This window comes from Coffea arabica, chromosome 6c (assembly GCF_036785885.1).
Source record: "Coffea arabica cultivar ET-39 chromosome 6c, Coffea Arabica ET-39 HiFi, whole genome shotgun sequence".
Classification (NCBI taxonomy): Eukaryota; Viridiplantae; Streptophyta; class Magnoliopsida; order Gentianales; family Rubiaceae; genus Coffea; species Coffea arabica.
The window spans coordinates 22199868-22271956 of NC_092320.1; the positions used below are offsets into that span (position 1 = coordinate 22199868).

The following is a 72089-nucleotide window of genomic DNA, read 5'->3' on the forward strand; positions in this document are numbered from 1 at the left end:
GAAGACTCCTAAAGAACCTGGTATAAGGATTCCTCTGAAGTACGTGTATTAGAAATTCAAGAGTGCTCCCATGCAAACGGGGCGAGTCCTGAAGCCTCCTCGAGAGCTCTTCATCATAGTCATAGAATAACAACTGAATACCAGTAGGAGGAGAGACTGAAGGCATAAGGCTGTTAAGCAAGTGATAGACCTGACCCTGAACGCGAAAGGTGTAAACTCTCTGGGTATTTTTTGTGAGGCTTCTATCGTATTTCGCAGCAAAGGTAGTGAAAGCAAGATTGTTGTTAATTGTGTGAATATTTCTCTGAAAGTCTGTACTTTCCTCATCTGTTCCAGTGAAAAGGCGGATAAGATCATAAGGCATCGCGTTCTGTACGAGAGAAATCCCCCCGTTTGAACAACAAAAACCTGGAGGTTCAAGATAGAACTTCTTTGCACCACAATGGCGACAATGTGGTACATCAGGAAGGGTCAAAGGTGTAGTTGGAATTTTCTCTAAACGGGACCATTTCGTGGAGCTAGGCTTTAATCTCTTGGCAGGCCGCCCTTCATCTATTTGGTACAAACTAACCAAACTATGTTGGATAGGTCTGGTCAATGAAGAACCAGGCCGAGCAGCTGTTCAGAAGGCAGGGCCTTCTTCAGAAACAATAGTAGCGAGAGCTGACAAGAACAAAAAAGAAGTAGATAAAAATCCTGGGACGAGCGAGATATTGTATGGAAAGGGAAAAAAATACAGACCAGTAGGGGAATGAACAATGAGAAACGAAAAAGAAAGAATTCCAAGTTGTCTAGCCAGGAGGAGAAGAGAGTAGCTAGCTAGGCAAAAAACTATACCTCCAGAGGATAAAAGCGAAAGCTGAGGCGAAGAAATAGGAGAAGTAGATTGTTGAGATAGAACAGATATATTAGCAGATGGTTGAGTAACAGTAGAAGCAAGAAGTTGGTCTAATGAATGCATTAAGACTGCACCGCTAGAAGGCATTCTAGATCTAGAAATTTTCCCTTTCCTGTTCTGCTCACATTTTTTTAGTTGGCGTACAACCGGTGAAGGAACATGAACAGGAAAGGATTGCGCTCTTTATTCAGCATATTTTTCTCTCCTCTTACGTAGCATTTCATCTTTCAAATGCTGTGGCATGTCAGCATAACGTTTGCGTCGAGCCGCATTACGATCCATAAAAGCAGACCTTAATAGATAACCAGCCGTAAAAAAAAGAAATATGAAAAAAAGATAGCTGAAGAAGAGATGTAGAAGGAACAAACAGGTTACTACAAAATTTTTATACACTCACATAACTCGTAGCATAATAGCAAAGAGGCTAAAAATGTAGGTATAACAAGGGCAGGAAAAAAATAAGGCAAACTGTCTGTTAGGTAACCAGATTAAAGGAAAAGGAAAAAGAAGACACCCATCTGTAAAGAAGGAAAAAAGGAAAAAAAAAACATAACTGGACAAAGGAGTTCAAAGTAACAAGCAATCTAGTAAGAAGCTATATACCCATATTATACTGATTACAGAAAAAATGCTAAAAGCGCAGGCATATGGAAGAAGAAAAATAAAAAAAAAATCATTCTAGACAAGAAAGGAAATTGGTAGAAACTAGTAATTAGCACCTAAAAAGAAAAGAACGAAAAGGAACTGGGCTGGAACGTTCGAAAAAAAAATGCATGCAAAAGAACACATGAAATCGGGAGGTCTGCATGGCAAGCACAAGATGGTAGAAAGAACTAATAACAAAGTGTTTCTAACTAAAAAGCAAGAGAGGCAAACGTAAAACCTGATGGATTTGTGAAGCAGGAACACGAACAGAAGTAGAATGTAGAGGGACAAAAATAGAGTCTTCTTCAAGCCGTCACCTAAGGAGGCATCAAAAGGGGAAAGAAATGGGAAAAAAAGAGTCAGTCTTTTCGTATGAACAAGAAACAAAAAAGAAAACGATAGCTTACTGGGAGCGAAAATGTAGAACAAAAACTGCTAGCATGTACCGCAGAGAGTAAATTCACCGGAGAGAGGCGCAGCTCAGGCAAGCGTGGAAGAGCTTTCGTCTTCGTATAAAGAGCAAAAGCAAACGAGAGGAGAAGCAACAGTAAGAAGGATATTGCTGTTTGTAATACGGGGGGTGGGGAGAGGAGAAAAAAGATAAAGTCTTGTGTATCAATACAAAAGCACCTGGCACAACATGAAATCAGACAGCAGACAGGCACAAATATAGGACTTCTCAACAGCAAAGTTACAAAGGGTAAAAGCACTTTTGTGCTACAGTAAATGGGCGACTCTGCAGCTACATAAAAATAGAAAGGTTTTTGAATTGCACTTAATAAGGAAAAATATATATATATATATATATATATATATATATGAAAATTCATCCACAAAGCAGACAAACAGACAAGAGATGCATACTATATCAGGCACAAAAAAAAGGAACACGGCAAGGATGTTCTGTGATATAGACAAATTTTAATTATGGGCCGAAGCACATGCACAAAGTCAACGGGCTGCATCTCCCCCCCCAGGCGTATCGCAATGTGCTATATATATTTTTTTTTGCAAAGGGTGTTTGGTTTCATTTCATGTAGGCCAAAAAATAATATGTTTTTGTTCCAAAGCATTGTAGTTATATAATCGACCAAATAATTATCCTTTTATTGTTTGAATGGGCGGTGACAGTGAATAATAAGTTTGTTTTCTGGGCTAGGGAACATATAGATGTCCATTAGAGCCGATTAGTTTTGCCAGAAAATATTTTTTTTGGTATTTTACTCTGGAAGCTAATTTGCGTTTACCAATTCTGACTGGGAGATTAAAAGCAGGATTAGAGCACAAGTAGGCAAAAGGCGGAACTGATATTTCAATACAAAAAATCCGCTTGTTGGAATAAGTGTTCCTTGCGAAAGATATAGAGCATTACATCACAAAAGCCAGCATATACAAAGTCACTGGTAGGTGCACAAAGGAACCTAAAAATCTAAGCACATCATGAAAGGAACATTTTACATGGCAACAGATGCAGCTTCCCCCACCAAATAAGATGTAACAACCATAAACCTGATACCAGTTACTCTAATGAAATCAGAAGCACGTTTAACATAGCAAAACAATTCTTTTCCATCAAAAGCATCAGCAACCCAGAGGGTTAGGCTAACACCCTGAAACAGCAAAAAAGGATTAGCAAAACATGTGTCTTATATACAGCGTGTAATGGACAAGAACCCACGAACAACCAAATTAAAGCACACCTCATATTCAGATTGGCTCAGCAGGTATGCAGTAAAGCCTATCAGCTTCTCGGCTTCATAAGCGAAAGCAACGACATTCATGGAATCAGAAGCATCAGCAGTAGCCAACTTAACACGCACTCTAAGAATAAAGATAAAGCAAACTTTGTCAAAGGAGGCACCAGGCAAAAATACATTCATTAGCTACAAACGAACAAAATCAAGATCTAACGAACAAGCAATAGTAACGAACCTAGGGAAAGCATATAGATCTTTGAGACAGGCAAAACAAGAAATTCCAAGAGTCTCAATAAAATTGTTTGGTGCAAAACAATGTGGACAGGCCAAATTCTAGAACCTTTGCAATCGATCAATAGTAACTCGGCCCTTAATCCATGCCGCACCTATAGGCTGGAAGAATAGAACAAGTTGTTTCACAATAACAGCAAAGGAGACACAAAAAAAAAGGAAAGAAAAACGCAAAAAACATAGAAAGGACAGGTTCCCTAACAAAGTGAGTTGTTGTGGCAACACCAGAAATGGTAGACAGCATGGTGTCACCAACAGGAGGAAGAAGTAGGAGAGGATTAAAATATCTCTTCTCCAAAACGGAAGTCATTAGATTAGAACAGCTATGATGGTACCTATATGAGACAGACAGAAAGCAGTAATAATAAGCTGAGGCGATTACCAAATAGAGGAGGAAAAGATTTTTTTTTCGGTTTTCCCTCAAGTAACGCAGACAAAAGGAATAAGCAACCATCGTTCAAGACGTGCAACTTCTTGAATTTTGGGGTAAACCAAAACAACCGAAGTAGCTTTAGTACAAAGGGATAAATCTGGAAGGAAGCATAATAGAAAACATAATAAGAATTAAGGGGGGGGGGGAAATGGGAAACTAACATAGGGGTAGTTATAAGCATTCAGAGCTCACAGTTGTCGGTCTTTACTCTGATTCTAATACCAATAATAACCGGCTTCGATTCAATGGATCTCATCGCATTAACTATAGCTCTTCCCTCCTCAGCTTCAAAATCCCCAATTAGCGTCAAAAGAATAAGTATATTACTGGGGAAAACAAATAGAAAGCAAATAGTAAAAACCAAGCATTACAAGGACAAGAGAAAGACAACGAGGAAACGTTAGTATCGAGAACAACCTCTGATCGACAACAACATAGTCTCTGGCAATGACAGAGCGAATATCAGAGCACGAGTCCCTCATAGGCAAAGCATACAAAACAACCCCCATCATGTCTATTAGAAAGCAAGGCCATAACAGTTATTGAGCAGAAGTGTGAAGTTTAAAAAGTCAAAAAAAAAGGGAAAAAAAACAACATAAAAAGAACTGAGGGGAAACAGCTCACTTATAGAGATCTGGCTATTAGCAAAATGCTGGAAGGAGGTGAAGGGGGTAAGGTCGAAATAAGGGGGAAGGGTCTGTGTTTTGGGCTCAAAAGCCTCCCTGATGAGAGTATCGCTGTTTATAACCGAAAAGAAGCAATACAAATCGGGTGGAGCAGGCCTGGGAATTTCCTCAACAGCAGCATCACTAATATAGTACTTTTTGAAAGGAACAAGCAAAGATTCAATACGAGTAGCATTATCGTCAAAGGCGACAGCAGAAACCTTTACACCTTTTCAATCACAAGACAAGAAGCAGGGGAAAAAAATTAACAACAGTAGAACATGAAGAAGCAATAAAACAATGAGGGACTAAGAACGAAGCGTATGTGTGAATCAGCAAAGACGAAGTGGCGATACATTCTGGATGCATGAGCTGCATAGGTCGTTTTAAGATGAGATGCCTCAATAACTTGGATGACGGAAGTCCAACAGGGCAGGGAGATATGGACTTCAGACACAGGTAAAGGCTCGGCAGACATCTAAGTATGAAAACGGAAACAAAGGCAATTTGAGACAGAATCTAAATGCATCAAGGAGTGAAAGGCAGGGAAAAAAATAAGACAGGTTTGGAGGGGAAAAATGCGCAGCAGGATACAGACATAGGGGAACGTTATGAAACACGCAAAAACAAGCACACCCAAATGATATCTAAATTCAATCTAAAAAGGCAAGGAGGTGGGGTGGCGCAACCGCAAAAGGCAACTAATACATATTTTTTAGAATTAAACAAAAAAATCTAAAGCGTTCATAACAACCACATGTATAAATAGCAACATAACAACCGTAGGCTAAAGTGCACAGAGAAAATAGAGCAACACAACACAAAACAGCTCCAAGAAGAAAAGCTACAAAAAATAGAGGGTTTTTTTTGGATGACAAAAAAGAGCACAATGGAGCAACAGACCACAAGGGAAAGGCATGGTTCCCAAACACAGCGCAAAGCTCACCTAAACCAAGGATGTACCTCTCCGTAAAGCAAAAGCAAATGACTAAACCTAACTGGACAAAGGACAAAACATAAGAATCCTAGGCCAAAAAATGTACAGGGGAAAGCCTACAACAAACAGTGAACCTCACTGGACAGGAAGAAGAAGAAGAAAACTTACAACGAATGAGGAGGAAGAGAACCAAACGAAAGGGGCAAGATCCGGGCCACTGCAACCCACAGCGAAGATGGCACCTCCTTGGGAGGTAAGAAGACAATGATTGAGCAAAAAAATAGAAAACCGCACCTTACCGAACAAAAGACAAAACACACGAATCCTAGCCTAAAGGAAACGAACAAAGGAAACCTACAGAGAAGAGCGGACCTCACTGGAAAGGGAAAAAGAAAGCTTACAACGAAGCGAACGGCACAAGATCTGGACCGCCGCAGCAAACAGCGCAAATGGGAGCTCCTTCGGCGGTAAGATAAGAAGAAGAAGACAATGGAACTTTTTTTGCAGCAGGTTCAGAGCATGCAGATAAGTGACAGAGCGACATTGCCCAAAATAAGAAAGAGAGAGAATGTAGTGGGAGAAAAGGAGCCAGCGGGAAGAGAAGAAATACAATAGAAGCATAGAAAGAAGGAAACAGAGGCACATGGGACACTGGCAGACGAGGCCAGAGTGGAAGACCTCGCGCGATGCACGAACAACACGATGCTCTCAACCCGCATGCGCGGCACGTGAGAGGACGATGAAACTTTTGACTGAATGGTGTTGGCATGTTATCTACTTATGTTGATAAAGGGATTTTTTCCCCAAATTATGAATGAGTAGATTTTATTGACCAAAAAACCTTTTATATGTGGTGTAACATGTACCACACGATTTTAATATACTTACTTCTTGCAGACGACCACTCAAGCTTGGGCAGCATAAAAATTTTGACCAACCGTTAAACAACCTGAAATAGCTTCAACAGCTGTAGCTGGATGATACCAAAGATTGTCATAATTGTTTGGGCTGGGCTTCACTTTTCTCAACCGTCATTGGGCCTTAAAGAGATTTTTCTTATTCCAAAAAGTTCCAAGATTTTCTATCGACCTTATTGTCTTTGGAGCCTATATCCAAAATCACATCAAATTTTGTGTAGATGACTCGGGCATTTTGTATTGAACACAAAGAGACTTTTTTTTTCTTTCAAAAGAGGTTACGTGATTAAGGTTGCTACTCGCAAGATGTAGTTTTACTTATGGGACAGTTGGGGAATAGGAGTTAGAAGGCACTAGAAATCTTCAAAATTTCAAGATTTAGGCATTTTGTCCCATTAACAGATATGGTGCTAATAACTTAGGCATTTTGAAGCGTCTGATTTTCCTAATGTCCAATTGTTTTTACTGATGTATATGTACTTGCTATATTAAATGCCCATTAGTTTCGTCAACCTTCTCATTAAAAGTTGTCATTACATTCGTCAACCTTTCAATTAAAAGTTGTTATTGCTTGATTTTTAAATTTTTTTTCCCTGAAGTTGGTTAATCATTAGCCCTAAAATTTACATATTCATGCTGTCATTTTCAAATTGCTATTGAAGTTTGGAAAGGAATTATCTACATCTACTAGAAAGCCTATTTTTTAAATTGAAGCCTCAAATGACAAAAATAAAATCAAAAAGAGATGATAAACAATTCGTCAAGCTTCTGCTTAAAACTTGTCGTTACATGAACTTTATTTTTTTTTTCCTCAAGTTGGTTAGTCATTAATTATCGACTTTACTTACTTGTGCGCTCATGGTCAGGTTATTATTGAACTTTGGAAAGGAATCATCTACAACCACTAGAAAATCTATTTTCTAGATTGAAGCCTTGATAAAGGGGGAAAAAAAAAAAGAATCCATAAGGATAACAACCCAAAATTACAGATTAGTACATTTTACACGCCAATGAAATTTTATACATGGTGTGATATGGACCACATTACTTTACTGCATATTTTCTAAGTGGAAAAAATTATCGATGCATAGGAATTGTAAATCTTTTAGCATTGCTATACTAGGAACATATTTTGTGGTATGTTAAATGTTGTCACACCATCAACTAGAGTGACAACAATCTTATATCCCATTACCACATACGTCTAAGCTTTAAATTTTACAGACATTTGAACTGCCTAAAATTTTCCTCCTTTGAGTTTGAATTGGATATGCTTGGGATACATACTGCGCAGCATCCTTAGGTCGTGTTTGATAACCCAATTTAACGCTTAAATTTAATGTATTCATATCTTAACATATTCAGACCGTTTGATAATAAAAAATTGAACATTTGAATTAATTAAGTGACACTAAATTTCTTAGGCAAAACTTGCTCCCAAATTTAAGTGATAAACTATTCATTTGTCACCGACTATGATATGCAATCAAATGTATTAGATTTAATATTTAATAATTTAATAACTTAATGTATTCAAACTTTTGATTTTAGATTTCGAACTTTAATTTTTGCACTCTTAGTCAATGTTTTGATTAAAAAATTGTCCCTTCTTTAAGCTTGATTTCTTTCTAAATTCATTATCTATTATGGCGATATTAGTATATTGAGCTAATTTAACTTTCAAAGCAAACCATCTTGAAGGGCTAGAAAGTCTAATAGAAGAGCAATGAGATAGCGTTAATGCAATCTTTCAATAGAGTAGTCACTTATTGATTGCTGATGATGCAAAACAACTACTCTTGCAATGGAAGGGTTTGTTTGTGACTAGCAATCAAGATTTGAACATTTGACCAAATGAAGAGAAACACCAGTCTTGTATGGGGTTTCCAAACTAATGTGGTACCACGGATCCATTTGTATTATTTGCAAAATATTAAGAAGGAAGGGAGGATAAAGAAGAAAGGAAAAATAAAAAGCAAGAAAAATAAAAGGAAAAGAAGAAAAAGGAAAAAGAATTTGTTTTTCCTCCAAACCTTCAAATGCATAAAAGTTTTTTTTTACAATTTTTACAGTAAATTATAGCAAAATTTTATACAAACATCCAAAAAAATTCACCATCCAAACCGGCCATAGTCTCGTATAAGTGAAGTAGGGACTTTGAGATGCCAGCGTGTCCCAATGTTGCTTTGCCAAATTAGAGATTATCATAAGTAAAAACGATTAATGTGAAATTATAGGGCAGGCTCGACCAAACTTCACCCCTCTTAGCTTACCCCATGGACTTGCTCCCGGTAAAAGACATGAAATAGCTTCCGTACGAATAATAAATAATTATGGAGAAAGAGGAATAAATTGTTGTTGCAATGTGTGCATGCGCTTTTTTTTCCCTAATCTTTCTTAAACAAATAAAAAGTACAACAATCTCTTAGTCTATTCGGGAGAGATAGTTAATTATCTAGACACTGTCATTTAGATTGCTATTTTTTAAAGTTTTTATATAAAAATATATCGTAATGATTTGATTATACCTGGCAATTGGACAGGTTTTGGGTGGGTTAATATTGGATTTTCATTTAAATGGGTTACACTCAACCCGCCCAACTTTAGATTGAGCTAATTTTGGATTGGGTCATATTGGATCAACTCAAACCCATGGCCCAAATATGATCCAATATATTAATTAATAGATTTTGATCATAAACTCTCTCAAATACATTTTCACATACAATAAAAAAAATTTCACTAATTGTTGTCCATAGCCATTCCTAGAATATATAATCCGTAACTAAAAGAAATAAATTTAGCACTAGCTTCATATTAAAGCTCCAGTTTTCCTGTTATGATCGACCTAATAACCTGTATATATTTATTTGGATAATCTGTCATGCACCGAGCATTCATGTCTAATTGATTAACAATTGCCTGAATTCAGTATAGACTGTATGGATTTAACCCAATTATATATGAATTGCATCATGACCTAGAAAGATGCTACAATGCAAAATGAACTTATTAGTTGGATTTCCCTTCTGAAGTCTGGAGAACCGACATGGTAGATATATGACAAAGAAATTTGCAGTACGGCGTTTTAAGCATCCTAAATGGACGGAACTTTCACTAAAGAAGTTAAATTCGATTATGCTCAAATCCTTTGATCTGACGGTATCAACTTAATATTTACTGAATGCTTAATTAGTGAACTTCAATTAATTGGCAATTTCTCATGCATCAATACATTGAAGTCACACACCGAAAAGAGATTGGATACAAAGTTTTTTTTTCCTATATTATTTTGCTTTTTTTCATAAACACATTTCGAACTATATTTCGAACTATAGATAAGACTTGGACAAGTCTGCCGAATAAAACTTTGGCCAGGAGATGTTTTGTTTGATCCAACATTTGGCTTCATTACATAGTTCCCAAGTCTTTTCTTGTTTCTTGATTTTAAATTTTTTATTTGTTTTTTTAACTTAAGTTGAATAATGGGTACCCAACACAAATACCCAAACCGCAAAAAATATATGTGGGTTTTATTACCCAACCCAAAATTGACCGAAAACCCAGCTTATCCAACCCAACCTCTCAAATTAGTGGGTGGATTGTTGGATTTTGGGTATAATTTTCAGGTCTAGATTTGATGTATGTGAAATAAAAATTGATTGAAAAATATATTTATGTAAAATATAAAAATATTTTAAGAAAAATGATTTTCCAAACAAAGATTAGACAAAAAAAATTCTTTGTTTACTTATAAGTTTTCCAATAAGAACAAGTCTTGGGTTGTTCAATTTGAAAACGCACATGCCAACAACCCTTCTCCGTCTCTTATTTACTTGTCATGAAGCAAATTTACTTGTCAATTATCCGTGCAATAACTGAATCCCAGTGCCAACAACCCTTCTCTGTCTCTTATTTTTCTTGAAATGTTGACTTCAAAGGGACCCGCCTAACCTTTTTGAAATCCTAATAAACAATTACTTATAAGCGTAGTTATTATCAAGACCTTGGTCAAAGTCAGCTATTCAAAGCTTTAAGGCCGTTAATTCGGACCTTATTATTGCATGAGGCGGGTACCCGACCCAGAAGGCAAATGGTTGTCCTGGATCCATCTCATCTGTCTGTCCAGCGATTTGGTGATCCAATCTTGAACATTTTTGTCATTTACCATCTTGAGAGCCCTGAGCACTCAAGTCGATCCGATATCTTCAACCGGTCACAATGTATTTGTTGAATTAATCTCTTTTACACTATCAAGATATTTGTCATATCATCCAAATTTAAATTTAAATACCAAATTTTATCTATATATATTTTCTAACTCTCTTAAAAATTTTGGTTAAGATCTAGAGAAAATTAGTGAAATTTGAAATATCAAAAGATTCTTAATCTTTTTTAAATATGCATAAAGGATTGTGAGACATTTTTGTCCCTGAAAACTCAAGCGTATTGCTCACATGGATGCATTTTTGGCTATCGTGGAATTTAATGAAATGGCCAAAAAAACAAGTACACTTTTACAAGTTCAATGACCCTTTTAAATCAATGGAAAAGTTTGATTCCCAAATGGTGCAATTTTAAATAGTTGATTGACTTTTTTTTTTTGGCCGTTTACTCTTACCAATTTCTTGCTATACGTGGTTTTCTTATTTGCTTTGATGACACTCCAAAGAAGATAAAAACGATCATTTTATATTTAAATTATTATATCATTGTACTCCTAATCTCTCAACACATAACAAGAAAAATTTTTTTAAGGCAAACAATATGGTATGGTCACTACATATTTCATATCTATTAAATGATTTTACATTAAATCACCTACTCAGCTTTAATTGCTATACTTTAGGTGGTTACATTAGCTTTCATAGTTTTTGTTTTAAATTTCAACGTGGAACCCTACATTTTAGAACTTAATTGTGTGATTTGTAAAATTAAAATAGCTTGTGGAATATGTAGTACACTTTAGAAGTTGATTGAGTGATTTGTAAATTAAATTTGTTTTGTGCCAAAAGTAGAAGATGACAAATATAAATAGATATTTCGCAAATATAAATACTGACAGTGCATAAAAGATTTATCTATATATATTTGCTAACTCTCTAACAGTTAGGTTCTCAAGATCTCGCTTAACTGATAGAAATATTAATCAGATTGATCATTATATCATTATTTCCACTCTCAAATTTTCTTCTTTTTCTCTATCTTTTGTAAAGTTCAGAGTTTGGACTCTGTGGCACCTAATTTTGCACATCTCCCTGCTTGTGGCACACATCAACTCACATAGGCAGCAAGTATTGCAGGTCATAACCACCGAGCATTACGGGTTACACACCACTTCATATGCATTTGACCAAATAGATGATTTAGGAATTAGACAATAGACATAAAAAAAAAAAGTCAATTCATGAAAAATTTACGTCATTTTGTGCACTGCATAACATTGCCAGATAGTATATTTGGGCTAATTGGGATTCTCTGTCAATTTATCATACAGTTGATAGTATGCATTAAGTCTGATTATTTTTATAATATTTTTCATATGTCATTGTCTTATTGACACATTTTTAATTACTTTTTTATCACATATACATCACATTGCTAATTCTCGTCTAGATTGTCACATTTTAGGCAAAATTTTTTTTAAGATAATCCTTTTACATAGTTTTTTAATTGAATTAATCTTTTATACACCGATGGTGTATACACCATTACTATTGGTTGTATGACAACTCATCTGAATTTAATTTTAAAATTCAAAAATTTGTTCATGTGTCATGCATTCAACCGTGATAGTGTACACACTATTAGTACATATAAGATTTATTCTTTTTAATTGTATTTCGTATTTCACATACAACACATCACTATGGTATATTTTTTTATAAAAATTCTAAAAAATTGCTAGACCCTTTTTGAATTGCAACTTTCGAAAATTTTTTCTCCCAAAGACTCCAATGTAAAAGCACTATTTACATCTGTGGTGATAGGTTGTCAACTTTTAGTAAGCTGATTATCGTCACATGCGAAAGTCTCACGTCCGTGGATCAAAAATCCAAGTCCCAGCTAGGGGTGTGCATCGAATTCGAAATCGGTAATTCGGAAGTTTGAATTCGAAATTTTTTGAAATTTTGGTATCTGATAATTCGACCGAATTTGATTTCGAATTCACTAATTCCGAATTCACCGAATTCCGATTTCACCGAATTGGGAAAATTTTATATATTATTATATAATATAATATTTATTATGTAATATAAAATTTATAATATTAGATAAATTTTATATTACATGTATAAAATATATAAATATATTAAAAACGAATTTGAAATCGAAATCGGAATTCAATTGTGAATTCGAAATAGGAAATTCCGATTTGGAAAACTCCATTACCGAATTCAAACCAAATTCAAAATATATGAATTCGGAAAACCCAAATTCAATTCCGATTCCCGATTTACCGATTTCAAAAATTCCAAATTCAATTCGAATTCGATCGGTAAATTAGAATTTTTCGATTTTGCATACCCCTAGTTCCAGCTCCTAACCAGCCTTAGGTCTATCTACTCCTTCATGATCAAACGGTGGAGTCTTGCCTTTTTGAGTATCTTATCAGTCTTGCCTTTCAAATATGGTGACTAATTAACCAGTACATAAATTCCACTAAATTTCTCGTACTAGTACTATTTAAACCCCATCTCCGTGTTTGGTTTTGGCTACCCTTGGTTAAGGTTTGGATTCTTTATGATTCCGGTTCTGTTTCCTTTTTAGTTATATAGTTAAAAAACTTATGCTAAAGTGATATGGCAATAGATTTAGAATAACAAAAAAAATAAAATAAATATAGAAAATAAGATTTTGATTTTATTATTTTCAACAAGGAAAACAAAAAGCTATACAAATTTTATGAAAGAAAGTCACATTGTTGAATGTTCCTAAACATATTACATAAAAGAAAAGAAGCATGATTTTTTTTAATTGAAATTGAAATGAAATAAGGAAAAATGTCTCAATTACTCGATCATCTTCATTGCTTGCAACAACTATTTTTGATAGAGCTATTGCTCCTTTATAATTATCCAGCAACAGCTCCAAGGTCACATGTGAGCTTTTTTTTTTTCCGTGTAAGTAAAAAATCTCGTATTTAAATTTGTCACTTACACTTTCATGGGTGAGGTTTAAAACTTGTGGTGAGTGTCATTGATGTCCAACTAAAGATACCAAGTCAAGTAGTGATTGAATTCCTTATCTTTACCCCAACCCAGACACTTATTTTTCAGGTGACTCAGAAAACGAAAAAAATCCCAAACATATGATGCATGTGCTGCAAGTACGAGAAACGCGTCGACGTCTTGCTCGTACAAAGAAACTTCGTTCACACATTCTATATAAGGGACCCCAGGAATTTAACAAGACAAGCATCCAACACCAATGGAAGACCGCGTCCAATTTGAACCATGGAGTCACTTGGATGGCAAAATTGTTTTTGTCACGGGTGCATCTTCTGGGCTTGGCAGAGAATTTTGCCTAGACCTCGCCACGGCCGGTTGCAAGGTCGTGGCAGCCGCCCGTAGACAAGAGCGGCTTAAGTCTCTCTGTGACGAAATCAACCAACTATTTCCCTCTCCAAGCACGTCATCTACGGTTGAGTTGGATCCTAATTCTACTCGAGCTGTGGCTGTTGAGCTTGAGGTCACAGCTGATGCCTCCACCATTGAAACGTCCGTACAAAGGGCTTGGAATGCATTTGGACATATTGATGCTTTGGTTAACAATGCTGGTGTAAGAGGTATGCAAGTTATGTTATATACTATTTGATTTATGGTTATGCCATGCACCACAGTTACTAGTGATCATTTGTGTAAATTTTTAAACCAATCAAATGACTGCATTTTTATTTATTAGAAAAACAAAAAACTAGTTTCACAGAATTACAGAACTCATCTTCTTCTATGTAAGTTGAATAAGAAACAGACAGGTTTTAATTAAGTAGCTGGTTCTCGAAATCCTCATATAGACTGGTAATCTTTCTAATTTTGATGCTTCCTTGTCTGTAACAGGTTCAATAAGTTCATCACTGGATCTTACTGAAAATGAATGGAATTCTACAGTGAGAACAAACCTGACTGGAGCTTGGCTAGTGTCCAAGTATGTTGGTAGGCATATGCGTGAGGCAGGCAGAGGTGGCTGTATTGTTAATGTTTCATCAATTTCTGGGCTGAACCGAGCACAAATGCGGGGTTCTGTTGCCTATAGTTCTTCAAAAGCCGGCATGGACTCCATGACAAGGGTATGATTAATATGATTTAATTAATTGCATCAGTGAGTTAAGCATGAAAAACTGATTTTGTTGCCAAAAACTTTTGTCTTAAGTCTTAAGAAGACGTGCAGATTGAAGAGGTTTTGCTTCATGTATCATCATCTTTGCCATACATTCTAGGGATAATTTCAGAAACCTCTCTTGAGGTTTCTGACAATTTCACTCAACGCTCCTCAGATTTAAAAAATTACACTTACCTCCCTTGACATAGTAAAATGCCTATAATGCCTTCCACTTGGTAGACAAATTTAACATTAAGGCAATAAATTTACAAAATCCAAAAAATTCTATTTTTCTATCCCTTGTCTATTTTTTAATTAATATAATCTCTTTCAATTTTGTGGATATTAGCAAACTAAAATTTACAAAAGCAGCGGAGAGAGCAGATTATGTGTCAAATTAGAAGAAAATGAAGAGACTCGAAATGATAGAGAAATAAATAATGAAATTGATGATTGAAATAGGAAGAAGAACTGAAGATATAAAATTTGTCATATTTTGTTTGTTGCCAAGAAAAACTTTTATAACATGTCAATAATTACATAAGGATATGTTTCATTGTATTAGATATTTTTTATTACGATTTTATTATGGAGGAAGTAGAATTTATTCTCTAATTTTGAAATATTAATATTTTTAAGGCTATAAGGGAATTGTAATGACGGCTCTATATCAGATTAGATTGTATTAAAAAAAGTATTTGAGCATTGGTATTTAATTTTAGGTACAACTAGTTATCAATGGGCATTGTGTGTGTGTGTGTGTGTTTTTTTCTTTTTCTTTTTTTTTGCATGGCAAGTATTGATATTTTATATGCAATTTAGGATTTTTTGCATGGCTACTTAGTTTTAGAACTTATGTTTGGATGGTTTTTAGGAATTAAACTTGTTGATTTATGCAAAGTGCAGAAGAAAATAATTGAGTATACTATATTTTTCTTTTTCAGTTTTGTACAAAAGGACAATTTATGATTTTTGTAAGAAAATCTATTTTGTTGGACCTACATTGTTACTAAACATGAAAAGTAGGGGAGCTATAAGTAATTTTTAAAACCTGAAGGGAGTTCTCTGTAATTGTTCAAAACCTCAGGGGAGGTTTGTGAAATTATCCCTATATTCTAATATGTTCTTTATTTTTATTTTTTTAATGTTTGATAAAAATTAAAAAAAAAAGATGTGTACAATGCTTATTATTGGGTACATAGGGCATCAAGTCACTTTTTTTCTTTTTTTCCTAATCATGATGGCCTTGGAATTACAGATAATGGCCTTGGAATTGGGAGAGTACAAAGTCAGGGTGAACTCAATAAGCCCTGGACTTTTCAGGTCTCAAATCACAGAAGAGCTTGTAAAAAAGCGCTGGATTAATAATGTGGCAGAGAGAACAGTTCCATTAAGAACCTTTGGCACATCAGACCCAGCTTTGACATCACTTGTTCGGTTCTTAATTCATGACTCCTCAAGCTATGTATCAGGCAACCATTTCATTGTGGATGCTGGATATACTTTACCAGGAGTTCCCATTTTCTCTTCACTTTGAATTTTAATGTATGGACCCTAGTTTGATGCTATTTAAAAGAGATTCTATGAAGAAATAATTATGAAAATCGAAGGATTACTCGGATGACATCTTTTATTAAGCAGGACTGTGGGATCAACTGTATCTTAGGAAGCTCGAGGATTTGAAAAAAAAAAAAAAAAAGATACACGATTTTATTATACAGTAACATCTGCATATCCATATGTATGTTAAACTATTTGTGTGCATTTTGTACCATGATCTACACAGCTTAGAGTAGAATACGATGCTACATCTGTAACCTTTTTTTTTTTTTTTTCCTGACAAAGCGTTAAGACAAGCAATCTAAGGGGAACCCACTAAAGCACCATATCTACGTAATTGCTGACTGGAAGGGACTTCAATAGATCTTAAACGCTCACACTTAACTCTTTACCAGATCGATGTGGGAGAAAGGGGAGGGGAAACACTCGACGACGCGGGCCTAGCTATTACCACCTCTCGTAAACTCTTGTTTCTTTCCAACAAAGCGTTAAGACAAACAATCTAAGGGGGACCCACTAAAGCACCACATCCAGGCAATTGCTGACTGGAAGGGACTCCAATGGACCTAAAACACTCACACTCGCCGACAATGCTATATCTGTAACCTACAAGCAACAAGAATGACCTATCTAATCTAAGATAACATCTAGCTGTCTAATCTAAACTAATTGGTGAAGTTCTAAGTGATTTGAATAACCTGCTCCTCAGAAATTTCAAAATCAAGAGGACTGCTCCTATTATATGTGAAACACAAACAGGACATCAAATCCGCATTATATCAAGAAATAACTTGCAATTTCACGATATCCTTCAAGTTTATAGAGACATCAAGGAAGATACACCTTCAGATTTTTCCAGCTTTTACAACAAGCAACAAAATATGAAGATTAAATCCAGTTATTTTCAGGTTCATTCCAAAAGTTGATTTCCAACCATCATATGTATGATTATGTTCAAGTCTGTGCCAAATTTAGCTCTTTTCAGGTTTTAATCCGAAACTTGATTTCCTATCATTTTATGATTATTCTGGTTAAACATTTGGGTAAGGCAAAGTATAATACGCTGATAAAAAGAATAGTACTATGCAAAGAAGAATCCTACTAGAATTTAATGCAAAAAGTCAAAATATAGAATCCTACTCGAATTTTAGAAATTATGAAATAGAGTATGCTCTTGGATGGATTTTGGAATTTTGATAACAGCAAATGACTATACACAAAAATATCTTTTAAATTTTTTTTTTAGAATTTTGTGTTAATTGGTATTACCGTGAGTTCCCCTAAACTAAGGTTTGTAAAGAAGGAGGTTTAACATCTGAGATTGACTCAAAACTAAAAGTATTGTAGTGAGAATAGTGGTTAACACATTGATAATCCGATTACATTTTTGGATCCACGGGTTAGGCACTAACACCAATACGAAAAGATTAAGTGTCATACCTGTTGTGTGTGTGTTGCTGTATAGAGAGATTCAAAAATCTATTTGGTTGAAATATTAGTAATCTTGACAGGACATAAGCAATTCTAGAAAGAAGGATGTGAAGCCAATTTTTTTTTGTGTATATCATAATGTGATTCTTAAAAATACTTTGATCCTAAAGTTCAAGAATTGCAAAGTGATCAAATTAGTATTCGCTGCAAGTTGAATAATAAAATATAAAAATTTGTAGCTCATGGCCCTCTCTATACCTTATAACCTTTTTGTTGTCATTTAATGGTCTTTTCTTATTTCTTGGTTATTATTGTTTGAGAAGACATGATTTCTATTGATGAGTAAATAATATTTACTTGAAACCATACTTTGGATACTACTTACATGCAATGTTTTTAAACTCGGACCGGTCAGTGAACCGGAGAGGTGGCCGGTTCGCGGTCCGACCGGTCCAACCGGCTGGTTCAAAGGTTCACTGTTTTTTTTTTTTTTTTTAAGTACTAAGCAGGTTTCATTCTACACTTGAACTTTACCAACATAACTTAATTTAAGTTATGATAATAATAAATTTTCTAAAAGTTATACACAAAACATGGAATGATAAAATATAATTAAAATATCATAATTCACCACAAGTTTTCATAAATTCATTATAAACATAAATAGATACAATCCAAATGTGCACCAATTATCACAAATAAAAACACAAAAAATAAATAAATTAAATATTGAAATTCTTTTACAACCTTTAAAAAAATCCATAAAAGAGTTCAAGTTAAGACAAACTATTTGAATAGCAAACTTTTATCAGTGGCATGAAAAGCAACCACACCACCTTCACAATTTCATCAACTTAAGCTGAAAAAGTTAAAATTTTATTATAAAAATATAAATCTAATTGCTCAAACTAAAAAAAAACTAAAAATTTTTGAAAAACAAATATACAGTTAAACACATAAAAAATTAATTGCTACTAAACATTACTAATTAACATGTTATATTAAATTCAATGATCCTATACCATTAATTATTTTAAATTCAATTATCAATAGCTTCGATTATGTGCCAACTACCATATTTTTGACCAACCCAATGTTATTATTTGTAATTCCTACCCAATTCCTACACGGATGTGCACTACTTTTGAAAAAATTTCATCCTTAATTAATCGAATAAAAATAAAACAAAAATGAGGGAAACATATGAAAATTGAGGGGAAAAAGAAGAAAATGCAAAAAATCAACTAAAGATAATAATATAGAAAAAAAACCTTGAAAAGAAAAAAATTAAACTTACTAAAATGTTGGAAAACAAGAAAAGTTGAAATTTTCAACTTGTTTACAATCTGCTAAAGATAATAACCTGATAATAATGGTGAAGACTTGAGAAAATCTTGTTGTGGATATTTGGGTTAAAAATGGTTAAGAAGAAAAAATTGAAAAAAAAATAAGAGAAGAACTTGATGTTTTAATATATTTTTTAATCAAGTAGAATTCTCAACAAACTTAAGTACAGTCTAGCGGTAAGATTGTCATATTTAAACTTGGAGACCCAAATTCGAATCTTAACTACACCATTCTTGATATTTTGTTGAAGAATTTAAAAAACCGCCGGTTCGCGGTTCTTAACGGTTCGCACGGTTCGTCCGGGTTTCAACGGTTCTCCATAAACTTCCGGCTTTAGCATTAGACCGGACCGGTGACATGGCTGGTTCACGGTCCAACCGGTCGAACCGGCCGCGTCCGGTCCGGTTCTGAAAACATTGCTTACATGTTTTCAATTTTGTCCTCTTTTAGTGCCAAAAAAAAAAAATGTCCTCTTTACTGTCTGGGACTAAGCTTAGAAACCTTGGAATGATCCGATCCAACTACATTTGCTAATAAAATTATTTAAAACTAAAGTTGAGAAAAACTAAAATTCTACAGCATACCTTCATGTACCATAAATTCTTGACCAATTCTTAAATAAGCTTTTCCAGTTTTTAAGTGCAAGTGATTTCGAGTCCAAATCTCTCACTTACACTCCTTCTCTCAGTATCACCCAACTCATCTCCTCGCTGACCTCTTAGCTGAGCTTAAGCGTAGTTATTATCAAAACCTTGGTCAAAGTCAGCTATTTAAAGCTTTAAGGCCGTTAATTCGGACCTTATTATTGCATGAGGTGGGTACCCGACCCAGAAGGCAAATGGTTGTCCTGGATCCATCTCATCTGTCTGTCCAGCGATTTGGTGATCCAATCTTGAACATTTTTGTCATTTACCATCTTGAGAGCCCTGAGCACTCAAGTAGATCCGATATCTTCAACCGGTCACAATGTATTTGTTGAATTAATCTCTTTTACACTATCAAGATATTTGTCATACCATCCAAATTTAAATTTAAATACTAAATTATATGTATATGATATGTATCTAAACTCGCAAATATAAATACTGACAGTGCATAAAAGATTTATCCATATATATTTGCTAATTCTCTAACAGTTAGGTTCTCAAGATCTCGCTTAACTGATAGAAATATTAATCAGATTGATCATTATATCATTATTTCCGCTCTCAAATTTTCTTCTTTTTCTCTATCTTTTGTAAAGTTCAGAGTTTGGACTCTGTGGCACCTAATTTTGCACATCTCCCTGCTTGTGGCACACATCAACTCACATAGGCCGCAAGTATTGCAGGTTATAACCAGCGAGCATTACGGGTTACACACCACTTCTTACGCATCTCACCAAATAGATGATTTAGGAATTAGACAATAGACATAAAAAAAAAAATGTCACTTCATGAAAAATTTACGTCATTTTGTGCACTGCATAACATTGCCAGATAGTATATTTGGGCTAATTGGGATTCTCTGTCAATTTATCATACTGTTGATAGTATGCATTAAGTCTGATTATTTTTATAATGTTTTTCATATGCTATTGTCTTATTATATCTATTTGTTACATGTTACAAACCAATTGGATAGCAAATATATTACAAAATTTTTTAAAAGATTCTTTTGACGCATTTTTAATTACTCTTTTTAAAAACATATATATCACACCACTAATTCTCGTCTAGATTGTCACATTTTAGGCAAAATTTTTTTGAAGATATTCCTTTTATATATTTTTCTAATTGGATTAATTTTTTATATACTGAAAATATATAGACCATCACCATTGATTGTATGACAACTTATCTGAATTTAAATTTAAAATTCAAAATTTGCTCATATATCATGCATTCAACAGTGATAGTGTATACACTGTCAGTATATATAATAATTACTTTTTTAATTATATTTCTTATTTCACATACAACACATTACTATGGTATATTTTTCTATAAAAATTCTAAAAAATTGCAAGACCCTGTTTGAATTGCAGCTTTTGAAATTTTTTTTCTCCCAAAAACTCCAATGTAAAAGCACTATTTAGATCTGCGGTGATTGGTTGTCAACTTTTAGTAAGTTGATTATCATCACATGTTTTTGACCAAAAAAAAAAAAGATTATCATCACATGCGAAAGTCTAACGTCCACCTTCATGGTCAAACGGTGGAGTCTTACCTTTTTGGGTATCTTATCAGTTGCCATCAAGACCTTGGTCCGTGTTAGCCTTTCAAATATGGTGACTAATTAACCAGTACATAAATTTCACTAAATTTCTCGTACTAGTACTATTTAAACCCCATCTCCGTGTTTGGTTTTGGCTACCCTTGGTTAAGGTTTGGATTCCTTATGATTCCGGTTATGTTTCGCTTTTAGTTATATAGTTAAAAAATTTATGCTAAAGTGATATGGCAATAGATTTAGAATAACAAAAAAATAAAATAAATATGGAAAATAAGATTTTGATTTTATTATTATCAACAAGGAAAACAAAAAGCTATTCAAATTTTATGAAAGAAAGTCACATTGTTGAATGTTCCTAAACATATTAAATAAAAGAAAAGAATCATGATTTTTTTTTATTGAAATTGAAATGAAATAAGGAAAAATGTCTCAATTACTCGATCATCTTCATTGCTTGCAACAACTATTTTTGATAGAGCTATTGCTCCTTTATAATTATCCAGCAGCAGCTCCAAAGTCACATGTGAGCTTTTTTTTTTTCCCGTGTAAGTAAAAATCTCGAATTTAAATTTGTCACTTACACTTCCTGTACCAGCCAATCCCTTTCACTCTCACGGATGAGGTTTAAAACTTGTGGTGAGCGTCATTGATGTCCAACTAAAGATACCAAGTCAAGTAGTGATTGAATTCCTTCTCTTTACCCAACCCAGACACTTATTTTTCCGGTGACTCGATCAGAAAACGAAAAAAATCCCAAACATGTGATGCATGTGCTGCAAGTACGAGAATACAAAGAAACTTCGTTCACACATTCTATATAAGGGGCCCCAGGAATTTAACAAGACAAGCATCCAACAACAATGGGAGACCGCGTCCAATTTGAACCATGGAGTCACTTGGATGGCAAAATTGTTTTTGTCACAGGTGCATCTTCTGGGCTTGGCAGAGAATTTTGCCTAGACCTCGCCAAGGCCGGTTGCAAGGTCGTGGCGGCCGCCCGTAGACTCGAGTGGCTTAAGTCTCTCTGTGACGAAATCAACCAACTATTTCCCTCTCCAAGCACGTCATCTCCGGTTGAGTTGGATCCTAATTCTACTCGAGCTGTGGCGGTTGAGCTTGATGTCACAGCTGATGCCTCCACCATTGAAACGTCGGTACAAAGGGCTTGGAGTGCATTTGGACATATTGATGCTGTGGTTAACAATGCTGGTGTAAGAGGTATGCAAGTTATGTTATATACTATTTGAATTATGGTTATGCCATGCACCACAGAAATTTCCAAAATCACTAAAAAATGACAAACGACTATTAAGTCAAATTTATCCTAGTTATCGACTCTTTTTTTTTAAAAAAAAAAAAATTTCTAGCAGGAAAGGGGTGGAATTTAATAAACAGGGAGGGACAAGTGGTTTAGAATCTGAGACCTCTGTTCTTTCAAGAGTTCTACTTTTTTTAATTTTTCAGTCTGGAAAGAGATCCATTCCACTTGCTGTATCTGATGCATTGGAAAGAGATCCATTCAATTTGCAACATCTGATGCATGTATCTGCTGTTATTAGTGTCGATTTTTAAAATCAATCAAAAAACTAGTTTAACAGAATTACAGAAGGCATCTTCTTCTACCTAAGTTCAATAAGAAAGAGACAGGTTTTAATTAAGTAGCTGGTTGTCGAAATGCTCATACAGACTGGTAATCTTGCTAATTTTGATGCTTCCTTGTCTGTAACAGGTTCAATAAGTTCATCACTGGATCTTACTGAAAATGAATGGAATTCTACAATGAGAACAAACCTGACTGGAGCTTGGCTAGTGTCCAAGTATGTTGGTAGGCAAATGCGTGAGGCATGCACAGGTGGCTGTATTGTTAATGTTTCATCAATTTCTGGGCTGAACCGAGCACAAATGCGGGGTTCTGTTGCCTATAGTTCTTCAAAAGCCGGCATGGACTCCATGACAAGGGTATGATTAATATGATTTAATTAATTGCATCAATGAGTTGAGCATGAAAAACTGATTTTGTTGCCAAAAACTCTTGTCTTAACAAGACGCGCAGATTGAAGAGGTTTTGCTTCATGTATCATCATCTCTTTTTATTATCTTTCAATTTTGTGGATATTAGCAAACTAAAATTTACAAAAGCAACGGAGAGAGCAGATTATGTGTCAAATTAGAAGAAAATGAAGAGACTCGAAATGGTGGAGAAATAAATAATGAAATTGATGATTGAAATAGGAAGAAGAACTAAAGATATAAAATTTGTCATATTTTGTTTGTTGCCAAGAAAAACTTTTATAACATGTCAATAATTACATAAGGATTTCTTTCATTGTATTAGATATTTTTTATTACGATTTTATTATGGAGGAAGTAGAATTTATTCTCTAATTTTGAAATATTAATATTTTTAAGGCTATAAGGGAATTGTAATGACGACTCTATATCAGATTAGATTGTATTAAAAAAAAGTATTTGAGCATTGGTATTTAATTTTTGGTACAACTAGTTATCAATGGGCATTGTGTGTGTGTGTGTTTTTTTCTTCTTTTTTTTTTTGCATGGCGAGTATTGATATTTTATATGCAATTTAAGATTTTTTGCATGGCTACTTAGTTTTAGAACTTATGTTTGGATGGTTTTTAAGAATTAAACTTGTTGATTTATGCAAAGTGCAGAAGAAAATAATTGAGTATACTATATTTTTCTTTTTCAGTTTTGTACAAAAGGACAATTTATGATTTTTGTAAAAAAATCTATTTTGTTGGACCTACATTGTTACTAAACATGAAAAGTAGGGGAGCTATAAGTAATTTTTAAAACCTGAAGGGAGTTCTCTGTAATTGTTCAAAATCTTAGGGGAGGTTTGTGAAATTATCCCTATATTCTAATATGTTCTTTATTTTTTTTTTTAATGTTTGATAAAGATTTAAAAAAAAAAAAAGATGTGTACAATGCTTATTATTGGGTACATAGGGCATTAAGTCACTTTTTTTCTTTTTTTCCTAATCATGATGGCCTTGGAATTACAGATAATGGCCTTGGAATTGGGAGAGTACAAAGTCAGGGTGAACTCAATAAGCCCTGGACTTTTCAGGTCTCAAATCACAGAAGAGCTTGTAAAAAAGCGCTGGATTAATAATGTGGCAGAGAGAACAGTGCCTTTAAGAGCCTTTGGCACAACAGACCCAGCTTTGACATCACTTGTTCGGTTCTTAATTCATGACTCCTCAAGCTATGTATCAGGCAACCATTTCATTGTGGATGCTGGATATACTTTACCAGGAGTTCCCATTTTCTCTTCACTTTGAATTTTAATGTATGGACTCTAGTGAGCGAATGACTGAGAGTGTATTAGGAAGCTCATGAATGAGTGAGAGTGTATTAGGATGCCAAAAAAAAAAAAAAGATACACAGCATATCCATATGTATTTTAAACAATTTGTGTGCTTTTTGTACCCTTATAAATACATGACACATTTACCTCGTATGATTTTTATATTTTTATTATATAGCCCCCTTATGATTTAATATTTTACCATACAACCCCCTTATAATTTTTAAAATATACACATAACCCCCCTTGGTTAATACAAAAATTTCAACTTTACATAAGAGTAATTTTGATATTTTAGGTAACGCTATTATGAATGATCATTCCCGTCACTTTGACACTTTAATCCAAATCATAAGGGGGTTATGTATCGCTTTTGAAATCATAGGGGGTTATGTAAAAAACGCTAAATCACAGGGGATAAAAGTGGAATTTGCCCAAAAAAAAAAAAGATACACGATTTTATTATACAGTAACATATGCACATCCATATGTATTTTAAACAATTTGTGTGCTTTTTGTACCATGATCTACACAGCTTAGAGCAGAATATGATGCTATATCTATAACCCTTTTTTTTTCCCGACAAAGCGTTAAGACAAGTAATCTAAGAGGGACCCACTAAAGCACCACATCCACGCAATTGCTGACTGGAAGGGACTTCAATGGATCTTAAACACTCACACACTCTTTACCAGACCGATGCGGGAGAAAGGGGAGGGGAAACACTCGACGACGCGGGCCTAGCTATTACCACCTCTCGTAAACTCTTGATTCTTTCCGACAAAGCGTTAAGACAAGCAATCTAAGGGGGACCCACTAAAGCACCACATCCAGACAATTGCTAACTAAAAGGGACTCCAATGGACCTTCGACACTCACACTCGACGACAATGCTATATCTGTAACCTACAAGCAACAAGAATGACCTGTCTAATCTAAGATAACATCTAGCTGTCTAATCTAAACTAATTGGTGAAGTTCTAAGTGATTTGAATAACCTGCTCCTCAGAAATTTCAAAATCAAGAGGACTGCTCCTATTATATGTGAAACACAAACAGGACATCAAATCCGCATTATATCAAGAAATAACTTGCAATTTCACGATATCCTTCAAGTTTATAGAGACATCAAGGAAAAAAAAAAAAAAAAAAAGAAGATACACCTGCAGACTGTGCCAAATTTAGTTCTTTTCAGGTTTTAATCCGAAACTTGATTTCCTATCATTGTATGATTATTCTGGTTAAACATTTGGGTAAGGCAAAGTATAATACGCTGATAAAAAGAATAGTATTATGCAAAGAAGAATCCTACTAGAATTTAATGCAAACAGTCAAAATATAGAATCCTACTTGAATTTTAGAAATTATGAAATAGAGTATGCTCTTGGATGGATTTTGGAATTTTGATAACAGCAAATGACTATACACAAAAATATCTTTAAAAAATTTTTTTTATATAGAATTTTGTGTTAATTGGTATTACCGTGAGTTCCCCTAAACTAAGGTTTGTAAAGAAGGAGGTTTAACATCTGAGATTGACTCAAAACTAAAAGTATTGTAGTGAGAATAGTGGTTAACACATTGATAATCCGATAACATTTTTGGATTCACAGGTTAGGCACTAACACCAATACGAAAAGATTAAGTGTCATACCTGTTGTGTGTGTTGCTGTATAGAGAGATTCAAAAATCTATTTGGTTGAAATATTAGTTATCTTGACACGACATAAGCAATTCTAGAAAGAAGGATGTGAAGCCAATTTTTTTTTGTGTATATCATAATGTGATTCTTAAAAATACTTTGATCCTAAAGTTCAAGAATTGCAAAGTGATCAAATTAGTGTTCACAGCAAGTTGAATAATAAACAATAAAAATTTGTAGCTCATGGCTCTCTATATGCCTAATAACCCTTTTGTTGTCATCTAATGGTCTTTTCTTATTACTTGGTTATTATTGTTTGCGAAGACATGATTTCTCTTGATGAGTAAATAATATTTACTTGAAACCATACTTTGGATACTACTTACTTGTTTTGAATTTTGTCCTCTTTTAGTGCCAAAAAATTTTTTTTTCCCTTTTTTTTTTCTGGGACTAAGCTTAGAAACCTTGGAATGATCCGATCCAACTACATTTGCTAAGAAAATTATTCAAAACTAAAGTTGAGAAAAACTAAAATTCTACAACATACCTTCATGTACCATAAATTCTTGACCAACTCTTAGATAAGCTTTTCATTTTTTTAAGTGTAAGTGATTTCGAGTCCAAATCTCTCGCTTACACTCCCTTCCCCGTATCACCCAACCATCCTTTCGCTGACCTCTTAGTAGAGCTTAAGTAGCTTCAAGTGCTATAGCTAGATTATATCCATAATTGTTACTTTTGTTTGATTTGTTCTTTACTTACTTTTTAGATATAAAGTGATTTTTCCCCCCAAATTATGAATGGGTAAATTTTATTCACTAGAAAACCTTTTATACATGGTGTAACATGGACCATAGGGTTGCAAAACAAATCGAACCACTCACGAGCAGCTTGAGTCAAGGTTGGTCAACATCGAATTCGAACTAATTAAGTCGAACTTTTGTTCAAAGATTTCAACTCGTTAGCTCGTGAGTTAGCTCGATTATATATATATATATATATTTTATTTTAATAGTAAAATTACACATATATATTCCTAATATTTTATTATTTGTTAAGAAAAATTATTATTTTATTTAATTTTTAAAAATAAAAACAATTTTTATTTTTATTTTTTTAAACTCGAACTCGACTCAAATCTCAAGCTTTATATTTCGAGTTTGTCAAGTTCGAGATTCATAAAACTAGAGGCTCGACTCAATTAAGTCAAAAATTCGATTCGATTGCACCTCTAATGAACCACATGATTTTAATATACTTATTTCATGCATATACCCACTCAAGGTTGGACAACATAAAATATTTGGCCAACCCTCAGATGATCTGAAATAGCCTCAAAAGCTATAACTGGATCATACCAAAGATAGTTATTATTGTTTGAGCGGGCTTTCCCTCTTCTCAACTGTCATTGGGCCTTAAAGAAATTTTTCCTTCCAAAAAATTCCAAGATAATCTATTGACCTTATTGTCTTGAAAGCCTACACCCAAAATCACATCAAATTTTGTGTGGATAAACGCCAGCTGAAAATAAACGCCTGGGATTGCCTCAAGAGTTGCCGGCTTTTGAGGTTAATTCTGGGATTAGGTTTATAAAACAACAAAAGTCTGATTCAGGCTGTTGAAAATAAACGCCAGCTGAAGAACGCCCCCTCCATTTCTTCGAACTGCAGTCGGGGAAGCCATTTTAGTATTTATCGATCGAATTCTCCCCTTCTTTTTTTCCTTCAAATTTTTGATGGGTTTAGTTTTTCCTTTTTAGGCCCCTTTTTTACACACACACACACACTTTATTCGATCAGAGGCTTTACTCATATATAATTCAATAGACATTAGACCTTCTTTACCGGATGTTTTACGTTAAAGCAAATGGTTTCACCGTACACCATGCAAATGTTTTATAAACATATTATTTTCTACAGCATCATACGTCACTTGGTATCATTTTTTTAATACACCACCGTAAATCACTACAATGACATGGTTCTATAAGGCCCTTGAGACCTATGTTTTCAGAACCGGACCGGATAGCGACTCGGCCAAGGTCAGGGGTCAATGGGTTCGACCGGGGGTCAATAGGGGTCGAACCGGATGACGTCATAAATAAAAATTATTTAAAAATTAAAATATTATATTTATAATATCTAATAATATATTGATATTAATAAAGGTATATTCATATATATTTGATGTTTCAAATATATTTAACAAGAAAATATAAAGAAATTAGAACAATTAAGTAGCAATTTATATTATTTAATAAATATTAACAAGTTTAGAATTAAAATTATGAGTTTAATTGAAAAATAACATCAAATTTTAGGACAATATTTATAAAGTATCAAATATTTGAGGTATATCGATAAGTTTTAATAATTTAGGGGGTCAAAACATAATATTATAAAGTTTGAATTTTTTTTAAAAAAAATTACTGTTGAACCGAAAAAACCGGTTTTTTTTCCGGTCAAACCCGGTTTTTGACCGGCTTTGACCGGATTTTAAATTTTCGGTTTTTTAATAAGACTCGGACCGATTACCTGGCCGGTTCCCGATTCGACCGGTTCGACCGGCCGGTCCGGTCCGAGTTTCAAAACAGAGCTTGAGACCTCACAAGTTCCATTTTCTACAAGTTTGCCCTTGGATGTAATTGACTGATAAATAGTACCAACAAAAATTTAGGCTTAATATAACTGATTTTAAAAATTGGGTAACAAAATTTATAATTATCAATTCACCCCAAAATGGAGTAAAATGGAACTTGTGAGGCCATGGATCCCTTCTTAAGTAATCGCATAATCTGTAAGTGAGCCAGCACATAAGCTCTACCTAAATATTTGCCTTGTGTACAAACCTGTTTAAATTGTGTTGCTATGTGCGTGCGAGCGTTGTGTTCCTTTTTACTTTATTTTCCCCCTAATCTCTCTTCAACAAATCTCTTTGGTCTATTCGGGCGAGATAGTTAACTATGTTTAATCTATTATCTATGTGTTGCTGTTTGAATTGCTATTTTCTGAAATTTTTGTACAAAAATATACTGTCACAATTTGATGTATGTGAGCTAAAAGATGATTCAAAAATGTGTTTATGAAAAACATAAAAATTTTTTGGAAAAAATGATTTTTCAAACAAGGGTGTTAGAAAAAAAATTCTTTGTTTACTTATAGTTTTCTAATAAATTTAAGTAGGGATAATTTCAGAAACCTCCCCTGAGATTTTTGAAAATTTCACTGAGTTCCCCTGAGATTTGAAAAATTACACATACCTTCCTTATCATTTAAAACGATAATTTTACCCTCAAATATTTTAATGAAATTTCCATATATAATATGCTTATAATTAAAATGAGTTTCAAAATTATTTTTTCAATCTTATTCCTTTTTCTTTTAATTTTTTGCCAATAAAATTGTAGAATTACTATTATTGCCTCTAGTTTCTATTGTAAGTTTGTAACCAAATGTCGAACTAGTATTTTTTTTTACGAGTTAATTTTATATGTAATCCAATGTTTTCGCTAATCTTTGTTTTCTATTTTTTGGTATTAAAATTAACAATAAATCAAAAAAGAAATGGCCCAAAATCACTACTAAATTATGATAATCCCACTAGTCAAAATATTCATAAACTTTAAATGAATTATTTCAACATTTTCTTTTCTATCTTATAAATCTAAATTCATAATAAAATACTATCAAAAGTATCATATCATAATGACAAAATTATTATTATTATTATTTATCAAAAAGTAAATATGGACATGAAAAATTTGGCATCTTTTCCTTATAATTATACTAGATAATCTTATAATTGTATAGAAAAATGAATTAAAACTCATTACATAAGGGTATTTTTGGGTATTCATTTTAAAAATTGATCTAGTCAATATTATTTTAAGATTTTGTTACTAAAGCTATCAAATCAAAGGAGGTAAGTGTAATTTTTCAAACTTTAAAGGAGCTCAATGAAATTGTCGGAAATTTCAGGGGAAGTTTCTGAAATTATCCCATTTAAGTATAGTACCCGATGGAACCTTCTATTTTATTTATTTTTCCTTCCATTTCCGTACAGTCTTCATGAATGACCCTAGCAGTACAGTATGGATTTCGATTCCTGAATCTGAACCATTCCACATAATCATCGAGTACATTTGTACAGTCCGATTGATTTCACATTCCACTTATAAATTCTTTCTTCTTACCCGGTTCGCCCAGCCCAATTTCGTGCCGTGTGGTGCGTAATCAACCTCTTCTTCTTTCTCCCCATCAGAGGCCAAACTCATTTTCTCCACTGAAGAAGAAACGAAGTTGATTATCATCACATCACATGCGCAAAATCTGCGGAGCAAAATCCAGGTGCCAACACCTAACCACCCTTAGGTTCCACCTTCAAGATCAAATGGCGGCGTCTTACCTTTTTGGGACGAGCCCGCTGAATTCTTACCTTTTTGGGAATGTTCAGTGGCTATCAAGAACTTGGTGCGAACCCACTGAATTCTCTACTTAAGACTATTTAATCCCCCCACTCCGGCTCCTCTTTCGGCCATATGGAAATGACGAGCCAAGTCGCGAGCCGGCTGAAGCCATGGCAGGAGCTGAGGGGCAAAGTGGTGATGGTAACCGGCGCGTCGTCCGGGCTTGGGAAAGAATTCTGTCTCGACTTGGCTAAAGCCGGTTGCAAAATCATTGCCGCCGCTCGTAGAATCGACCGGCTTGAAACCCTCTGTGATGAGATCAACCGAATGAGTTTTAATTCGGACGAGTCTAAAACGAGTGAACTCAGGGCCGTGCCGATCAAGCTTGACGTTAGTGCCCATGGACCGGCCATTGAAGCCGATGTTCAGAAAGCTTGGGACGCGTTTGGACGCATCGATGCTCTTGTGAATAATGCCGGTGTTAGAGGTGATATTTCGTATTTCTTTTTTTTTCCTTATTTTTCCCGACAATTTGAATTTTCTTTTCTTTTTTCATGTAGATTTGACTTTCCAATGTTATCTCTTTTTCTTTTTTCTTGCTCATTTGAATTTGGATTAGTTGCTTAAAAAACGCTTAAATTTTGGTGTTAGCGCTTCGATCATATTTGTTAATGGAACTTTTGTTCACTTTTTAAATCATGTGTGAAACTTAATTGGAATCTAGAAAGGAGAATTTTGGTACCGGGGTATTCAAGAAAAAGTTGAATTTATTGGTTAGCTGGGCTTGGCAGCTGTTAATTCTCAAAGTTTTAATTCCCAAAGTTTGAACTGAGATTTTGATTTTGCATGATGGTTAAAGATTTAAAAAAAAAAAAAAAATTTGTGCAAGTTTCAGCTATTGAGAATTAGAAGGAAAAGTTGTGGCCTTTTTCAGTAGGGGAGATTAGATTGATTTTGGTGGATACTTTTGGACCTCAATTGAAGTTAAATTGGAACAAATTCACATTGAGTATTGGATTTTTGAAGGCCTAAATTGAAGTAGAAGATGCAATCAACTCGGGCGCTAGCTTACACCAAAATTTTTTTACGGAATTTCTGAAAACAAAATTGTTAGATAAAGTTATCATATATGCCCAAGTGGAAATATGGTCCGATAAAAGGGTATCGTTCTTTTGTTCTGAAAGGTACCCTTTCGCATGTAATTGATCGGCAATTTGGAGGTTCATTTCTAAGATGTTGATCTCCCACTAACTTTTGTAACATGTTCTTTTGCCGCTCGTATATAATTTTTTAAATGGTACGCTTTGACCTTGTATTTCGCTCTTGATGTTGTACAAAAATCTCTGCTGTACAAAAATCTCTGCTTAGATAAAGTTCAACCTATTTAAGTTTGATTATGTTAGCAGTTGCAATTCATTGAGACACGTGTGACTACAAGTTGGATTTCTTGCTGTACCTGCATTGGATAGAGTACCAGTGATTTAAAGGAGAATCCAAGTTGTAGTTTTCATTTTCATTTTCATTCGACTGGAATAGATAACATAGGGATCCTGGATTTCTTTTCTGCAATTCCCTGCTAAGAATTAAGCTAGTCAAGTTATGCTTTGCTAGTTTTGATCCATCTAGCTTCATAGGGTTATTGAGCACTTCATTATATCAGTTGGAGTTCTAATATAAGAATGTATTTTATGCTTGTGAGTTCCGGATGTCTAGAAAACATTCCAGGTGAGGAGCTTGTTTAGGACTCTGAATGACAAGCTATGAATTTAGGCTTCTGCAAATTCTTGAAGCATCACTTCTCCAGTTTCATACATGCATTATTGTTTTCGCATTGAATTTACATTCTTTGTACAATAATTAGCCCTGAAAATCATGGCTGAACATGCTGAGATCCACAACCTGCGTACTTCTTATTCCCATTATGTGGATTGCAGGCCGTGTGCATACTCCATTGGATTTATCTGAGGAAGAATGGAATAATATCATTAAGACTGATTTGACTGGAACATGGTTGGTGTCAAAGTATGTCTGCATTCACATGCGTGATGCTAAACAAGGGGGATGTGTCATCAATATATCCTCCATTACCGGTCTTGATCGTGGACAGTTGCCTGGAGCTCTAGCATATGCGTCAGCAAAGGCTGCCATTAACACAATGACAAAGGTCTCACCCTTGACCGTTCCTAAGTTTAATCTCTGATGGATAAAATACCAGTATTTGACTTGCCATGAGCTTGAATTTAGATATAAGTAGTTGATTGCTCTTGGATTGCCATCACGAATCTCACAGATTCTATCAGATCTGCACAGCATGCTTTCTATTTGTGTGCATATGAGGGATATAATAAAAAAATATTAATGGGACCGTGTCAGCTTCATATACAAATGAAGCTCAGGTGGCTATTATCTTGGGTTGTATCTGGCGTGAGGCCTGTAATTAAATTAGTAAACATGATAGACTGTGCTCTTAAATATCCATATGCAATAAGATCAAGTTCTGAGTCATATGCCGAAGTGCTTCTGTTAACCAACGAAACTTAAGTTTCTTGTTGTCTGGAGTTCAAATAAGTGTTAAATGTAAGGGTAGTAAAAAAGATATCTCATGTTAAATTCCAATAAAAAAGATCTGTGTACTAAAGTTACTTGATTTACCTGCATCCTGATCCTTTAAGTGTTGCACTTGTCTGGCTGTGTGTATGGAACCTTGTTTCTGAAAATAAAGATCTTGTACATCCTAATGGTATTCATTGAAACATCTGAAATTGAGATAAGCTGAAGATACATGCAACAGCATTGTAGCTGTACATCATACTGAATATGTGCCCTCTTGCTGAATAAGTGCTTTGAAGAAAGTCCTATATGCTCCTGATATCATACAGCATTAAGTTGTTCAGAGTTTTGTTACGTCCGGTAGTTTGATAGTAAAATTAAACTGGTTTATAGCACTCAGCATGGATCTAAATAGCCAAAAATTTTAGTAAGAGGTATATTTTTTTCAATGAAACTAGAAGAAACTAATATTATTATCTTAAGTTCTAAGCCAGGCAATAAGATTTCCAACTTGACCTTTTGTACAAGGTTTTAGTAGATGGCCGCTAGTGCCATTGTTGGTATTAAGTTAGACAGGCAGAAATGTGGTAACTGTCAATCTTGCTGCGTAATAGTTGAATATACTTGGAAAGGGCTGTTACATATTCTGTTTTAGATCCTCAAATTCTAGTTGAATTCTTTTCTCATTCCTGGAGTTAGTGATTTATGATGCGTTTGGTGTTGATATGTTCAAGCCCTTTATCATATTATCTGAGTTTTGTCATTTATTTTTGCTGGATTACTACTTCAGATTTCTGACTTTCACTCCCTTTATGAACCAAAGATTTTTTGTGTTTTATTTATCCTTTTCTTTTGCCGCTTGTTCAAATCATAAATAGGTTATGGCAATGGAGCTGGGGAAGCACAAAATAAGAGTGAACTCAATCGCACCTGGAATTTTCAAATCTGAGATTACTGAGGGACTCATGGAAAAAGACTGGTTGAAGACTGTTACTCTTAAAACTGTCCCTTTAGGAACATTTGGCACCATAGATCCAGCATTGACATCACTTATTCGATATTTAATCCTTGACTCTTCTGAGTATATATCAGGCAATATTTTTATTGTAGATGCTGGAGCAACCTTACCCGGTATTCCAATTTTCTCCTCTCTGTGAATGTCTGTCTATACACTTGAAATCAATTATCTGTAGCACAGAACTCTATGTTGTTGAAGCAAGTGTTAAAAAAAAATAAAAAAGTTCTACTGGTTTTAGTTTTCCAGTTTTGCTTTTAAAAGATTCTGAGTGCAGGGAAACTGTGAATATCCTTTCATTGGAGGATCATTCTTTCTCCTTTGTCTTTGGTTCTTGTTTCATCAGTAAGTAGTTAACCAGTTTCTCTGTGTTCAACATGGGCTGTTGGGTTCTTTTTCTGTATCTGATTTTTTTCTCCTAACAATAGTGAACACGGGGATTCACAAGCTGAAAGAACATTTGTTTGACACTCAAGTTTTACACAAGAAATTAGATACAGATGGCTCTCAAGTCTTGCATTAGCACCTCTGACAAATTGTAGTTGGGCTTAGCAGTTGAAATCAGGCTGGCATAGGCGTCCGCATTATAAACTGCCATCTTTGCCCCAAGCAGACCAGAAGATGCAGTCGACTAGTATGCATTTGATATAAAAAATTTCCAAATCTTCGAACCAAAATGTAGCTAATGTTTCCTAGACATGCCTTCCAATGTAGTAGCAAACAAGATTTTATCAGTCCAGAGTCCTATTTCCTCTTAAGGTGGCTGCTACAGCTGGGATTTCAAAAAGCATGGAAGCCATTCAGTTAAAACTGGGTATCACTTTGCCTGGAGTTTTCGGAACTTGAGAGGAAGCTCAGGCTTCCTCACTGGATCAATCTCGTGAACACCAACAGCGGGTCTCGAAAGTAATGTGGCACCTGAAAAGTTGCTGCCGGGCTACAACTATTTTATATTGAGACTACTTCAAAATGCTTGTCCAACGAACGGGGCATGATTTATTAGAGGATGCTCGGTTACACTTATATGTCTGAGATGTGCCAAGGCAGAGGAAACTATATAGAGTATGAATTTGTCAAGAAGGTGTGACAGGATAGAGTCTATGTGGAATCTCCTTTGATAAAGCAACCAGGAAGGGGTGAGCAGGATATATATTACAGCAACCTGGAGGAATAGATTGTTGCACACTTGCTGACAGAGTCTACGTGGAATCGTCTATGCAGAAGGTGGCAACAGCATGCTTGGAAGCCAATGAATTGTGCCAGGAGATTATGCCACTCTTTAAAACAGAGTGTACTGGCCTTTTGAAGTATCTGCAGAACCTCAGGAAGACAGGAATTCTCCCCTGGAAGTTAAGACCAGTACTTGGTCATATTTTAGTACCGTCTCATGTTTTCACTCAGGTTATTATTGTTAATGTAGATAGGAGCGACATAGCTAGAGCTTATGATTTAGCCATTATAGCTAGATGCAAGGATGATCAATGTAATGATGAAACTCAGTTGTAATTTGGATTTAAATGAAGTATAATGGTTTTCGTTTGAAAAAAAAAAGTAGGAAGAAAAAAGAATTAGGAATTTTGCAAATGTGCCTTGTGTAATTGGCAAATGTGCCTTTCCCTCGCAACACCCAACCCATCTTAGCAAATATGCCTTGTGTAATTGGAGAAAAAGTTTTGCAACTGCCCACTTCGGATAAAAAGTCCAAACGAACAGTTTTAGAAGAATATAAACCTAATCACTGGAAAGGAAACAAATTTGATTTTCATTCTTTTATGGTACAAATGCAACCATAGGACTAGGCATGATGGGGCTAGCCGTGGTAATTAAGAATATTCCATATTAATAAAAAAAAAATTCTATAAAAACCTAATGTTAAAGTGTATGAGCATATCTGTTGCGTATCGAGTTACATGGCCAATTTGAAAAAAGTTTGATAATTTGAATTTTGTAATTCGGTAATTCTACTGGTACTTAATGCGCACTACATTTGTTGGATAGAAAGCAAGCTGACAAATAAGTAAACTTAATCCCTTTCCCTTTCAATCCTTTCCTTTCCCTCCTTGAAAACCAATCCAAATATAAGAAACCTTACCCCCTCCATTTCTTTTCCTTTCTTTTTCCCCCATTCCCTCAAAACAAACCATGCCTAAGGCTCCAGTTGGAAGTAGTGTTGTTAGAACTAGACCAGACTGGTCAATCAGAACTGTCCAACCGTGAATCGATCTTCTTCTTGCTTTGGTTAGTAGCATAAAATCGCTTTAGTCAAAAACAAGTCAAAACCTTAACAAATTAGCCAAACCCATAACCTTGTCCGACTGCTTTATCCAGTTCTCAAACTTTTCTTTCTTATTTTTCCTAAACATAATTTAAGTTACCTAAGTTGTAAAATTTTTATTTATTTAAATGAATACAAAAATATCACTCACTTAGTGTAAACACTAAAATTATTCACATTTCTAAATGATTTTTAAATCAAAAAGTTTTCATCCCTATCATCTTATCAATTTATCATTAGTGATTCCAACTTACATTAGAAAGTCATATTTGCAACAGAATGATCTCGAATTCGATATAACTTGTTTTAATTTAGTTTTCAAGAGTTTTGAAGTATGCATATATTTTAAACATGAATTTAGAATTTGATATATAATTTTTAGGTTATATTTGATTACGTGCCTAATATTTTTGAAACACTTTGTATAGCTTGTCAAAATATAACAAAGAATTTAATTTCAACATTTTTTAAAAACTTATAAAAATATAAAATAATTATGACATCATGCTGATATTAGGGATGGCAATGGGGGCGGGTGCCCGCGGGGGGCTCTCGGGGCGGGGGTTGGGGCGGGGGGTGGGGCGGGGGCGGGGGGGAATTTTTTCCCCCCGCTTAGAAACGGGGCGGGGGGCGGGGGAGTATACCCCCGCCCCATCCCCCGCCCCGCCACCCGCAAAACAAAAAAAAAAAAAAAAAAAAATATATATATATATATATATATATATATATATATATATATATATATATATAATTATATATAAGCCAAGCAAAGCAGTAGTTGAGCAGAAAAGAATTGATTACCCACAACCTTATCAATCTGCTTGGTATATGATACATAGCTACTTGTGCCTAATACACTATGATCTTTTGTTACAGGATTGTACGATCATTACCGCATTGTAAATGTTCTAGGTGGGTTCTAGGTTCTTTTACTACAGTCCAGTAATCTTAAATTGCATCATCCTTTCAAAATTAGTGAGTTAAAGCAGGACCAAAACCACATACTTGCAAAGCATATTCATCAATTGATTCGCCTCTGATTGGCTTCTCACTCGAGGGCCAGCCTCATATTTCCAGGAACTTTGGAGTTTGCTATGAGCTCTTAAAGCAGCTTCAAAACTAGGAATTCGCACTGGATACTATCATGAAAATATTTGATCAAAGTCACAAATTTGATTCTTGGACAAAATGTTGTTAGCTTCAACACGAACTCTGGGATGCAAAATCCTATGAGCAGAACTACCATTTCCGATTGGAAAAGCTCCTTGACCCAAAATTCTCAATTTATTCATGTGTTTGGGGTAATGATCATGAAGATTTGGGAATCTACGTTATTCTCAATATAAAATTTTATTAACCCCGCGGGGGCACCCGCGGGGGAAGCGGGGCAAGGCGGGGCGGGGGCGGGGCGGGGCGGGGGGAGCGGGAGGCGGGGGACGGGGCGGGGGACGGGGGGAACTAATAGGCAACGGGGCGGGGGGCGGGGGAGAGGTCCCCCGCCCCAACCCCGCCCCGTTGCCATCCCTAGCTGATATTAGTGGATATTTTAGAACGATCCGATTGATCCAATTAGTTAATCCCTAATTCAGAGCTTAGTCGAGTTGCTACTTGGTCCAAATTTAACAATATTGGTTGGAAATGCTGCAACGAGTGCATTCACTGACTTGATTGTTAATACAACTGGTGACGAGCCGTGTGCTGGTATGCATGTAGATTGGGTCAAATGAAAAAGTTATAACCACGGATGTTGCTGCGGTATGTTTACATGTCAAAACAGAGGTGTGGAAAGTTAAGGGAAAAGACATTCAAGCATTTTGGGCCACAAACGCTAGGGGAAGTGTGTTGGGCGGGCACGTGGAAAGGGCTTTTGTGATGTGCAACCGGAAGATCTATTGGGCGTTGAAGGGGACTCCAGCCGCGCATGTGAAATGTGGAGGGGCCGAAATTAAGCAACCGGGAAAGTGAGGGTTTGTACGCGAAAGTACGGCAGGGAAAAAAGGCGCGAAGCTTACTGGATAAGCTAAAGAGTGTAGGCGTATTAGAAAGGAAGAAGCGCCAAAACCGGAGCAGGAGGAATAGCAGAAGATAGGGATTTGTTATGGAGCTGGCGGCGGAAATAGATGCTTCGGATATGCAGTGGGACAGTGAAGGAGAAAGCGAAAATGTAGTATCGCCGATGCATGAGAGTGGAACACCTTCGAATTTTAAAAGTTGCAGCAGTGAAAGGAAGGCCATTCGTCGGACGGCGGAAACAATGGTAGTATCGCTGATGCATGAGAGTGGAACACCTTCGAATTATAAAAGTTGCAGCAGTGAAAGGAAGGCCATTCGTCGGACGGCGGAAACAATGGTAAGCCACTCAACTCATTCCGTGAAGAATATGGTGGATTGGATCTCGGATGAGCAGCAGCAGGCTGTTAGAGAGTTTGGATTCGGGTCAACTTTGAATGTGAAGGGAGTAGAGGTTGACGAAGAGATGTTGAAGTGGCAGGTGGATAACTTTGATGTAGATCGGAGGACACTGAACGTTCATGGGTACTGTCTACAGGTGACAGCCGAGGATGTGGAATGTGTACTTGGCTTGAGCAGCCGTGGGAAAGATATTGAAAGCGAAAAGCGAAGGCAAGAGATGGATACAGAGTTGGAAAGAGAATTGAATATCAGAATAAATAGCGGTGAAATTGTAGTGGAGGAATTGAAACACAGTATATGTAATTTGCATAACAAAGGCTTAGAATTCAAAGTGAAGTTCGTACTGTTTGTTGTTGGTAGGTTGTTAGCACCAAGTTTGGATGACACAGTGAGCCGGGCTCTGGTGGCTGTAGTGGCTACAGAGGAGAATATGAAAAATTTGAATTGGTCGAAATTCATACTTGACAATTTGGTGAAGAGCATCCGTGATAGAGACGGCAACGGAATAGAGGGATGTGCACTTTTCTTGATGGTATAAAAAAGACGCACCATTTTGTATTAGAGATAGGAATTGTTGGAATAATGAAATTAAACTTTGATAGAAAAGACCCGTAAATGATGGTAGGCATTTTTGTCCGTGCAGATTTACTATCTGGAACGATTCTATATCGAGGGTGAGGACGAGTTTCTCAAGTTCCAGCCGAGAGGGCCGATGCTAAGATTTTGGGAAAGGTACGAGATTAATGAAAGCGTGCGAATATTGAGAAGGAATCACATATTTGAGGGGGAACAGGTAATGTAAAATCCTTTCGTGTGAATTGTTGTTGAAATTGCAATCTGCATTTTGTGACGTTACTAGTAGTACAAAATTGAAGGCTTGTAGTGACAAAGCAATGTGCAGTTTTACAATAACATAAACTGTAGAGAAGACATTGATAGAAGACTGATTGAAATTGAATGTGGTAATAAAGATGTGAAGGATAGTATTGGTAGAATGGATGCAATGATTGAATGTCGTTTTAAAAGGCTGAGGAGCACGTATGAAAGTGGAAGGGTGTGCAAAACAAACCGGGCAGTTGGTGTGGAGGGTGGGCAGAAGGACGATTGGCGCGGTAATGTTAAAAGAGGGAGTGAGTTACATAAATTTAGTCCTACAACACCAGATGTTAGGTCCAAAAGCAGAAGTGAAAATGATAGAGTCACTACGAATAGTACTGTAATGGTGAAAAGAGTGCATCGAAAATTACAAAATGGAGGAGTAGAAAGAGACTAAGGATGGACAATACGGAGAAGCCTGTGGGAGAAGACAAACAAAACAGAAGGCAAGGTAAAAGAATAAAGGTATGCATCGGTTTGTGCCAAGGTATTTCTAACATTAGAAAAGTAAAGTATAAATTATAGTTTTATGTACAGATGGATAGCAGTGTGATGAACAAGTGTCAAACGAAGATCGTTGCTTTATTGGCAAAGGTGAGTATTCCAACGTTCCAGAATTACTAAAGTATGGAAAATTATAGACAATGAAAGATGACATATTTTTGTGGTAGCAGGAAACGAGGCTGGCATCTATCGGGGAAAAATTGAGTGAGGGACGAGCAAAAATACTGAAGTTCTTGTTTGACACTCAGCTGTCGCAAGGGTATGTACTGGATCATGGATTTGTTAAATCAACAGTTCTATTTTGTTTTATCCTTTATTTGAAATTGCAATGGGAAAGGGGACAGAAAAGTATTTGCAATTATAAGGTTGACTAAATATGTAGTATGATTATCCCCATAGGGGAGAGGGCATAGGAACGAAAATCTTCGAAGCAGTTAAAATTGGTTTACAAGTGAGCATAAACCTTACAATTTGTGTGCTGTCAATCATGCCACCTTATATAAAAAGCAAGGGTAGGTAACATGGTTGCATATAGAATAAAAGGTGAGTATTCCAGAAGTTTGAGAATGGAAGCACAATGATAACTCAATGACCCTTATGGTGAGTACATAACCGCCTTAGGCTAACTCAATGACCCTAAGGATCGATTGGGTCATTGAAACCGTGATTGCTGGTTGTATTAGTGAGGAAGAGCGAATCTACTCTGGCCGTTTTAACTCGAGTCATTGAAAATGATGATATCAAGTTTGTAGATTATGAAACCGTAATACACATAGGGAAAAGATTAATGTACGCTGTTGTAATGACAGGGAAGTACTGGTGTCAATTAAGGGGCAGACAGCAAGTCAGGATGCAATGGGGTCCTTGCTTCCTGAAAAACCCATGGCATGTGATGTGAGTAAATCGAGGGATTGAAATTGGGTGGTGTTGTGTGGATTGTTTCACGGAGGACGAAGTGATGTGACTTGAGTTTGGTGCAGATAATCAATTGCTATTGTGCGATGAAAACAGCAAGGCAGCAAAGGCGTCCTGACGATCAGTCAATGCGATGGTGGTTCATGCCAACTTGGTTTTAGGTACAAATGTTCGGCCAAAGTTGGGGGGTGTGAGTACGTACATTCATATTAAAATGTCATATTTTACTGTCGTGTTGTAGCAAGAGATTTTGGAGTTCAACAAATCAGCAGACGAGCTGTACTGTACATATCTACAGGAATGTAAAGTAGGAGGTAATATAAAAAAGTGTGAGAAGGTACGAGCAGCTGCCCTGTTATGTAGCATAATGGAATAGATACAGATTGCCATGATGATGACTAACTAACCGCTGCTATGCTTCAGATATTCGTGCCAATGTGGCACGATGAGCATTGGTATATGTGTGTGGTGGACATGGGAAGCGAAGAAGTATTAATTTATGATTCAATGAGAGGAAACGAGCAAACGGATATGAATAGGCGCAACTCCGTGGAGACAGTGGTAAACTAAGTTGGTTTGTCAAACATTTCATGAACACGACCATCACCTTTACAATTGGTGGCAGTAAACTTAAAATTGCATATGTTTTTCTTGTATGGCCGTTAGATTGAAAGGTTGGAAGCAGTGCTGACTTATGGTTTGGAGGGGCAGTATTCGTCATGCCTTTGGTTGTACAAAATAAAAACTGCAGCCACATGTCCATAGCAACGGAATGCGTAAGTTGCATGTGCATAGGTTTGGAAGTTTTTTCCATAGTTCAGCAACGGTTGTCTAAATATGTGGTTATGGTTTGTAATACAGGTGGGATTGTGGGTTATTCATGGTGAAGTACATGGATATGTTATCAAGTGGAATTGGAAGCTGGAAATGGAATCAGGTAAGGAAAAAGGAATGGCGTCGTATGCTGTAACAGTAAGTGTGTATGCTTGCATTGGTTGCGAACGATGGAGATAGTAACAAATTTATCGGTGCAGTACAATTCGGAGCAGGAGCGGCGCAAAGTAGCACTGTCTTTGGTTCTGGATGATGCCAACGTTGTCCGTCATCAAATTATGCGAAAAGCGAACACGCACAGGAGGTTGGAGATGAATAAAGTTGAGGTTCGATGAAGGTGGCAAGATAGAGAGACAAAGTAGCGGCATTTTGTGGAAAGGGCCATGTTTTAGGCGCTGTCATAGTCGGATGGACGTCGTCGTTGCCTAAAATGTAGAAGACGGAGACAGAGAGTCCAAAAGCTGCCATAGTAAGGCAAGCGGTTGGTGTGTATCTATGAGTTTCATTAGAGGAAGGGAAAGCAAAGTTCAACCGAGCAAACTCGCCGGTGGTGGTGCGGGGAGACCTTGCCATGGGGATAACGAGTACCACAATCTTCATGTGGTCAAGAGTTAAGAGAAGATTTGTGGTTGGTTATGACTAGCGTACAGTGATCCATGGTATGCAGTCATTAGAAATAAATGAAAAAAGATTGAAATATTTGATTTGTGGTAATTAAATTTATGTATCGCGAGAGTTTATGAATTAGGTGTGTTGACGTATCCGAAACAATTTGTCTTAACACGGAGTTTTAACCTGCAATAGGTTAGTTTCTTGCTTTGCATTCTATGCTAACGGGTAAATGGCACTCAAGTATAATATCGATCCGATTTTATCGAACAAATAAAGTGGCCATACATAGCTGGTGTTTTATTGCAAACCGTGTTCAATTAAATTTTATCCGATAAGTGAATTAGTAAGTATGGGATATTGGTACCCTGTGTCATAGTGGAGGAAATCGATAAAGAGCCGGTGTTTTATTGGAAAAGGGGTTTTACTAGAGAACTGATTGATTTTAATTTTATTCGATAAAAAAATTGTTTTATGGAAAAGGGTACTCTGTTGTTATATTGGAGAAAAGTCATAAACAGCTGGGGTTTTATTGAAAAACGAGTTATCATATATTTTATCCGATAAATAAATCTATTAATGAAAAAATGGGTGCTTTGTTCTTATAATGGAGGAAGGTCATAAAGAGCTGGTCTTTTATGGGAAAGTGATACATTACGGAAGTGACCGCGATTTGGTTTATGAAATTATCCCAAAAAAATTAGAATTAGTTGATTTATTTATATAAAAAATTATAATATATGTTTTAGTAGAGAACTGATTGATTTTAATTGTATTCGATAAATAAATTGTATTATGGAAAAGGGTACTGTGTTGTTATATTGGAGAAAAGTCATAAAAAGCTGGAATTTTATTGGAAAACGAGTTATCACATATTTTATCCGATAAATAAATCTATTAATGAAAAAATGGGTGTTTTGTTCCTATAATGGAGAAAGGTCACAAAGAGCTGGTCTTTTATGAGAAAGTGATACATTACGGAAGTGACCTCGATTTGGTTTATGAAATTATCCCAAAAAAATTAGAATTAGGTTATTTATTTATATAAATAATTATAATATATTTTTGAGTAGAGAACTGATTGATTTTAATTGTATTCGATAAATAAATTGTTTTCTGAAAAAGGGTACTCTGTTGTTATATTGGAGAAAAGCCATAAAAAGTTAGAATTTTATTGGAAAACGAATTATTATATATTTTATCCGATAAATAAATCTATTAATGAAAAAATGGGTGCTTTGTTCTTATAATGGAGGAAGGTCATAAAGATCTGGTCTTTTATGGGAAAGTGATACATTACGGAAGGGACCGCGATTTGATTTATGAAATTAGAATTAGGTTATTTATTTATATAAATAATTATAATATATTTTTTAGTAGAGAACTGGTTGATTTTAATTGTATTCGATAAATAAATTGTTTTATGGAAAAGGGTACTCTGTTGTTATATTGGAGAAAAGCCATAAAAAATTGGAATTTTATTGGAAAACGAGCTATCATATATTTTATCCGATAAATAAATCTATTAATGAAAAAATGGGTGCTTTGTTCTTATAATGGAGAAAGATCATAAAGAGCTGGTCTTTTATGGGAAAGTGATACATTACGGAAGGGACCGCGATTTGATTTATGAAATTATCCCAAAAAAATTAGAATTAGGTTATTTATTTATATAAATAATTATAATATATTTTTTAGTAGAGAACTGATTGATTTTAATTGTATTCGATAAATAAATTGTTTTGTGGAAAAGGGTACTCTGTTGTTATATTGGAGAAAAGCCATAAAAAGTTGGGGTTTTATTGAAAAACGAGTTATCATATATTTTATCCGATAAATAAATCTATTAATGGAAAATTGGGTGCTTGTTCTTATAATGGATGAAATTCATAAAGAGCTGGTCTTTTATGGGAAAGTGATACATTACGGATGGGACCGTGATTTGGTTTATGAAATTATCCCAAAAAAATTAGAATTAGGTTATTTATTTATGTAAATAATTATAATATATTTTTAGTAGAGAACTGATTGATTTTAATTGTATTTGATAAATAAATTATTTTGTGGAAAAGGGTACTCTGTTGTTATATTGGAGAAAAGCCATAAAAAGTTGGGGTTTTATTGAAAAACGAGTTATCATATATTTTATCCGATAAATAAATCTATTAATGAAAAATTGGGTGCTTGTTCTTATAATGGATGAAGTTCATAAAGAACTGGTCTTTTATGGGAAAGTGATACATTACGGATGGGACCGCGATTTGGTTTATGAAATTATCCCAAAAAAATTAGAATTAGGTTATTTATTTATGTAAATAATTATAATATATTTTTAGTAGAGAACTGATTGATTTTAATTGTATTTGATAAATAAATTATTTTATGGAAACGGGTACTCTGTTGTTATATTAGAGAAAATTCATAAACAGTTGGGGTTTTATTGGAAAACGAGTTATTATATATTTTATCCGATAAATAAATCTATTAATAGAAAAATGGGTGCTTTGTTCTTATAATGGAGGAATGTCATAAAGAGTTGGTCTTTTATGGGAAAGTGATACATTATGGAAGCGACCGCGATTTGGTTTATGAAATTATCCCAAAAAAATTAGAATTAGGTTATTTATTTATATAAATAATTATAATATATTTTTATTTAATACACTGTGTAATTGTACTAATATTTTTTATAATTATAGAGAATATTATATATTAATAAGTATAATTTTTAGTATATATTACTATATTTGTAATAACAAATATAAGTATAATTATATAATATATTATTACTACATACACATATATATTTGCATGATGGGAAACATCTGTGCCTGCGTCATGTGCATCCCTTCAATAACGTATTCCAATTTGTACAACGAATGCATCAAAACAGGCCCACAAATGTATTGTAAGTTCTCCAAGCCTGTCAGCAGCATAGACATCCTCATTCAAAAGTGAGGCAATCTTAAGCTCCTAGTCTAGCAGCTAATTTTCCCTATCGAATGACATATTCAACCAGGGGTTAGCTTAAGGAATACATTACTCATACAGACTTCGTGTTGGGTTTGAAGATTCCATTGCTGGATTTTATTTTGGTACAGACACAAAGCAAGGAGCCTAGCTCAATTAATGTCAACCATTGCTCCCTGACCAACTGTTAGTATTGCACGTATCCGAGAGGTTAACCAGACGGACAGATTTAGTGAGTGACATTTAGATCCTCAATGTTTAGACGAGAAGTTGCCAACAAACAATTAGAATGAAAACAGGCTAAACTTACTACATGCCAATGTGGTCTGAAGTATATGGCTGACGTATCCTGCATTTGACAGCAATTACAGGCATTATCTGATAATTTTTCCTCATGTGCATTCGGGAACCTGCATACAACATACGTCATTCCTAACTTCGACATTTTTAGAATTTGCATAAAAAAACTCAGCGATGGCCCTTTGCAAACAAAAACAGAAGTAAGGGAAGAAAATAGTACCAACATATATGAATTAGACAAACCCAGTGTCTGACTAAAGCACAAAAGTTTTTAACTTGTGTGTCCCATTAGAAGATAGGTTCTCTCCTTCCAATGGTTTGGAGAAGCTTCCGTACAGTGAAATAAACTGATCTTCCTCATGCTTTCAAATTTTCCTTTTTTTTCTTGGTATGTGCATATGATCAGACGCAATTTTAGCTATCAAAAAAAACAAAATGAACTATTGTCAACATAGTCCTAAACATGAATGCATCTAAATACCTCCGGAGGATATATGTTTGGGGCTTCCCGTTTGCACGTCACTTGCTTTGCTGTGTTCTGCAGTCCTAGCTTGCTGACAACATTAACATAAAAGTTTCAATCCACACTGCCTTCTGTTACGGGTGATTGTCCAAAACGGTTTCGCTTAATGAAATCTTGTACATTATCAGCACGGGCCAATTTCTTCAGGTGTCCTACAAAATCTCCTTCAGGATCTGCAAATAAGTTTTGTGTCAGGCCAATCTTTCAACGGATACTCTTCCGTAGCAAAAGCCACATTTCAAAGCCAAAAAAACCAGGTCTTACCCAAATAATTGTCTTCTACAGTGTAACATGTATAAGAGGTGGGAAGATGGCATTGTACGGCTGAAGAACGAGTAATATGGAAACAGTTAGGCCTGATCATGTTATTTGTGCATACTGGAACATATACAACATAACGATCAGTTCCCGTATGGTGCACTTACAGAATTAAGGACGGATTTATACGGAGAATCATCGACTAATATCGTGTTAGAGCTGTTGTACGACTTATATTCTCCCCACACACGTTTTAGGTCCTTAAACATCACCGTTTTGTCTGGATTTTCCCTAAGCCTGGTTTGTGTCATAGTGCACCGCGACTGATCCTGCACAATATTGATTGTTCCCGACTTTCATTTATCAGAAGTCTTACACACGGACTGACTACGCACAATCGAAGTAATTTGTGAATGACATCTCACCCAAACAAATAACAGTCTCTGCTCCAAACGTTCATTCATTTTTTTGGATAGACTGTCCAACACTGGTTGAATGTTGTGGCTGCAGAAAACACAACTGTCTTGAATTAAGGGAACAACAGAAAAACACTCTGATACCTTAACTTTGATGACCAAACAGCCACCTCAAAATATGACAGACAGACCTGCAAAAATTCATAGCAATGTGGTCTGAAGTTAAAGTCCCGATTTCTGGTCATCCTTGTAAATGCACTGCCCAAAAGCACTCCATTCAAATCAAGAATAAGAAGCTTCTTCTTTGAATCATTGCTGGACGCAAGTTCTGGCGGATTTTTTTCCACCCTTGTACCTTCGGCTGGGGAAAAATTGAAGGCATACAGCATTTCAGCACATGGATTGTGCATGTGAGATCAAATTTGAATGTCATAATGAGAAATCAAACAAGAGGAATTGAAAAGTGTAAAGCAAAGTTCTGGGGTCGAGGATTTATTACAATGTTGTGAGCAGCAGCCCTGCAATAATGGAATAACTGGAGTAGAAAAGCAATTTGTGAATGCGATGGTCACAAGGAGATGCATCGGAACAGAGGTACATACACTTTTTATGGTTTCCTTTATACAATGATTAATTTCGTACCAATAATTTGCCACAGCCCTAAAGAATTTAAAATTTAATATTGCCTTCATATGCAACGAACCAATTACAGTAAAGGCGAGACATAATGTACCGTTCCCTGTTTCCTGATGGCCCACATACTTGGTAGCATCATCTTGCAAATCTCCTCTGGTTACAGCCTCATGTGCCTGTTTATTTTCTATTAGGAAAGCAACATAAGCGAACGGGTCCGCAAGTTTACCCAAAACGATCTCCCAGGCAATAAATTTTCTAGCAATGACAACATCAAACTGTACATACATTCAGAAACAATGTCAGATGCAATAGAGTCAGCTTGCCACAAGGGGTTGTCCATTTGTGCACTTACAAATTGTGGCCAACACCCCTTTGCCCAATATTGCGCAAACTTCAAAGTGAAAACCCCGCAACTCGCCCCGTCTGTCTGTTTTAGTTTGTGTTTTACAAGAATAAATGTCCAGAGTTGATTTTCGTGGAAAATTTCCATCAAAATCCATTCCTAAAAAAGGAAATAAATACAGCAAGTTTCGAATGTTAGAAATATGTTACCTTCTTCGGAAATGAAGCTAAGGTACGCTTTTGAAGTATACCCACCACAGATTGCATCAAACCTTGGTAGAAGGTTTTTGTAATTGTCCATAGAATCAACAATGTACACTTGTTTGTCCTTGACATGTGCAATCATGAGCAACCAATGATTTGAATAAATGATTGGAAAAAAAATATCTGCAATCGCATACAACAAGCAATGTTGAATGGGTTAGAAGGTAAGGCATGTTAGACTAAATCCAATTCCACTAACATGCAGCTGCTACTCATATTGTATAAGAATGTTAAGGCGAGAATGATAGCTAATGTTTACCTTTTCAGGATTTGTCATGGAGTCGTCATTGCTTTGATCAACGAATATATTTTTGGTTGCGGGAGATATGCATGGATAGTCTAACACGCATTTCAGCTACAACGAAGTGATTGAGAAGCAAGTATTAGGTCCACATTTTGCAAGGCACAATAGCACATACAATAATTTTCGTTACGTACCCAAAACATAGGATTGAAGAAAACGAATTGCTTATATTCTTTCTGGAGTAAGTGAAGGTACTGGGTCACAACCTTCACAGAATGGAACAAATTCAAACATTCAACATCGAGTGGACAATTTTTAGCGAGATTAGTGAACAAGGTAGGCCTGTGCAATCGCATAAAAAACTTACTTTGTCACTGAGACGTGTCTCCTGAAGCATCACTTCCTCCAATTCTTCTCTTGTAATATCAAAGAGATGCTGCCTATCTAGTGTACTGACACAGCTGTGAACAATGATTGACATGATTACAATAATCAGATGAAAGCGAGATCAGTGTTAGCCAAAGAAAATACTGGTACTTTAACGTACATCTGCGGGACGAGTTCTCTGACATGAAAGCATATGGCTTCTTTCAATTCATCAGGTGCTACGCCGAAAGCTTGTGGTACACACTGGACAATAAAGGTATTAGCATATATAAAGGGGATTACAGGAGAGCGCAAGAGCATGTCTTACATATCGTAGAAATGGCAATTTCTCATATCCGCAGTCCTTCACTTCGATGGCACCAACCCTTTGTAAAATTTATGTCACTTTATCCGCAACCTAGTCATACAAATATGGGGTTATGCTCCTGTGTTGCCATCGAGAAGAAGAAACAAAAAGGAGTAAAATAACTTTGTCACATACACTTGCCCATTTTCTGGTTTGTTCAGACAGTATGACAACATCTTGAAGGTGTGCCTTTTCCCCCATAACCGGCTGCACCTCGATCCCAGCACACTTCCCCCCCTTATCCATCTTATTTATTTCTTCAACTTTTCTATTCGCGTCCCCAGTCTGACCAATGACAGCATCAGAGGTATAGGATTTCTTCCACATCCAACCACCATCTTCAGCTTTGAATACCAGTTTTTTGAAGTACGATACTCTCATTTTTTGGGCGTAAAATCCTCTGTCAACATGGTCAGCCAAGAATGGCACATTAAAGCGCCTAAAGCGCCTGGTCAGCAACATACCAAATGGGAGATGTGTTCTCTTATTCTCCCTGCTCTTAATCTTCCTAATCCTGTTGAGCATTGTTGCAATGATCAAATTGCCTATGTTGACGGGTTGTTTGTGTAACATATGCCACAATATAACTCTTTCTAATGCACTAATGGGAGTGATACTTCCGATTTTGGGTAAAATGTTATGAGTTATTATCAGATGTAACAGTTGTGGCAACACTTTCATATACGGCGCATAAAACTTAATTTTTTTCCCCGTGTTCATAACTCTGTCACCATTTTGCCTAATCTCTCCAAAAAATTCTAGGTCATTGTACCTCTTCACAGCAACCTTATCTACATTCTTTGCGCTAATCCGTTTATAGTCAACAGTGTATCCACTGTCAACCAACCCAAACTCTGAACACAAAACCTCAGTAGACACTGACACTTCTACATTCCTAACGACTGAACGCAGAACTGACTTCTGCTTATTTGCCCTACAGTTAGCATAGAATTCCCTAACCATCGCATCATAGCACTTGTCATTATTTGCCAGCAAATTTAACAAATTTTGGGCATTCAGATATTCCGTGATATCAATACACTCACCAGCGAGAGCTTCTACGTAGACTCACATGCCTGCATACACTGGAAGACTCATACCGGCCTCCATGTTACTGCCTATACTTGCTCCGGGATGCGATTCAATTGTTGAGTACTTTGAGCAACAGATGAACCGAACGCGATAAATCTATTTCTTTTTTGGACCTTGCCGCGAACAACTGTTCGAAAAGTTCCAAATTTCAGAAGGGGGGAAAGTTTTAACCGAAACTATTCAGTGTGTTTACACAACAACGGAGCTTTTGATGGGTTAAACAGGAGAAACGATGAAAAGTTCAAGAAATACAAGCTTTTTGTGGGATAATTGATGAGGCGGGGACGGGCGTGGAGGGGAGGCAAACCCGATTTACATATTCGAAAATCAACCCGTTTCGGTATTGGAGTGTGTATTCGAATCGGGTTATGCGCAAGCCAAATAACTTTGGCAGCAGATTACAATCTATATAATAACAAATGTAATTATGTTTTTATATAATTTATTAATATTATATACACATATATTATAAGGGATACATTCACAAACCTCTGCCGAATTACCTTATGAAAAATTTGTTTACGAAAAAAGGGTACTCTTTTCTTATAATAAAGGAGAGCCATAAAGAGCATCACTTTTATTGTAAATCGAGTTTATTTTTTATATTATCCGATAAATATATTTATTTATGGAAAAAGGGAACTCTGTTATTATAATGGAGGAAGGCCATAAAGAGCTGGTTTTTTACGACAAAGTGATACTTTACAGACTGGGACCACGATTTGGATTATCAAATTATGCAAAGAAAATTATGTCATTATTATATATATTTATGTTATGCATTGTATAATTATACTAATATATTATATCAGTATAAAGTATATTATATATTAATTAAATTTTTTTATAAATGTATATTATAAATACTGTTATAATATATATTCACATATTACTATTTAAATATATTTATAAATGTATTTTATATGTGCATATAATTATAATATATATGTGTATATAGTATTATAATATTAAATATTAGCATAATTATATAATGCATTATATGAATATGTATAATAATTAATTAATTAAGTTGACAAAATCATTCAGCAATTTTCTTGGGATAATTTCATAAATCAAATCGTGGTCTATTCATCGTAGTATCACATTCTCTTAAAAGACAAGCTCTTTATGACTTTCCTCCATTATAAGAACAGAGTACCCTTTTTTCCATAAGTAAAATTTTTTGCAGTATCTAATCTACCACCATTTCGTATGTACTTAGTAAACTTCTCACTTCACTACAGTATCCGTCACGTAGATCACTGCTGAGGAGTTCCCTCTTTACCTTCTAACTATCATCCTTTATTCTTATATTTCATACACGTTTCTCTACAACGGCGTTTTGTCGAGAAAAAGTCAGAACATACAAGGGCCAAGATAAGCTATTTATGTTTTCATACCAATAATATTAAGAGAGTAAGAAGTAGCGGTCAATTCAGTTGGCAAACATAAAAAAAACGTAACGATGTGTTGTCAACATTCAATCTTACACACTAACGATTAGGCAGGGCAGCATAAATTGCTCGAATTTCTTCATCGCAAGCGCATCCTTCACATGTACTCTCCTCCACTTCATCGGCATCCATAGGCCATGAAGATGTTTTCGTCTCATGTGTCATGCCACAACAAATGGGCGTTGGGTTTAAAAACACAGGATTCTTGACCCATATTATCCTCAGCAGCGCTCGCAAATTCTGACGACAAAGATTCACTCTGCCTTTAAGAATTCTGGATTTCATGAGCAGTCTCATACCTTTGTGCTTTAACTCGTCCCCACCAACAAAGATGTAAATTATTCCCAACGCATATGCAGCATCTGCATGGCCTGAATTAGCAGCTTCTTCCAGGTTTTCCAATGCTGAGTCCTCGTGCATATCCGAAAAAAAATCAACCTAAGCAGTTCCAAGGTTGATATTACAGTCTTGCGTAATATATGAGTAACGAAAAAGTTTAAAAGTGCAGGCAGAACAGTGGCGGCGAGACAACAGTTATTTATTGGGGCCCAAAGCTGCAGTAACCTGTTGTAGGCCAATCTTTTGGGTGAAGTGTGCTGACCAAAATCACATTGAAGTTCAAATGAAAGAGATGATGTGAGCTTGGTCTAGAAATTTTGTAACTCAAGTATGCTTATGGAATGTTAGTTCATTACTATTCCATTTAAAACATTACCGAATTTTCCCATAACTATTGCGTCTTACGTTCCAAAGCAACCCAACTTGCCGTAACGTTGACCAGGAGTTATACTGTACATGACTAAATTGTTCATTAACAACTTCAAATGAAATGGTAGAATATTCAAGGAACTGAGTTTTATCGGCCCGATGCTTACCACTCCTTTTCGATACAAGGCTTCTGGATTTTTGCTTTCTCTACACTTCTTCAAGAATCTCGACACTTTGTGGTTTTTTTGCCACGGAACGATTTCAAACTTGTCGAGTGACACCCGCTGGTAAATGTTCTTTGTGTCCGAAACTTCGTAAAACAACTTACAGCTGCAAAATAATATAAATGATCCATTAAACTAAAACGAAAAGCACAGAATGAAACAAGAATACGCCTCTTCCTGTTTGTATCATCGATAGCAGAACGAACCACAGTTTTGTCCGGAAAAGATCAGTGGATGAAGAAGACGCGACACGTACAAGCACCTCGGAAAGCACCTCGGTCGGAAGGGAGAGGATGGAGGTTCCTGAACTCCCTTTTTGTGCGTTGGCCATGACCGGTTAACTCCTTTTACTGGGCACAGTTGAGTGAATCCCTGAAAGCCCCAAGAATAGAGTAAACTTCAAACAAGAACTACTCCTCATAAAATTCAAAAATGATAGATCAGGTGTAATATCCCACTGTTTCTGGACATCCGACTAACCGTAGCGTTCGTTCGAACAGAAATGGGAAAGTGGCGACTTCTCCTGCAAACGACGCAACATTCTGTCGTCAAAAAACTGTCATCCGTAACATTTTTACAAACCAACCAACGTATGTGTCAATACGGTCAATTCATCCGAACCGTAACAATACACCGATAGCAAGGGAAGATGAACAGTCATTAACTACACGTACATCGTAAATTTACGGGCGTTCATTGCATAGCAAAGGAGGTTCCACAGTGATAAACAGGGAGGGTTAGTTCGTACCTGTGGCCGTCAACCAACTCGTAGAAGCCGGTAGCACAGATTTAACAGATAGGTCGGGCGGGGTAAATGGCAACCAAAAGGTCGCGTCCGATGCATATCCAGACTGACTCCTCGTATGCTGCCACGAACGGGGTAAATGACAACCAAAAGGTCGCGTCCTTCAAACTTGTCCAAACTGACTCCTCGTATGCTGCCACATATATAATTTATTAATATTATATACACATATATTATAAGGGATACCCTCAAAAACCTCCCCCGAATTACCTTATGGAAAAATCATGAAATGGATAATTTATGGACGATAGCCTAAAACAGCTCGCGTTTTATTCAACAACTTGTTTATTTTCATTTAATTCGAAAAATAAATTTGTTTACGAAAAATGGGTACTCTTTTCTTATAATAAAGGAGAGCCATAATGAACATCACTTTTATTGTAAATTGAGTTTATTTTTTATATTATCCGATAAATATATTTATTTATGAAAAAAAGGGTACTCTGTTATTATAATGGAGGAAGGCCATAAAGAGTTGGTCTTTTAAGACAAAGTGATACTTTACAGACTGGGACCACGATTTGGTAAGACTTTTCCAGCAGTATTATTTTTGTTATAAAACTAATAAAATGAAATACTATAATTGAATTGAAAACATACTACGTTAGCTTTTGGCTGCTATTAAACCCTTTTTCCCTATAAAAGTTTCGGTATTTTTCCAAAACAAAATCCGAACCTTAACGTACTACAAAACATGCCACTTTATTTTGAAGAGCTGGTATAGTATGCGTTGTTTGTTCAAATTTTCCTATACCGTCATATATTTTAATTTATGTGAAATAAAAACCATACTAGTTCTGTCTTGGCCGGTAGTTGCTGCTATAAAGAGCTAGTATGTTGCCCATAAAAAGTTGGTACAAAACATACTAATTTTCCTTTGACCGTTATTTAACCAATATTTCCTATAAAGAGCTGGTATGTTTCCCATAAAAAGAAGGTACAATACCAGCCATATAGAGCTGGTATGTCATTCGCTATTTCGTTTTCTTATTTTAACTTTCACATATTCAATTCATGTTAAATACATAAGTTTAACTTTCAAAAATTGGCGCCTAATTACTTCTTCTATTGCCGCCTAGCTTTAATAATTTTTTAATCACCTTCATTACATATTAAATTTCTGTTATTCTCGTTAAATGTAATTAAGTTTCTGTAATAAGGCGGCTCCAGCAGTATTATTTTTGTTATAAAACTAATAAAATAAAATACTATAATTGAATTGAAAACATACTAGGTTAGCTTTTGGCCGCTACTAAACCCTTTTTCCCTATAAAAGTTTCGGTATGTTTCCAAAAAAAAAAATCTGAAACTTAACGTACTACAAAACATGCCACTTTATTTTCAAGAGCTGGTATAGTATGCGTTGTTTGTTCAAATTTTCCTAAACCGTCATATAATTTATGTTATGTGAAATAAAAACCATACTAGTTCTGTCTTGGCCGGTAGTTGCTGCTATAAAGAGCTAGTATGTTGCCCATAAAAAGTTGGTTCAAAACATACTAGTTTTCCTTTGTCCGCTATTTAACCAATATTTCCTATAAAGAGCTGGTATGTTTCCCATAAAAAGAAGGTACAATGTTTGCCATATAGAGCTGGTATGTCATGCGCTATTTCGTTTTCTTATTTTAACTTTCACATATTCAATTTATGTTAAATACATAAATTTAACTTTCAAAAATTGGCGCCAAATTACTTATTCTATTGCCGCGTAGCAGTAATAATTTTTTAATCACCTTCATTAGATATTAAATTTCTGTTATTCTCGTTAAATGTAATTACCAACTAGCTTTTGGAATTGTCAATTAGTTTACGTGAGTAAAATTTAAAAGCTGATATACTAATATTCGTTTTGCATAGGTTTCCTCTATTACAAGTTTCTTCCATTTAATTAGTTCTCTCTCCCTTCCATTTAATTAGTTTAATTATTTACTTATTTTATGTTAAATAGATAACCTACTAGTTCACTTAAAATTTGTGAAACTCGGCATTTTTCCTGGCACATCTGGTGCTTACAAATTTTTTTTTTTGTACTTATAACCCCTCAACTTTAGTAATCATTCTAATAATTTATTCTTCTTTCAATCTTCTACCAATACAAGAACTAAAGGGGCATCCATGGAATAAAAATACCTTCTCACACATGAAAATAATATTGTAATCAGATTTGGACTGCGTTGTTACCAAAAACGCAATAGAGTAAGGGAGGTCAGTGAAATTTCTGTTAAACGGGAGGGGATGCCAGTGAAATTTAAATCAACCTCAAGGGAGGATAGTGAGATTATTCATATTTATTGTATTCGTTCCGAAACATCAACTATACATGATGGGAGACTCCAAGTACTCAACCAAGCAATAACCTCATCCACACCCAAATAAGCAAACAAATGTGTTGATTACTGTTGGCGAAAACCTATTTCCTCCAACCCCCAAATTCTTGTTAAAGTCACTGTCCATCGACACCGTGGGAGCGCCGTGTCCTTGTGTTTGGCAGAGATAAAGTTAGGCGGTGTCGCGGAGGAGATTAACCTTTGCGAATGGCTTCTTCGTCTTCAGCCGGGTCGGTCAATAGCACGGTCTGGCCTACATTATATTGCAATTGTGGTCGAAGCTGTGCAGTTTGGGTTGTCTGGAAGTCTGAAGCAAACAGGGGGCGCCACTACTATCGCTACGCTAACGCCCTGGTATGTTCTTCGGTAGAACTGTTTCTTCCACTAATTTCAGATTGCTAAGGTAGTTGTATTGCAGAGGCCCTGTCGAACGTTCATTTGCTGGTGTAATGAGTTTGCACGAGCAACGGGGTTTGAAGTTCCCGATCCCGCCCCGTCAAGTACCACCCCCGTTTTTCCTAATACACCCGCGGCGGAGGTGTCTGCCATCATAGCTGAACTGAGAAGCATGCAAACGAACGTAACCATCCTTAACATTGCTGTGGTAGTTGTGGTGGCTGTAGTCCTTGTTCTGATTCTGAAACCGTGAATTAATGTGTTCGCGTTGATTGCATTCCCTCCAAACCCTCCCCCCCGTACAGTACTGGACTATGGTGTCCGTAAGGATAGAATGGCCATTAAGGCTCGTTTACAGCCTCTTGTATTTGTGGTTGCCACTGCTGTGCTCCTTATGCCTTTTGTCCCTCCGTTGTCAATCGGTGGTTGCCGCATGTGCCACTGAGTTCGCCCAACCGGCGGAGTGTTACTGTTTAAATGGTGATTTTGCGTTATATAATATATTAGGTTTCCGTATTTGGTTTATTTTGACATTGTGCATTATGTGTTTTTTCGGCATGCCCTGTTCCCTTTGTCCCACGAAATGTGTGTGCGGATGAGGTACTAGGGATCGTTGATTGATTGATGAACGTAATTAGTCACTGGGATGGCAATCGCTGCGTTGTTAAATATGAACTTCAGCTTAGCCAGGCAACTGAACAAGCTAAAGCTTACGTACAACAAATTGGGATGTGGCACAGCATTGTTAGGTTAAATTGGAAAATTTGTGGAGTTGAACGACGAAACAAGTTCTTACTTATATATTTGCATCTAAGTACCATCGCTTACATATCCGACAAACGGTGCAGTCCTAATTTTCAGGCCTTGCATATTATCATCCCCTAACCCCTACCCTTCATACGCTAACAATCAAAACCATGCATGGTACGCCCAACAACAGCAAGGGCCATGAACAAACAACCACCCACCATCCAAATATGATCTTCAACAAAAAAATTTAAAACATACCGCCGTACCTGCGAACCTTCACTCGAAACGCTCCACAATAAGACCAAACATAGGGTTTAAGGAGGCAACCGTGGTAACTACCCTCAGAAAGTTGCGGTATTTTTTGCGCCGCACAGTGAGGACAAGGCTGTCAATAGCATCTCTGTCTTCAAACGTGATCTCTACAGCTGATGGATTCCAGCAAATGGTTGCGGTGTGAAGGTTGTCCGCAATGGCAACGTTGTGTGTCATACTAGCGGGATACCCCTAGTCAGTCAGAAACCTTGTTACAGACCAGTCTTCAAAGTTGGCGCCGAAGAGGATCCAGACGTCGGTATGGAGCAGTGGTTTTAGACCCAGGAAATGTGCAACAAATTCCTCCTTGCCCGCAAACCATGCATTATAGGTCATGATGTAAAACGCCTTCAGGTTCTGCATAAGGGGGAGTGGACGGCGGAGCCACTTGACCAGCGGCCGGAATACTTCCTCGTTTGCAATGGGGTTGCGAACGGGGATACAAGACACGAGCATCGACTGCGGAAACTCCGCTCCGGGAAACCTATCTAACCGAACCAGGGCTTCCTCAACTATCCACTTCACTCCAATGTGGTGAAGTGGTAATACCTCATCTTGAAAGTAGCCGACCATGCCTCCGTTGTTGAGGACATGTATTTCAGGAAGTCGTCCAAGTGCCATGAGTCAGTCTGCAAAAGGATTTTGGTACGAGGAGACTGGTCGGTTCAGGGGTTAGAAAATGCAGAACGAAGCTATTCTTTCGTCTAGTTACGTCTTACAGGTGGTAAAGAACTGAAGCGGCTTGCAATAGCGAAGGCTGTTGTGCGAAACCAATGCGGAAGTGAATGGGCATGCAAGGAAGAAGTTTAGTTTTGGGAAGCTCTTATAGGAGGAGATGTGGATGACGGACCTGGGTTTAAATGGAGGAGCTTGCAGTGCATCGACTGAGTGGTTAAGAGCAGTTTCACCTCTCTCAGCCTTCCTTTTGCGGACCACGGTTAACCAACCTAAGTTGGGTTAGTGCGATAATAAGTCACAGGTGGCACTGCATCTAAATTTTTATTTGGGAAAATTAGAAAAACCAAATTGCAAGCATATTTCTGAATTGCACTACTCCGCTCTAGAAGACCAGCTGTGGACGGGTTCGGCAGGAATATGAGAACAGAGTACCCATTTCCGTAGACAGACATTTTTTTCCGAATACAATAATAACAATGATTTTTTTCAATAAAATGCCAGCCTTTTATGTGTTTCCGGCATTACAACAGCAGGCTACCCATTTTCCCCGTTTTAGCTGTGGGTCGAATAACAACGCAACCATTTTCGAAGAAATGACCAGCTGTTTATGGCATTCCTCCATTACAACCAATTACATACCCATTGTTCCATACACAACTTAATTTAAGGGATAAAACACAGATAATACGTTTTCTAAATAAAACACCACCTATTTGGGGGTTAATCCTCCGTTATAAGATGACGGTACTCATACACCACCAAATTATGTATTCATACACCCACTGAATTAAAAACGGGGTGGATTGGGTTTTTTTCTAAATTTTTTTCCATTATTTAGTTTTTAATATAATTTATGGATTTTTCCTTTACAAATAATAGTAATAGTTTAATGGTATGTGGACCTTGATTTTCCTTCATATTTTTAAACTATTCTAGAGCATATTATTTTTCTTTTAAAGTATTCATTTGAATTCTAGGCCTGGGATTGTATTGAAAATGAAAATAATATTTTTACATCTTTTTATATTGTGCTACAGAATAATTAATAAAATATATATACATACATATATATATGTATACATATACAGAAAATTTAAAATAAGTGATGCATAAACTATTCAAGATTTTCAGTTTTGATTATTAATCTTTTTCTTTAGATAAAATGCTCATTCAATTAATACAAACCTATATAGAAAATAAATCCGACAGTTATAAGATGACGGTACTCATACACCACCAAATTATGTATTTGAGTTATAAAGTAACCCTTGTCCACTTCAACATACGCTTTTCTTGGGTTTGCTCCATTGTAATCGGAGTACCCATTTTTAGGTATCAAAGCGAATCTACTTCAATTCACGTAAACAAAGACTGGCGCCAAGATTTTTAGTTCGGTTGGCGGGGTTAGTCCCCAAGATGACAAGACTGGCGCCCGATTTTTAGCTCGGTTGGCGGGGTTAGTCCCCAAGATGACAAGACTGGCGCCAGACTGGCGCCAGTCTTGCTTATAGCACAAGTCTGGCGCCAGTCTTGCTTATAGCACAAGATTTACAACCTCGTGTACGGATGGACAGATATGTGAACAGTCATTTCATTGCTGGTGGCCCACCTTTCATTTCATTGCTGGTGGCCCACTTTCCACTGTGAATTCCAATGTGAGAATTCGATGGTGTAAAGTAAAGTAAAGCTACTAGATTTCGTCAAGCTTCTTGGGTTTCGTCAACAAAATGTAAGAAAAAAAAAGTAAAGCTACTAGATTTTTTTCTTGTCCTTGGACAATAAGCATTGGTTGGAGGTATCAAAAAGAATTATAAGGAATGTGTAGATGACATTTTACAATTGGTGATGTCCTTACTTGTTTTCTTCTAATTTTTTATTTTGAATTTTACAAAAATTTATTTTGAGCAATACAAACGAATCAAGTTCAACCTTTCGGACTAAAACAAACCAATGTATTTCAAATTTCAAGAATTAGATACTTATCATATAAGGATAATTTTAGAAACCATTAGCCAATTTTGGCAAATGACTTATTTTTCTTGAATCCTTGGGAAATTATATGGCACTTTTTACTTTGACACCCACTGAATTAAAAACGGGGTGGATTGGGTTTTTTTCTAAATATTTTTCCATTTTTTAGTTTTTCATATAATTTATGGATTTTCCCTTTACAAATAATAGTAATAGTTTAATGATATGTGGACCTTGATTTTCCTTCATATTTTTAAACTATTCTAGAGCATATTATTTTTCTTTTAAAGTATTTACTTCAATTCTAGGCCCGGGATTGTATTGCAAATGAAAATAATATTTTTACATCATTTTATATTGTGCTACAGAATAATAAATAAAATATATATACGTACGTATATATGTATACATATACAGAAAATTTATACTAAGTGATGCCTAATCTATTCAAGATTTTCCGTTTTGATTATTTCCCTTCAATCCTTTAGATAAAATGCTCATTCAATTAATACAAACCTATATTTCTATTGCTTTTTTTATTTTGCAAAGGCAGTGGGGGTGGGGCTTAAAAGATGGGGAGGGAATAAGGGGATTAAAACGTAGGACCTCTAATTTCTGAAATTTCAACCTATATTTTTCATCGTTTGACTGATGAAAAACATATATTTTTGGTCATTAACTGATACAAATGTGGACTTTGTGGTCCAAAGTATAAGTTCATTTGGGGAAAAAAACATTTGTCACCAAAATATGACATTTTAACTAACATATTAATCATTCTATTATTTACTCAAACCCATGCTAACTGTCACTTTGTCTGGGAGAGGGTTGACGTGGGTGGCAACTGGCAAGGGAGGAGGGAGTGCAAATAGGGGGTTTTGGATTCAATATCTCTCACTTACACAGAAGAACAAAAATTCAAAATCGTTTGACAAAAAATTTGACCATTTTACCTTATATCTTATGTATTCCATGAGGCACAAAATTACAATTCTCAACAATTATAACTTTAGCTTACATCTAGTTTTGCCCAACATAAAATAATCTTTTTCAAGCAAAAAATATCAATTGCAAAACATCGAGCACTTTACACAGTGAAATAAGTGATGCATGACATGCTTAAAAAATTGTAATCTATGATGATTTACATAACAGAAGGATTGTTAAATACAGTCAATGAGAGGGCTAGGTTGGATGGGAAGATTATAAATAGTTTTTAAAAAAATGTATCGATATCCGATAGATTATATTAAGAAATACCCATCTACCAGTACTTGCACTATTATAAAAATTTATAACTGATTTAGCAATTGCATTTCTTCACAAACAAGTGTAAGTGGTATGTCGTGGCCATAAAATTGTTGACTGTGAATATTTATGGTTGCAGTTCATAATAAAATTTTTAAATTTTATTATGATAGATAAAGTTAAGTGTACGGGTTGCAGCGACATGAATTTAGAGGTTAAGTATAAGCAGAGGAGGGAGGGAACAAAATGGTGAGAAGTTGAAGAGTGATAGGAAAGATTGCCAAAAAAGTATGGGGTTACAGGGATGGATGGAAACAGGAATAAAAAATAAAGGGGATTGAAGGGATACGAATTACGATATAGATGATTGTGATTTTGAATATTCGTAAGAAGTCTAAAAACACATATTGCGGAGATTTTTTAAAAAATACGACGTTAAAATGGAACAAAATTAATTGGTTGAGAACTTGAGATCCTTGTTTTTTATTATACGTTTTTTATATATGGACCTTAACATCATATGTTCTATCCAATAATGCATTGAATTATTTAAGAAACGCTTTTCATCTTACCACCCATGCTAACTGTCTCTTTAAATGCATTAAAAATTCTGTTACCATGTACATGATTCTAGATTACTTTTTTCCCGAAATATTAAGCATCTCTTCTTCAAAAAGTGTTAGTATAGACATGTTTATTATTTTGTACCACAAAATCTACCTATTATATAAGAACAGAGTGGAGTTACTGTAGCAACTCCAATGATTGCCAAGTGGATCTCTTTTTCTTTGACACGTGGTCCATTCCTTTTCTTTTCTTCATTTTGCTTAGTTTTTTCTTTTGTTCACTTTATTTCCTTTCTCTTTTTTGATTGCAGATAAAGGTAATTATACAAATCCTCACGTGAACTACATGTTTCTTATATAGTTTCTACTTTGTACTCCCTTTTTTCCCTATCATCCTAATCATTTGAACTTGTTTTTTCTCTATTGTATTAGTTGATGCACTTTCTTTCATTTTCCCCCATAATTAACTAAATGAATGAGTTCATTTAAGGAGATCAAGAATGGGTTTGAAATTTCCTTTCTTCCGTAGTCCAAAAATTATGATTCATAATCTTCTACGTTTAATGTCTCTTTTTGGTATATACTATTTCATATTTTTTTTGTCATTTTTTCCGTCTTGATGAGCAACCTTTGCTTATTGCTTTTGTCACCTATTTCTTCTTCATCTAACTTTCTTTTCTGCCCAAAAGAGGTATGTGATGCTGTGAATATTTTCCCCAAATCTAAAGAAACTTTTTTTTAGTTTTTTATATTTTATTTATGGCCACACTACTTTTTCATATTTTTATTTTTGGAAAAAGTAAACTAAGGTTGACAACAGGACGAGTGATGATTACATGAAAAATTTTTACGCTAACAATGAAAGAATTGTTAGAGGTATCAAAAAGAGTGATTTGGGCAGATTCATTCTATTTCTAATTTTTTTAATTATAATTGTTATTTGATAATAGGGTGATAGTACTACAATAGAGGAGAAAAAAAATCTAATACATGAAAATCCAAGGTAAACGATCATCAGGAAGAAAAAAAGTATGCTTATTAAATTATAAATTAACCCAATCTCTTAATTGATGGATAGATAATTATATTTTAATTTATATAAAGTTTATCAATTGTGAAAAATGCTTACAAACTGGGGTTACTGTGGATGACGTGTAAAATATTTGTGGACCTTGCTTGTATGTCATTGTTAGAATGTGAAGATAATATTTTATATGTCTTCATTCAACATTTTGAATTACTAACTTGTATCCATGACAGGTAGTTTATTTTCATGCTTTTAATTTTAGCAAATGATAGCTTGGAAATAAAAAAAAAAGTGCAAAATTAGACTTCAGAATCTTTAACTTATGTATTTGGTTCTATATGACTTACTCTTATCCTTTTTTATTGCCCATAATAATAGATAATGTAATTAGAGTTTGAGATGATTGTTAGGCAACTTCAAATGGACATGTCATTACTATTTGGCTAAAGAAGTTAATAATATTTTGTTGATTTGACTAGCTAAAACAGTTGCAATTTTCAAAGGAATGCATTTGGTGGTGGAAGTTAGTATTGAGACTTTTAGCTTAGAGTGTGACTATACAAAATATTATTAGAAAATTCTATTTTCATTAAGAAGACATATTTGCAATCAAACAAATTGTTGAATTTGAATTTGCATATGTAGATTTACAAATATGGCAATTCATGTTTTTATTTAAACTTGCTATACATATTCTATAACTATTTGGTTAGATAATGTTTTCATCTATTTGTAATGCTATTAGACATGATTTAAATGGATAGATTAACTCGCTATTTCTCTCAAAAAAGAAAGAAAAATATGCAAGTTTGTATTTTTTTTATTGATGTTGAAGCTGGTCACAGGTTTTTGTGCCTTTCTATATTTTTCCTAATTATTAAAATTTCTGAAACATTATGACTACTGTTTATTTAATTACAATCAAAACTATGCTGCTCTTAAACCGATCATGCACTCATGATGGATTTACTTTGTTTTCTTTTTTGGTATCATTACGTACACATAATGTTGGTTAAAAATTCTTTTTTCCAAATCACAATATATTTGGGTTAACTTTATATATGAAAGTTCTTTTCACAGCAAATTTTAATTGTTTTTATACTTAATATTTTTCCTATATTTCTATTCATTGTGCACTAAAACTGCCGGTACTATGTATTTAACTAATGTTCTAGAGGGTCGTGCCTGTGCGTTGCACAGCCCGTGTCAACATAGTGTCATTGCAGTTTTGGCAACCCGTATTCATTTATCGTCCGGACCATCCATTACGGGTGCTTTTCAATTTTAGCTGTTAATGTCTTGGGGTTGCGGTTTCTGTTTATAAATTCAAATTATTTCATGACAATCTGATCCAAATTTCCCCCTTGCTATAATAAAACGTTCGGAGATATTTCATTGCTTATGACACGCAGGTTGGCCACAATATTTGTTTCCTTAGTCATCCAAGTAAAACTGAGAAGGGTATGTATGTCAAGGCTAATGAAAACATGCATAGCACACGCGCCGACCGTCACTGTAACACATATTTCCCAATTTGCAACCCTAATTACCAGGTACAAGCCCATTGCACGCCCAACCTGGCGACAGCCGTCCAAAATGTCTAACAATTCAAATTTCTCGCGAAGAAAGACGCCTACGCACCTACAAAGCCCTCAACACTTAACGGCAAAGCTGTTCATAATCGCGGATGGGGCGACAGGGATTTTGTGATAACTAGAGCTGCGCCATCACAATATTCAGAATAAAATTCAACTCCAAAAAAGCCGTGCGATGGGCAGGCTCCATCGCTACCGGCCACCGCCTGATGAAGAACACTCGCAAGAACTGCTGGTTGATCGGAAAACCCACATATCACACATTTTCCTTGCACAGGGGGTACATGTTGCAGAATCAATGTCCACAATTACTTGTGCTTATTTTGCCCTAAACCCTCATTTGGTTTATACTTATATATAACTGGCTGAATTGATTCTACATTAATGCACAGGAAGTCTATTCAATTTATCCTAGAGGGTCGTCAGTCGAAAGTTGTTAGTGCTGGGTTTGGGGATTTTCTGAGCCACTTGCCCGTGGCCGATAGAGATAGGAAGTTGCTTGTCGCACTTGCGGAGCGATGGTGGGACTCAACAAACTCGTTCCACTTGCCTTTCGGAGAGATGACACTGACACCCTTGGACTTCACCTGTACAACCGGTGTTGCAGTGGGCGGGTTGCTCATTCCGTGGGATTACAATGTTAGGGAAAATGTCAATTACATCAACGAGCAATTGGGTTGGGTGCCAACTTTTGCTTCTGCCGGTGCCATCAGAGTTACCGATATATTGTCATTCTACAAAGACAAGGCCATTGACGAGAACGACGACGTCCAGCTGGCACATCTAACTAGAGCTTTCTTTCTCTTCATGCTTGGCCGCACTTTACTTAGCAACACGGCCGAAACAATTCACCTGTGCTGTCTGCCTGCGCTGGAGGACGTAGATCGTATAGGGGATTATAATTGGGGAGGGTCGGGGATGGCAACCTTATAAAGATTTATGTCCCCGACGACGGACGAAAAGCCTTGGCGGCTACAACTTCGTTTGGGAGGTAAGTCCAGAATTGCCTTCACTCTGTGTCAATTCGACATTACCATGTTCCGTTAAATAAACTTTTCAGGCAGTTAGTGTTCATCTCCAACGCTGGATATAATTTGTACAACCACGTGTAGGTGTGGGCCTATGAAATTTTTCAGTTAAGTCCGTATAAACTGAAACAGAACGAGAGGGACGTATTGCCCAGAATATGGCGATGCGCTCGTGTAATAGAGCCAGCCGACAATCACCGTTTACGGTCGAACATTTTCGCCACGCAATTGACACCATTAACCCTGAAAACGTTAGTTCCCGTACTTACGACATCTTACATTTTCTACCGCCTACGTGTTAACAGTTGTTATGAATTTGTTCCGCCTGTTCAACAAACCAATGTTACATCGTTTGTTAATTGTGTGTCATAGGTCAACTGGCTGCCCTTCCCTGCAATGGCATTGCCGAGTCGGTATCTCAAATCCAAGAAACTAACTGCAACGAGATTGCTTTTGGATGGCCCCATGGGACGATTTTACTACCTGGGCGAGAGAGTTATTAGGCAGGTGTATGCAGGTGTATGTGCAAAGCAACCTCCCCATCGGCCATCAGATATGTACAGCACTGATACAATTTCGAGAAACACGCTACATGATGTGCTTGATGGACTGCCTATTGCAAGCCTATACCCAGATCCCCCTCCATATGCTACGTATGACGAGTTTGTGCGTAGCAGGCTAATGAAACCAATGACTTCCTCCACGTTGCCACCTAGTGGGAAGGAGTGCGTAATTCATATATGTGACCAGTTGCCACTAAGTGAGGTTACAACACCGTCACTGAAACATCCAATTAATTACTCTCCCTGGTCTGTGTTGTGCATACAAACTGATGGATCACTGCAGCAGGAGAGCATTCACAGAGTTGGTGGCGATGTAATAGGATTGCCTCTTCCATGTGCTGTTGGTGATGTGGCATGGCATTCTTCGCCCTGTACTTCACTCGGCATTTAATTTTAGCAATTTGGGTAAAATTAATACAGCCATCTGTGTTGTTTCCGCTTAGGTTCCTAGACACTGGTACGAGGACCAGCTTGTTCAGTGCATGGGGCTCAGAAAGAAAGCCTTAGAAAAAAGTGCAGAAATATTTCGTTTGGCATCCAATGTGTCGGACAACTCACAAGTGGTGGACCAAAGGCTACATCAAATATAGGTAATTTTGGAAAGTGCATTGAAGCTCCAAAAGGGGACAGGGAAACGCTGCCTTCGCGGTGGAATTGGTGGCTGGGAATCCTGTCTTTCTAAGCGTCCGAACACAAGTGCCGGGACGGAGACATTTACAGATGACCTTGGTAGAGGCAAAACTCACGAATGTCAGGGAATTCATAATGTCAAAGACTGAACACCCATGGCCCATAACCGCAAACAAGGTTGTGTAGCCGGAGGAATGAGCATGCAAACTAATTGGGAGTCCCCAGCAACAAAGCCGAGCTGTGAGCAATCGCCACGTCTGTTGTGTACTTTTAATACAATTTAAAACTTGAACACCCACCACGGAAAATGTTAACAGTTCACAGATAATTGGTAACGTTGAACTTGTTTTTCTAAATTTATACCGTTTAACTGCTTCGATAGAAAATTTGTCACCGTCAATTTCCCACAACTAATTTATAGTCATGTTCTTATTTTTCGTCTGTCTCAAATTGTTCTTCACTTGCAATTGAAGTTTGCAGTGAAATTAAATATTTACAACAAAACAATTTAAATGCAAGTTGTTGTTACTATAAATCTATCATAATTACTGCATTACATTTTTCGGACTTATTTATATCATGACAGAAAAACCTTTTGTATGAATGCAACTCCAACATTATATCATGAGTTCAAGTTTCCACACAGTTGTACAGTAATTAGTGTATTCAAGTTTCCACACGGTTGTACAGTAATTAGTGTGAGGGAGGCTGACGAAGCATTGCTACCTAAGTGGATTGTCCCAACAGGGTATACCAATTTTTGTTTAACTATGTCACCAAAAAAGCATCAGAGGTATCAAAGTTGTTCGGATGGAGTGTCAGTAAACATGTTGAATTTTTTCTACATGTTAATAGCAATTTAGATTACGGACATGACGCGGACATTGCATAATTGTTATAATAAGAAATTCTTTAATCGTGTGCCAACAAGTTACGTAAAATAGTAAACTCCAATGGAAATGTACAAATGATGTAAAAAATATTAATCGTAACTGATAGTTATTGGCTAATTAAATATATTATTACAAATGTATTCTTAAAGTTACTCGAACTAATTAATAATTTCTATTAGTAGATATGTATAATTATTAGTATAATTCATAATATTAATTATATTGGATAAATTAATATACATATATAATGCATATATAATACGATTGTTATTGGTGCACTGAAGAGACGCATAAGCATTGTGAGCAATGAAAATAGATGGGGAGAAACAAAGTTACTGTTCCTATACCAGAATGGAACGATGGGCAAAACAAAAGGCGTTGGGCCTTACAGTCATTGGTTAGGATAGCAAGGAGACGAACAAACATCCCATATCGTAAAAGCAGTTTATAGCAGCAGCGTAAGGCACCAGTTTACAAAACCTGGGCAACTGAAGCTGATTCTCAAGTAGCCACTTCGGAAAACGTCTATCCCACGAAGAGATTTTGCGCAACATACGCTTCCACTTAATTTTCTATTTACAAAAAAGGACCGTAATACACAATTTGTCAACTACTTACTCTCTCCTATTAACCAAGTGCAGCAGCACTATTTGCTACAACAATGCTTACGACGCAACCATGATAGTGATGCAGCTTGTGATCCTTCTGTGCATGACGCCTTCGGTGGAACTACAGTGACTTACCCATCTAGACCTAGCTAGCAACCTTCAATACTCTTGCACCTCTACTCACCAAAACCTACCTTATTTATTGTGTAACTGCAAACCGAAGCATCACAACAGTTGTGCCTCATCTTTCTCCTGGACTTCTTTGTTGGTCACCTGTGTCCCTTCCACCGCTACCGCATGCTTGTGGTGCAAATGCTTGTCCTCTCCATTCGCTTGAGTCGCTTCACCCCGTACCAATTTCAAATGATTTTTCCAACGAGTCATCCAAACAATTTTCCATATGATCATCATGAACTGCTGTGTTGTGCGAATTATTTTTGTATGGACATGTTCGTTGGTTGTGGCCAGCCTGCAATCTTCAACCCATATATCACATGTCAAATCATTTGTGACTGCAAGTAACCACGTCAACTAAACACAATGCTGACATTACACCACTTCAACTTTCTTGCACTGCCAATAACTTTGTATACTTTGTATGCACTTTTAATTATGTGTTTATTTGCTACTGTTGAAAAATACCCACGTAATAATTATTACCTTCACTCTCCATTTCATGTATTTTATCAATTAACAAATTGCTTATAACTACGTATGCATTTTCGATAGTACCTGCAATGACCACACTTTCTTTTCTTCTTTGTTTCTGCATGCTTGTGATCACCTTTAGACCGGGACACCCTAGGATCTAACAGCCCGAATGTTCTTCTACTTCTATCGTTCATCACTCTTGAATCCATTGCAAATCCGTCTCCCCCATATCCCCTTTCAATCCACTTCTCCTTTAGGTCCACAGAATACTTGTCAAACATCTGCTGCAGGTCATTAAATGCATCATCCATATAGGACGCATAGTAACACATACTATTACAGCTCGACTTTAAAGTGCCATATCTGACCATTTGTGTCAGCTGTTCGTCTGCAACAAATGCTTTCATTCCATTATTAGTACTGTAAACTCCCTTTGTCCACCGCTTCGAAATGCATGCTTCTGGAATCCTGTTCATTCCTTCTACCACCATCACGCGAAACATGTGAGCACAAGGAATCCCCTTTGACTCGAATTTCATGCAAGAGCAGATTAGCTTCTCCATTGACCTATCATAAACCACCCTCCAACTAATTTCGTGTCCACCATATTTCGAGTAATAATATGTACGACTCCCTCCATCCTCGCTCCAGCCCTCAGAAATTAGAAGTCCCTGCCTGTTCAAATGCTTCCTCACCATGAAGAACACATTCCTTGTAAACACCTCTGCTGCGCTCCCCTCTAATTCGGGCAGGATTGTGGTTAAGACTGGTTTTGTATTTTCGCTTGTGTGAACTGCTTTGCTCTCAGTATGTCGAAGTCATGCTATTGCCAAATCAAAACTTCTAACGAATTCATATAGTCGCCATAACCGCGTAAATAGGCCCCATAACCTTACCCTACGGTACAACTTCTTCACACACTCATTCTCTACCACCCCACATTCATTAACTAACCTAGCCCACCGATCCTCAAACTCAAGAGTGCTAAACTTTCTCGCCATCAGGTCATACAACCTGTTATTAAACTCCTCGCAGCGAATATTACTCCGTACATTTCTATGCAAGTGCCACGAACATAGCCTGTGACAAGCATCCGGGAGAAAATTCTTTATCTCTCTTCGCATTGCACTGTCCCCATCTGTTATCACTGCTACTGGCTTTCTACCTTTCATAGCCTCTACAAATGTACTTAGCACCCATTCATATGTTTCAATCCTCTCATCTGATAGCAGTGCACAGCCGAAAACAGTACTGTTCAAATGGTTGTTTACCCCTGCAAGTACAACTAGTGGCTTGCGGTATTTATTTGTTTTGTATGTTATATCAAACACCAATACATCTCCAAATACACTGAAGTCCACACGAGATTTAGAATCTGCCCAAAACAACCTTGCCAATCTTCCTTCGTTATCTACATGATATTTATAAAAGAACATGTCATCGGCATCCTTCTTCGCTGCCGAGAACCCAAGTGCCCCTTCTGCATCGCCATTAAAAATATCTTTTCTACGTTCCTCGTCCATTCGGTTATATAGATCCTTAATGCAAAATCCCACGTTACTATACCCTCCGGTTTTGATAACAAAATATTTCATTATCTGGCATATTCTGGCCCCAACCAACTTTAGACTTTTTGCCTACGCATATTCTGCATCGCTCACTTTTCTATGCGACCTAAGGTGTTGCACACTTGCCTCTGATGCCAGCGGGTGATTGTGCTCCATAATGAAACGTGTCACCACATACTTTACAGATTCTGTGTCATATTTCAAGCGAAAGCAAGCCCCACACCCGGTCCTTGTGATTGCTTTTGCTTCTCTTTTCCGGTCTTCATAATTAAACCACTTTTCATTCCTATAACCTTCACAGCAACATACCCATTTTCTAAATCTTGAAATGCCATCTGCATCTCGTTTGGCATTACTTTTACGAATCCCAAATCCGCTTAATTTCGCATACAAATTATAAAATTCCCCAACTTCTTCTTCCGTGTCAAATATTAATTTCATTACGTCATCCACGCCTATTGCGCCCACCAATTCATCTGTCTCCTCATCTTCGTGTCCTCCTATTGAACCATCGCTTTCTTCACTGCATGTGTCTCGGTCACACTCAAGTTCTTGGTTAAGGTCAAATGACATTAACCTGCCGCAACCATCCATCCCCATTTTTCCCTTTTTTGTTTCCTGCACCATGTCATGAGTTTTAAGCACCCCATCCTGCCCCATACTTACAACCCCTGTGTGGTTGTTCAATGCTTTTTCTAACCATGGTCGCTTAACATTTTTTTTTCAGCCTCCCCATATGCTTTCGTTTGTAACATAAATACTGATCGTCTACTAATGGAACAAAACATATATACACGATCATTTCACTTAACAAACCATACTTTACCTCACAACTTTCACAAAATGCAGACGATAAACATTACTCTAACATTCATATACACAGTTTTTATAAGTGTGGCTGATGCAATTATATCAACCTTTAGCACAAAATACCACTATCGACATGCATTTTCATTAACACCAACAAACTCAACCTCTACTGTGTGTTTCTTTAATTCTTTTCACATAACCATGCGCAATGCAGTATGGGGGCCATTATCGATGTCCGCACGGCCATCCAAATCACTCTGTTTTAAGACTTTAGTCCTGTTACAACGTCTTCTTCACGTCTTCACTCATTTCTGCTTAATTTCCTTTACACTATTTAATACAAATTAGAGGACCAACATTTCCTACGTACGTACACAAAGCTCCGTGCACAAATAAACTGTGATAATTTTTCGGTTTCGTTACATCTTTGTTCGAAGACGCAGGGTCTTACACCCCGTATTTCGTATTCCTTATTCCTCTATCATTGTCTCTTACAAGAACTGTAGAAATCACCCTAGTAGACGTACAGGTGTTTTACTCGTTATTTTACTCCATTTTTCAAAGTTATGGACAAAAGTACTCACCTTTGATTTCTCTGCTTCTGTTCCACGCCGCTGCATTCTGTCACCACAGTTTCGGAAGGGTCTTCCTCAGATATATCTACCGTCACCGCCTGCGCCTGAATTTACGCCAGTATACACCACCTCTGTCTATTCCGCCTTGACTTCTTCTTTACCAAATTTTTGCCTTCGATTCCGACCTCACCACCTGTCT

At 36.1% G+C, this 72089-nt stretch overlaps 4 protein-coding genes across 4 annotated transcripts; 3 read left to right on the forward strand and 1 right to left on the reverse strand.

The window, feature by feature from the left end:
• Positions 1–13914: 13914 nt before the first annotated feature.
• LOC140008554 (uncharacterized) lies at positions 13915–16426 on the forward strand. The gene is made up of 3 exons (XM_072053291.1): positions 13915–14272; positions 14544–14773; positions 16064–16426. Exons 1-3 carry the CDS (start codon positions 13915–13917, stop codon positions 16340–16342), a joined length of 867 nt encoding a protein of 288 aa, XP_071909392.1. The 3' UTR covers positions 16343–16426.
• A 5701-nt stretch (positions 16427–22127) lies between these two features.
• Positions 22128–24841, forward strand: LOC113693151 (uncharacterized). The gene is made up of 3 exons (XM_072053292.1): positions 22128–22575; positions 23087–23316; positions 24384–24841. The coding sequence occupies exons 1-3, from the start codon at positions 22218–22220 to the stop codon at positions 24660–24662; spliced, it is 867 nt and encodes a 288-aa protein (XP_071909393.1). The 5' UTR covers positions 22128–22217; the 3' UTR covers positions 24663–24841.
• A 5769-nt stretch (positions 24842–30610) lies between these two features.
• On the forward strand, positions 30611–34548 carry LOC113691864 (uncharacterized). The gene is made up of 3 exons (XM_027210188.2): positions 30611–31222; positions 32670–32899; positions 34164–34548. The coding sequence occupies exons 1-3, from the start codon at positions 30868–30870 to the stop codon at positions 34440–34442; spliced, it is 864 nt and encodes a 287-aa protein (XP_027065989.2). The 5' UTR covers positions 30611–30867; the 3' UTR covers positions 34443–34548.
• A 35207-nt stretch (positions 34549–69755) lies between these two features.
• LOC113693152 (protein FAR1-RELATED SEQUENCE 4-like) lies at positions 69756–70460 on the reverse strand. The gene has a single exon (XM_027211726.1). It carries the CDS (start codon positions 70458–70460, stop codon positions 69756–69758), a length of 705 nt encoding a protein of 234 aa, XP_027067527.1.
• Positions 70461–72089: the final 1629 nt, after the last annotated feature.

Coding starts and splice junctions, on each gene's coding strand:
- LOC140008554 (XM_072053291.1), top strand. CDS start 13,915: ATGGAAGACCGCGTCCAATTTGAACCATGGAGTCACTTGGATGGCAAA. Junction 14,273..14,543: donor TAACAATGCTGGTGTAAGAG/GTATGCAAGTTA, acceptor TGTCTGTAACAG/GTTCAATAAGTTCATCACTG. Junction 14,774..16,063: donor GCATGGACTCCATGACAAGG/GTATGATTAATA, acceptor TTGGAATTACAG/ATAATGGCCTTGGAATTGGG.
- LOC113693151 (XM_072053292.1), top strand. CDS start 22,218: ATGGGAGACCGCGTCCAATTTGAACCATGGAGTCACTTGGATGGCAAA. Junction 22,576..23,086: donor TAACAATGCTGGTGTAAGAG/GTATGCAAGTTA, acceptor TGTCTGTAACAG/GTTCAATAAGTTCATCACTG. Junction 23,317..24,383: donor GCATGGACTCCATGACAAGG/GTATGATTAATA, acceptor TTGGAATTACAG/ATAATGGCCTTGGAATTGGG.
- LOC113691864 (XM_027210188.2), top strand. CDS start 30,868: ATGGAAATGACGAGCCAAGTCGCGAGCCGGCTGAAGCCATGGCAGGAG. Junction 31,223..32,669: donor GAATAATGCCGGTGTTAGAG/GTGATATTTCGT, acceptor TGTGGATTGCAG/GCCGTGTGCATACTCCATTG. Junction 32,900..34,163: donor CCATTAACACAATGACAAAG/GTCTCACCCTTG, acceptor AATCATAAATAG/GTTATGGCAATGGAGCTGGG.
- LOC113693152 (XM_027211726.1), bottom strand. CDS start 70,460: ATGGACGAGGAACGTAGAAAAGATATTTTTAATGGCGATGCAGAAGGG.